This window comes from Benincasa hispida, chromosome 6 (assembly GCF_009727055.1).
Source record: "Benincasa hispida cultivar B227 chromosome 6, ASM972705v1, whole genome shotgun sequence".
NCBI classification, from domain to species: Eukaryota; Viridiplantae; Streptophyta; class Magnoliopsida; order Cucurbitales; family Cucurbitaceae; genus Benincasa; species Benincasa hispida.
Window position 1 is genome coordinate 20002095 of NC_052354.1, and position 72089 is coordinate 20074183.

General features: G+C 36.8%; 2 protein-coding genes across 3 annotated transcripts; one reads left to right on the forward strand and one right to left on the reverse strand.

Annotated features, from left to right (window-relative positions):
• Positions 1–7960: 7960 nt before the first annotated feature.
• Positions 7961–10551, reverse strand: LOC120079316. Its single transcript, XM_039033468.1, has 5 exons — positions 9919–10551; positions 8931–9030; positions 8717–8846; positions 8486–8581; positions 7961–8380 (listed from the first exon to the last, which is right to left on the reverse strand). The coding sequence occupies exons 1-5, from the start codon at positions 10280–10282 to the stop codon at positions 8243–8245; spliced, it is 828 nt and encodes a 275-aa protein (XP_038889396.1). The 5' UTR covers positions 10283–10551; the 3' UTR covers positions 7961–8242.
• An 18291-nt stretch (positions 10552–28842) lies between these two features.
• LOC120079752 lies at positions 28843–52263 on the forward strand. Of its 2 annotated transcripts, XM_039034117.1 has the most exons (7): positions 28845–29381; positions 29673–29784; positions 35775–35937; positions 43390–43538; positions 45154–45305; positions 47584–47698; positions 51884–52263. In XM_039034117.1, the coding sequence occupies exons 1-7, from the start codon at positions 29098–29100 to the stop codon at positions 52022–52024; spliced, it is 1116 nt and encodes a 371-aa protein (XP_038890045.1). In that variant the 5' UTR covers positions 28845–29097; the 3' UTR covers positions 52025–52263. The 2 variants fall into 2 exon arrangements, with proteins under 2 accessions (XP_038890046.1, XP_038890045.1); XM_039034118.1 differs by lacking the exons at positions 47584–47698; positions 51884–52263 and adding an exon at positions 47506–47533 and having other exon boundaries at positions 28843–29381.
• The last annotated feature ends 19826 nt before the right edge of the window (positions 52264–72089 follow it).

Sequence of the window (72089 nt, forward strand, 5' to 3'; positions counted from 1 at the left end):
AATAAGATTAAATTTTAATTAGATAAAGGTTATGCTTCTAGGGCTAGCAGGGCATGTATGGTTGCACCCCTCTAGACCCAATTCTATGTCAAGTTTATGCTAGGGACTAACAGGGTATGTATGGTTGCACCCCTCTAGTCCAATCTTACGTTTATGCTAATGGTTGATGTTGGATGCGATTCTGGCCCTACTGACTGCATGACCCGCTAATCATCAGATGGGTTAATTTCCGCTTAAGTCCTCATCTTTCTATCAGGGCGGAGAGATTTATGTTGGAAGCATAACGTTTATGCTAATGATTGATGTTGGATGCGACTCTGGCCCTACTAACTGCATGACCCGCTAATCATCAGATGGGTTAATTTCCGCTTAAGTCCTCATCTTCCTACCAGGGTGGAGAAATTTACGTTAGAAGCATAACCGACCATCACATGTATTATATGTTTTCTGTCCCAATCATATGTTTTCAGGACATGTTACATGTGATTGTGCATTTGGTCACTACCCTATGTGAGAACTACTTACTGGGTATATTATATACTCATCCTATTTTACAGACTTTGTAGGTAAGGACACAGCGTAGGTGGCAGAACTGGATGTCGCTCAAATGGCCAACCATCAAGCTCACTATTATAGGCATATGCATTTTTGTATCACTATGCTAATATTTTATGGATCCTAATGTTTTGCAAAATAAACTTTTTATATAGTTTTCTACCTAATGAATAAAATCTTAGATATGTTCTTTTGAGATTTTTACCAAAACTCATCTCATGATAGAAAAATCTAAGTATACATGTCTTAGCGGTCGAACCATAATATGTAAGGATCCGGTTGTTACACATACCAGGAGTTAGAATACAGTAAGGTCTTTTGACCTCTAACTCTAACACCTAGATGTAGTCAAGTTTAGGCTCACGATCCTCCCTCACATACTTGCAAACATGGCATGATGTCCTCATCATCACTAGAGGGGTAATACTTCGCAAGAAACTTCGCTTTAGTGGTACGAACGATGAGTTGCTCTGGCACACTCTCCAACCTCTACAAGGTATCAGTCAGCTGGTTAACATGGTTTTTCATGCTTTGCAGCTGAGCTTGAGTGTCCTGCTGAAACTAAAGTGAACAATTAGCAAGTTCATATATTAAGAAATCAAAGTCGTACCTGGGCATGAATCTCGAGGAAGTGGCTCCTTCTCCTCCACTACATGGACATGCACTACCTCATGCCTCTGAGCTTTTGGCAAGCTAAATGAATGGTCTAGTAACGACTCGTTCGGCCTTCCAACTAAAGTTGCAAGCTGAGCAACTAGGTTACTCAGGCTTTGCAAATCAATTCTAGCTCTACCTCGGGGCAAAGACTTTCCTGCTGGAAGTGCTCGAACTCTTACTGCCTATAGAGATTGTTATGCTAAAACTCAAAGGTACTATCAGCAAGCACCAAAACCAAAGCCTCTAAAGACTTACCTGACCTGAAAGACTCAGCATGAGTCGACTAGTTAAGTGTTGTAAAATCTTCGTTGTTCGGGCTTTATTGCCATTTTGAGTATCTATGGTCAAAGAACTCCTCCATCTTCGGATGATGAGACTCGTAGTCCAGATGAAAATAACACCCATGCCTAGAATAGTCATGTGGTACTGGACTCCATTCCAACCTTGGGCCTACTGCCTCTGCTTGCTACGAACTTCATCCCATCACGTGGCCAACCTGAAAGAACTCTAAATCTAGAGAACCAATGAGTGGAAGCAGATTATTCCAAACTCCATTGTGAAAGAATAAGAACATCTACAATTAAACATGAACAGTTATGCATCAAGAGTAAATTACAGCATGCTTCAAGGTTAAAAACAAAGGATCGAGTAAACATACATTTGAAGAACTATTTCTTCTAGTATTTCCTCGATCCAACACCAAAGCGTCCAATAGCATGAACGCAACACGAGCAATTCAGCAACTCAGCACGAATTGGTAAATACTCGATCCTCGACCCTCGAATGGAAACTCAACACCACCACTCGGTTACCTTGGTATTCTCGGTATGAGCAAGAGGTGTGGGCTCTGTATGGATTTGGGTAGAAGGAAGGAGGAACTGGACAATCGAGTAGACGATCGAGTAAGTGGGATAAGGAATAAGTCTATCGTATAGACTTGAGTACTTGATCGTTTAATAGTGAGTAACTATTGTATAGAATACTCGACACTCTCTTTTACCCTCTCGAAAAGCTATTGTCTATCTTCCTTTGTGTATCGTCGAATGAATAATGAAAACACTTTTCATCTTTTATCCGTCAGTTGCCATAAATCGACTAAAGCCACCCACTAAGGTGGTTACTAGAGAAAAACTAACAACAATTATCCCATATTTAATTTGTTATAAATAAATGTAATAACTAATTTATCATATTATATTTATAACCTATAGTTTTAATATCACATCATATACAATATATAAACCATAGTTATTTTTCTCCTTTATGGCATTTAATATAAATCATATTTATATTAATTCCTCCAATCAAATAATGTATCAAATACATCAAATCAATTATATCACATATAATTGAATTTATTTAATTATATAATATATAATCAAATCCCTCTTGTTAATTTGAACACTTCAAACTAACCCAAAAATTGATTCTCAACATGAATCCATTGAATTACTAAGGGGACCTTATGGATCTATAGCTTGAAACTCCAACAGTACGTGAATAACTGACTAAACACTTTAATCACGATATCCACCATCTGTTAACTGTCGGGCACACTAAAGATTGACAGTTGTACTCTTCGCACTACAAATATATTTCTATGTCCATCGGATATAACCAATCAAGAGTACTATGACCCTTCACAAATCGCTCATAAGTACAGCTAGGCCAATTTACCGTTTTGCCCCTGTAGTTACATCTAACTTCTTAAGTACTACTGATTCCTCTAATGAACAATCCATCTTAGTCCCACTATAACTAAACCCTTCTCGGGCCAAGAGAAGGTGTGGCACCACATTGTTCAAGTCCTGGAATCAGGCCTTAAAGGAGCAATTTATCTACTTACCCCTACTTTGGGGAAGGAATGAATTTCATCTTGTGTAACTGAGTTCTCAGCTCCCCAATCAGACGAATCCCCAAAGTGGTAGGTTTGAGTCGACGATCTGGCTATTCGCACCCATGCAAATCAAAGGACCGCCCTCATAGGTAGGGGTTCACAACTCACTCAGGATTAAGGTCATGTTACCTATGGTCATCTTAGTAAAATGAAAGTCTCTGTCAGGAATGGCGTTATATAACGAGACTAAACATTTCGTGGTCTGGTCTTATACAAACTTCTTTATATAGAGCATCCCCGCTCGTATGTCTAATACATGAATGATCAGGATCAGATCATTTATATCACTTTACAACATTTTTAACACCTACAAAGTGGGCCACACTCGTAGTGTCACCAGGATAAGGTTTCCCTCCTTTATCCATATACTACAAACCATTTAGGTTATCACTTAAAGCCTGATCCACTTGTATGTCTCCACATACATGCTTAAGTTACAACGATAACCAGGGATCTTAGTTTATTGGTTTGTGGTTAATGCAATTAAAATATCTCATATTTCATAGACTAAAGTGAATAAAATATCTCATATTATATACACAAAACTGTTTGTTTATACAGATGTTTACAAACTACAAGACCCTACGAGATTGAGGGCATCAACCCCAACACAACCAGGGCGGCTAACTCGGTAATTTGACGACTAAGCCCACTTACCTCATCGTCAGGACATGCTACTCGGCCTTCGAAAATCCAAGATCGGTTCATAAATTTTTTCATGCTTAAACTGACACAAAAAGAAAACAAATCAAAGGAAAACAAACTTTAACCATAAATTAACTAAGAACTAATTGATTTTCTCGGCAGCGATGCCAATTTGATAAACCAGAATAGTGGGTGTTGTAAACTTCTCTCTAACAATCAAATAAAATTCATAATCATGAACTAACAACTTATACTAACTAATAGCACAAGTGGTAGGCCAAACCACAGGGAAACACGAAAGATTAACCCTTCAATGCTCATTTTTAGTTCAAGCAGTAAAGGGAGGGGGACAAGGGTTTGGTATAGATTGATAATTGGTGATGTATAAAAATAAATTGCAAAAAGTAAAGAGATAGAAATGCAATTAACCAAGAAATTCTAGTTCAGGAAAATGAAATGAACCGATGAAATTTTTTTCATCAAATTATCTAAATATAATTTTAAGTTTTTAACTATGCCTAGCCCAATTGACTGTAAACCTAATCAATAGTCCTAATTACCTAATTAGCTAAATATGCTCAAATGAATCCATAATAAACATATTTAACCAATTATATTAAGCTTAAAGGATTACACTAGATGAATATTTAATTTCCACCATCTAATTAAACATTCAAATAGCATATTTTCGGTGCTATTAGACTGCTCCTTATTTTCTTTGATTCCCTATAATTTTGCTTTCCAAATGCATTAACCACTTCACATGCAACTTTAACCAAAAAAAATCTAGTGTCTCATATTTCTAACATGAAGCATAACATCAAGCTCTCTAGACCTTTTGGATGTTAAATGGATTAAAATGGCGAAGATAAGAGTAAGTTGTAACGACCCAACTTTTCTAAGGATACTAACATGACCATTACTATTTTCAAGAAATTTCAAAATAGACTCTTAAACCATTTTAACTCAAATGAAACAATTTTATTTAAAACAATAATGATGATAATAATAATTAAAAAAAAAATAGACATTGATAAAATAAATCTTTCAAAATATCATATCACCTATGGGTACCCCTAAAAATGATAGTTAAAAATATAAAACACTTAGAATTTTATGAATGTAAAAACCAAAAGTTCTAAATTCAAACATTTCTGTGCACTTGATTTAACCATGATCAGTAAATCGATCATTCACAGATCGTTTTTATTTACAGCCAGGTCAAAAAAAGTTGTTTTACCCTTGTAAATACATCTTGCTCCTTAAGTCACCACTGATTCTCTATTGAACAATTGGTTTATAGTCCAACTAATAAACCATGTCCCTCTTTATCATGAGAGAGTGGAACTCCTTTGTTCAAGACCAGAAATCAGTACTTAAGAGAATAAAGAACAACCTATCTGCTAACCCTAAAATAGGTAGGAGTGAATTCCATCTTGCAGAACTATGTCCTCAACTATCTATCTGGTTTTATCCCCCAAAATGGGAGGCTTATTGAGCAGTGCTTCTGAACTATTCTCACCTATGCAGATCAAAGGATAATTTTGAATAAATAGGAGTTTATAGTTAGCTCAGAATTAAGATCGAGTTGTCCTATGTCATCAAATAGAAATAATCAGTTTTGACAGTAAATGGTCGTTATAAAGAAAAGTGACTATTTTGTGGTCCGGTCTTATGCAAATGTCTTTTGTATAGGATGCTCCCACTCGCATGTCTCCACATGAACGTTTACGAGATCACATCATTTGTATCAATATACAAATTGAGCCGCATCCATGGTATCCCCAAGATGAGGTACCCAATCTCATACATATACTTATAGATCTTTTAAGCTATATACTATAACTTGATCCTCTTTTATGTCTCTACATAAAGTTAAAGTATTCATACTATAGCCATGGGTTCGTTTATTGGATTTTATAATAGAGTGTAATTTCAATAATACTTGTATTGAAAACTAGAATATGTTTCAAATATTACGAACTACAAGTTTTAGGACATTTCCAACAAGGTTGTGCATTTATGTCCAATAAATGCAAATGTGCTAATAGAACTTGCATAATTCAACCATTCATAGATGATTTAGGTGAATGGTTTAACTCGTCCCAATACCTATCTAGTGTCCCAAAGCCTCACATAATAACATAAAAGTGAACCCCGCCAGGCTGGGGAATTGTAACATATTAGTAAACCCATCGATCTACAGAGCTGTAATATAATGGTAACCCATCGATCCATGGAACTAGAATATAATAGTGAACCCGGTAGTCCATGGAGTGGAAAATAATGGTGAACCCGTCAGTTCATAGAGCTGTAACATAGTGGTGAATTCATCGATTCACGGAGCTGGAATATTTTAGTGTTAGGAGGGCAAATCGTCCCTTTCTTATTATAGCCTTACATATCATCAATATCATTCACAACCTTAAGTCTTGCTAATCCTCTAATGAACAACCTATTTATGATCCTACATAAACAAAACCCTCTCGTGCTGATGAAAGGTAGGGGCCACATTGTTCAAGACCTAAAGTCAGCACTTGAGGGAGCAATTCATCTACATACACTAAAGATGGGAATGAGTGAATTACATTTTGTGTAGCTATGTTCTCAGTTCCCTACCCAGACAAATCCCTAGAATGGTAGACATATTGAGTTGACGTATCGGGCCACTCTCACCCATATAATCAAAGGATTACCCTCATAGACAGGAGTTCATAACTCACTTAGGATTGAGGTTGAGTTGCCTATGGTCATCCTATGAAATGTTAATCTCTTTAATCAACGGTGTTATAAAGAGAAATTAATCATTTCATAGTCCGGTCTTATACAAGCATTTTGTATAAGACCAGACTATGTTAGCAAGAGAATTTGATAATTAAATAAGATTCAAATCTATTTAAAAACATTACTTTAATAGATGTACATGTATATGTATCTCTTTTAATTTAGGCAAATTTTGCACTAGGTCATTACATAGGATCTTAGGGTTTTCTTACAAATAGTGTCGGATCCAAAATTTCATGATTGGGAAGGAGAGGACACAATTTCATATAATATTAGAATTTTAGTCTCCATGTACTTTCAAGATATGTTAATACTTAATCCTATATATATATATATATATACACCTAAGGTCGATAGTTCAGTTGAACTATACTCATGTTGACCTAAGTATTTATATTTAATCTAAGTAAACTCAATATGATCATGCTTCCACTGCAGGATAAAAAGAAACAAGATCAATTGGCAATTATTGCCAACCCCATCAACGCTAACATTTTCATCATCCCTCGAAGAAACCAATTATTGGGAGAAGAAAAAATAAATAATGTCAAAAAAATAAACAATGTCAACGGTAGAATATAGTAGGAGTGTTCAAACAAATCAATGACCACAAAAAATCGATTGATCCAATCCAATCCGTGCAGTTTGAGTTAGGTTATCAACCTTTTTAGGTTGGGATAGGTTCAAATAAATAAAAATTTAATGAGTTGGATTGGTTCATGGGTCCACCTAAAGAACCCAACCCAACCCAACCCGAACTTATTATAAACTTTAAAATTTATATTTTTTGTTTACTTATGATACAATTAGATATACATATATGAATTTTAATTTTATTTAATTTCATCAGTTTTTTTTATGATTTATCCTCCAACAACTCCTAAAACTAGTTCTTTTAGCATTTTGGATATAGATTTTACATTATATAAATTGAAAATGAGTTGTTGATCTTTATTCAATATATAAAAATAATTAAATCAAATTTTTATATATTAACATTTTACTTCATTTTAGAACAAAAATTTAAATAAATGACTCGAGTAATTCAAACCAACCCAATTCAAACGTTTCATAGTTGGATTGGATTGGGTTCACTTTCTAATAGTTGGATTGGATTGGGTTCACTTTCTAACGAGGGTTATTCGCATTGAAGAAATTTACAATCCAAACAATTGAATTGGACCTAAAAATCTCTTCAATCCAACCCACGAACACCCTTAAAATATAGGTGTAATTTCATTAAAAACCAGTTGTGAACATACACTGGAACATATTAGAAACCACTTTTTCCAATATTAATTTCAATTATAAAACAAAAGTAAAGTACGGAAACATATAATTTAACCCAGATTTAAAAATCAATCAAGAAATCCTTTTTAGGCCCAGAGATATGTCCTGAACATAAGAAAATTATAAAGTGTGTTTTCGAACATAAGACTATTCGGTTCATCCATCAAATAATAGGTACATCTAAATCGGTGTAATTTGGTATTATTTGAGAACTTAATCATATACAGCGGAAATATCAAGGAAGAAAATAGTCTTCCTCACTAAATCTTTCTAATTTATCTTGTAGATACTGTTTGGGACTAGATCATTAGAGAATCAATTTATATTACACCAAGAGAATATGTATGTATACCATTGCCTTTTTCTGTATAATTGCCATCACATTGTTCCATGTTTCCTGTGAAAATATGTTGTTCATACCAACTCGTCCTGGTCTTCGAGGGATCTTTTACGAGCTTTGAGGTTAAGCTCGAGGCTTTGAGGCAAAGGAGGTGTCCTCCCTCTTCGGAACAGGACAGCAAGAGCCCTCATCTTCTTGCAGAGATCAAACACCTGAACAAATATGCACATACAAATTTGAAATTCGGATAGTATAATAACCATAAGACAAAAAGTTATGTTAGACGAATTCGGAGAGATAATATCGGTATCTCTTACCGATGAGGCTTCAATCTCAAATACACCTTCACAACCTTTGCCTCCACCTTGCAACAAGTCACAATATCTTGCAGCTTCGTTTTCGTCTTCAAACACCTGTAACATTTTTTTTTTCTTTTTACTAATCATTCGATATTTAACAATACTGAATCGAGTTTACATTTTGGGACTCCGTGGTATTGCCAAAAACCATGTATACTACAGTATTTATGGGAACAAATGAGCACTTACAAGTACTCCCTCCCTAATATCTTCCACAAGCATCTGGAATTTAATTCCTGTTTTGGACTGTTTTTTCTGATTTTCAGGCCTCCATTTTCCTCCTTTAGAAAACAATAATCCAAGCTCCCTTTCCACTTCACTGTTGAGCAAACAAAATGCTGACTTGGGTAAAGGGTACTAAATGTTAAGCCCAGAATAACAATTAACAAAGACAGTTAATTACCTCCTATTTCTCCGAGTTTTCATTGTGCATATTTGGTTCTCATTGTGTGTTAATACGTATACAGGTTTCGAACTTTCTCTCCACGGATTGGCTTCCAACACTGAGTGAAATGATGGAAGAATGGTGAGATTAAACTATAGAGGAACATATATTAAAGGGCACCAAAAAAATAAAGATTTGAAAATATTATTCATAATTAGCAAAGCAGCTTCCAAGTACAAGAGAATTGTTAATTAATATCTCAAGCTTGTAATGAACCTTTCCACATAATATTTCCTTTCTTTAAGTTAAAAAAAACTATACCCATGTCCAGTCACCCCACCCCACCAAAGAAAAACATAGACACCCCTTGGGGTAAGAAACAAACATGATTTTAAAAAACCAAATGATTAACAAATGTGACCTAAATTATCATCATAATTCTGCCAGAAATAGTCATATCCAATGAGTATAATTAGTCAGTACAATGTCCTCACAAGTTGTTGAGAGTTAAAAATTCAAGAACATAATCAATGGTTAGTCCATATCCAACTAGCTTACCGATCAATGATGAAAATTCAAGAACATTATGAAATCTTATTAAATTTCATCACAAAATAGATACAATCATCCTACCAAATGAGCAATTTAACCCCTATAAGTTGCATAGCTCCAGAAGAGAGCATCCGGTAGTATTATCTGATATCATACTGAAAAAGTATGTAAAAAGAAAGCACAAAACTCAATCACATGTTGTTAGATCCCCGTTTCAAAAGAAAGCAAAAAGCCGCTTCTCACAAGTCCATAACAATAACTTAAACTCAAAAACGAAACAGAGCAAATGCAGAATGCAGCAACAGCCATAGCAAAAGGCAGATATCTAACAAATTCAGATCGAAAACCAATGGACAAGGTGCATGAAGAAGCAAATCGCGCCTTCAAAATAAATCAATTCATTAATTTGAAGACGAACGTGTGTGTGTGATGAATATGAGTATGTATAAAATACCATCATAACTGCTGCTATCAAACGTCTGATGAAGATGCCTCCTCATATCATAAGCACGAGAAGAAACACGCTTCACAAACTCATTCGAAGTACCAGGAATATTTCCATCTAAGCTAAGTGCCATCTCCATATCCACATCCTCGCTTCCATCTTCAGCATCTGTGTCGCCTTTGTTAACGCCGGCACCGCCCACTCCACAGGAAACTTCCCGCAATTTCGTCGATCGGGGACCGAACAAGGCGCGAACACGAGGGAGAGGGTACCGGAGGTCTCCAAAAGAGAGGGTGATTCGGCGGCGGCGGGAGGAGAGAGGGTTTCTGGAAGGGAGAACGAAGGAAGGTGAGACGGATGAGAGGGAATCCATTGGAGAAGCGGATTTGAAGCTGGGCTCCGGCAGTGATTTGTGTTAATTGGGTGAAAATGGAGTCTGAAAAAGGGATGTGAATCGGAGGGTTGGTAGCGTGATTGAAGGGAAATTTGGGATGAGCTTGTATGCGTGAAAGTCCGTCCAACTTGAGAGCAGAGAGAGGAAGAAGAAAGAAGAATGAAGGAAGAAGGAAGAAGGAAGAAGAGAAGGAAAAGTTGGTTTCGTGAAGTTCATGAAAATGGCGAAGATATTTTTCTTTAGAACGGAGACTGTGGTGGGGCCTTGGGGAATGTGAAGAGCAAGTAAAAATTGGGGGGAAATAGCAAAATCTGGGTGTCTTCTGATTTTTGTAAAAAAAAAAAAAAAAAAATAGAAATAATAAGATATGACATATAGTTTATCCCAAATTGTCCCTTATATGGTCAATTAACAGTTTTTTTCTAGTACGGTGTAATTGATATATTGAGTATAAAAATTCTCAATAAAAGTACCGTATAAATAGAAATCGTTTTTATGAGACCGTGTTATCAATTTCTTCCAAATAGAAATATAGTCTAAATAGAATCGTTTGGTTTATGAGATTCAACATGACAGGACAGGATAAAGGTGTTTTGTTTTTCTTCCCATTTTTTTAAAATTTGAATGGGTGATTTGATTTAACCATTTTTTTCGAAAAATGATTTTTTCAGGAATTTTTAATCGATCTTTAATTTGTTTATCAACATTTTGAATTTAATTATAATATATCTTAGATTTTACATTTATTTTATTCGTCTTTTTCTTATTTTAAATTTCGGGATTAAAAGTTTTTTATCCTAATTAGGATTTTACTAATATTTTATACATATTATCATTTAAGAAACTGCATCTATTTCCGTTTTAAGTTTGATCATTTTTTTGTATTTTTAATCAATTTTTATTCATTGTCACCTTATATTTATTATACCATTATTGTTTTTAACTAACAATAAGTATTCGCTTTTGCAATCTTGTATTGTGTTTTTACTATGCCTCACACACGAGTTACGCTTCTTTCGTAGGATTTTGTGGGTCTAGAATTATAAATACAGTCTAATTGTTGAAGCTTAAATAAAATGAAATTATGATTTAGTGTACTGTAAAAACCAAATCCCTTCCCGACCACCAATTATATTTGAATTTATTTTCAATAAACTTACAAAAAAACACAATAACAAAACTTCCTTGGTTTTTTCTCCCAATTTTTATGTCTGGAATTTATCTTTTATTTATCTAAATTTACGTTTATCTAACTAACTTTTGTTTTTTTAAATATTTGTTATAAATTCAATTATATCTAAATATTTTTCTTCATATTTAATAACTTATTGTTATCAAACTAATTTTTTTTTTTTTTCTATTTTCGATGTTTCAATTCTTCATATAAAAACGTAAAAATGGGTTGTTGTATAAAAGAAACATATAAATGAGAATTAACTTGAAAGTTTAAAACTATAATATATATATATATATATTAGAATATATATATCGTAGTTTAATACAAATTTAATTTATAATATTTCCATTATCATTATTATTATTATAAGATAACAAAAAACCATAAAATCTCATCTTCTTTATCTTCTTCACTTAGCCGGCCCCAAATTCTTTTCTTCTCCTTTTCAATCTCATGTATGCAATCCTTGGTTCAACAACCCTTTCTTGAATTCCATCGTTTTGACTAGCTTTTGACGACCATCCTTGCCAGTCACCGACCTTTTTCGCTCACACACATGTTTCTTTATTTTTACTTTGAAGATCGTTTTCAACAATTACGTTATGGGATTGGTAGTATTTAAAGTTGGCTTTCAAGATCCTATGAGCAAAATAATCACTGGAATGAAGACGAAGAAAATATCTACAACTTGTTTGGTGTCAAATGCAATCATATTTTCAATAGTCACATCGTCTTGAAGTTGCAATTCCTTCAAATACTCAATTGCCAACAACAACTTCACTAGTACGATCAACTTTACTCTTTCTCACCTTGGAGGAAGTCCATTGTTGTAGACATCCATAAGTTTTTAATGAACCCCACTGCCTGATCGTTATCTTTCCTCACATAAACATGTTCTATAGGTAGCTGGAAAGGACCATATTGGGTGATTTTTAATTTTTGCTTAGAATGTTTAGACACTGTCTATTTGTGGTTTTAGAATGTTTAGGTAGAGTATATTTATAATATTTGAGTGATTTTTTAAGCAATGTATCTGTGCATTCTCATTTGTACTTAATTTTGTTGTTTTAGGATAGTTTTGCCATTTACTAATTAGTATTCTCTATTATATAAATTCGTTTTGCTATTTTTATAATTTTGAAACCTTTTTGCCATTTTTTCAAACGAAACTTTAAAATTTGTTATTTCTCTTGTCAGTCCGAAGAGAAATCACTACTAAGGGGAATTGGGATGGATGAACCAAAATATATGGCTCAAATGAAATTTGATCTCACTTTTGAAGACAAATGAAAAATGGCTTTTTGCTTACATCATCCATTCATGAAATTACCATTGTAACCTCTAATTGACAATCATTCTCCTTCCTTCTTCTTTGTTTTCCAGTTTTTCCTTCTTTTTTCTTCTTTTTTTATTTTCACGTTCTTCTTCCTCCACCCACGTCTTCTTCTTCCACCTTATTCTTCTTCTTATTTCTTCTTCTTCTTTCTTCTTTCTCCTGCCTTCTTCTTTTTCTTTTTCTTCTTTCTTCTGTCTTTCTTTTCTTCTTCTTCTTTGTGTTTTTTCTGACTTATTCTATTCTTTTTCTTTTCTCATCTCAAATCAAAGATTGGAATTAGACCAAACAGCAAGGGAAGAGAACAGCGAGATCAAGATGGGGGAGAAAGAAGTAAGGGTGAGAATTCAAATGAAGGAAAAAACTACAAAATTGACGAGGAAGAAGCAGATAAGGAATTCAAATGAAGGAAAAAACTAAAAAATTGACGAGAAAGAAGCGAGATGAAGAAACGGGAGGAAGAAGCAAGAGGAAAATTCAAAAGAAGGAAAAAATCAAGGAAAAAAATGTAGGAGAGCAATGTGAATCGGGGAATGAGATGAAGGAGCGAGAAATATGGGTTATTAAAGAAGCTTTTACTCAAATACCTCAGTTTTTGTTTGTTTAGAACAAACTTTGTAAATGGTCAGCTGGTATACTCTATAAATACCTCTAATTTCAAATTCAATAGAGAGTTATCATCATTTTTCTTAGTTTTCTGTAAACAATAAAACTATACGCAATCTTCATCAGAAAAAGAATTCAAATCTTCCCGTGGACGTAGGCAATCTTGCCGAACCATGTAAACAATGTGTCTTCATCTTTTTGCCTTATCTTTCTTGTTCATACGAATGTTTTCTTTACTGAAAATCATGCGCCATTCATTCATCATTCAAATCGCATCGAGTAATCTGAATATCGAGTCAATCGTGCATCGTTCTTCTCTATCGAGTAGCTTCAAGTTCATCGTATTCACCTTCAAGTCGCACCGAGTATAGTTTAAGAACCGTCGAGTACGATCGAGTATTAGTTCAGTTGTCATCAAGTTCCATCGAGGATTTAACAGAGACTCATCAGACGAAGAAGGGAATTCTCATCGAGGATCGAGTAGGAAGACGGCGAGCATCGAGTGCTGAGTATTGAGGATTTGGTAGAAAATTTATACGCCATTTCTTCATCTTTCCAACGTTGATCTTGGGTATTTAGGCCTTATGAAGAATGGTTAGCCCAACAATTTGTGGTATCAGAGCTTTTAAAGATCATCAAAGTCAACATTCTTGGAGCATCAAGATACTCAAGAAATCAAGACTCGATACTCAATCAGATCAGAAATGGTTGTTGTATGATATGAAATTGAGAAGTTTGTCTTGGACAATAGAGAGCACACAAGGCCCTTTTGGACCCATCAACTCTGCCACCCACTATATCAGCACAAGAAAGAGAATACATGGAGCTTACAGCATATAGGACTCTGATTCTGAATCTCAGTGACAGTATCTTGAGACAAGTAATTGATCAAGACACGGCATACAAGATGTGGGTCAAGCTAAAAGGTCTTTTTGCAACCAAGGATCTCCCCAACAAGATGTATCTAAGAGAGAAGTTCTTCACGTTCAAGATGAATTTGAAGGAACTCTTATACAAGAGTACCTATGAGTGGAAGTGGATCTTTCCAATTCATTGTGATAGAATTTCCACACATACATTCTAACATACAGATATGCATTGAAAATATTAAATTATTGGCATGCTTTAAAAGATAAAAACAAAAATACCGAAAGACTTACCAGTTGAAGAATTTCTTCAAAAACCTTGGTCTCATCGTGAACGAACTCCTCCCACTCTTTCTCGTCCAGCAAGCAATCGCCCAACAACACAACGGCCGTCTACACTAACAGCAGCACGCGAACAAGAGGCAACGGGGACAACACCACCACTTGAAGCCCTCAGTATTCTCAGAGGGAGAATCCAAAGGGTGGACTTTGATGGAATTGATAAAGGGGAGGAGGAAAGGCTATCGTGTACTACGAAAAAGCAAGTGGGAGAAAGAGAAGACGATAATATAGTCAGGTGCTTGATCGTCTATCTAGGTCGGGGTATGCGATCGTGTAGTAATTGCTAAGTGATCGTCTATGAAAAGGTAAGTGATCGTTTAGTTACGCTCAGGCGCTAAGCGATCATCTAGTAAAGGTAAACGATCATTTAAGAAATTGCGGGCGATCGTTTAGAAAGCGTGGGTGTGCGCTCATTTAGTAAGTGGGTGCTATCGTATAGGCTCTCAACTCTAAGCGATACAATACTTATCACATTGTGAGCAATTTAGTGTGTCTTTAGCAAAATGAAAACAATTTTCATTTTATTCTTCAGTTACTAGAACTGAATTGAACTTCCCACTATCACACAAATTCGGAGAAAACTTCGGCCAATTATCTCATCACCACCCAATTAATAAAATAATGAATATACTCATATTATATTTTTAACCTATAGTTTGATATCATATATCAACTATAGTGTTTTCTCCTCTACTTGATATAAATCATATTTATATCCAATTTCCTCCAAAACAATGTATCTCGTACATTTAGTCAATCATATCATATATAATTAACCAATTCAATTATATCATATATAATTGAACTCTTTCTTGTCAATTTGAACATTTCAAACTGACCCAAAAACTGGTTCTCAACTTGTATCCAAGTTACCAAAGGGACCTTATGGACCTATGGCTCGAAGCTCCAACGATACGTGTATAGCTGACTAAACTCTTTAGCCATGGAATCTACCATCCGTTAACTGTCCGACATTCCACTAAAGACCGACAGTTAAACTCTTTTTACCACAGATATATTTCTGTGTCCATCGAATATAACCAATCATGAGTATGATAACTCTCACAGATGCTCGTAAGTATAGCTGGGCCAATTTACCATTTTGCTCCTGTAGTTACATGTCACTCCTTAAGTACCACTAATGAACAAAATAACATAGTCCAACTATGTGTGAACACCTCTCGGGCCATGAGAAGGTTTGTGATACCACATTGTTCAAGCCCTAGAATAAGCCCGTAAGGGAGTTATCTATCTACTTACCTCTGCTTCGGGGAAGGAGTGAATTCTCTGCTTCGGGGAAGGAGTGAATTCTATCTTGTGTAGTTGAGTTTCCAGCTCTCAAATCAGGCGAATCCCCAAAGTGGTAGGTTTGAGTCGGCGGCCTGGCAATTCGCACCCGTGCAAATCAAAGAACCACCCTCAATGGCAGATTTCCCAACTCACTCAGGATTGAGGTCATGTTACCTATGGTCATCCTAGTGAAGTGAAGTCTTCTTGTTCATGAACTGTGTTATATAATGAGACGTTGACACTTTGTGGTCAGGTCTTATACAAACTCTTTGTATAGGACGCCCCCGCTCGCATGTCCCTTACATGAATGATCAGGATCAAACCATCTATGACAAGTCACAACATTTGTAACTATTCCACAAAGTGGGTCGCATCTGTAGTGTCACCAAGATAAGGTTTCCCTCCTATATCCATATACTACAAACCATTTTTGTTATCACTTAATACATGATCCACTTGTATGTCACCACATACATGCTTAAGTTACATAAAGACAACCAGATATTTTAGTTTATTGATTTATGGTAAAGCAAATAAAACATTTAGATGAGCAAAATCAAGAAGTGAAGTAAATATCATATATTATACATCACAAGCGTTCGTACAAAACTACAAAGACACGATACTTTAGAGCACCAACCCCAACAATCTCCTACTTTTCTAAAGCGAAGTGGGTGTACAAAAACAAGTACAAAACAACAAACTAGGGCATAAAAGCCCAGTATAAGAAAATCTCCCACTTGCCCTAGTCCAGCCGCGGGCGGTCCCATAGACTCATGCTCTGAAGGTGACCCTCAAACACTATAGCCGTGAGAGTTAAACGGGTCAGCAACGTTGTGCTTTGAAGTGATCTTTATGACGATCACGTCCCTCGATGCACTACTCGGGGATCAGGTGATACTTTTCCACTCTATGTGTTTGTTGTGCCTGTGACTCCTAGGCTCCTTGGAGTTCACCACAGCACCACTATTATCACAATAGAGGGTGATTTACCTAGACATATATGGAACTACTTCTAGTTCTATCAAGAACTTCCTGAGCCAGATAGCCTTCTTAGCAGCTTCGTGATAACGGGCAGAAATACACGTTATTACAGTGCTAAGTTATTAAACAATGCAGGTTTGCTTTGATAAAATATATAAGATTGTGTCCAAAAAGTATTAAGTTCATGACATTGCGATCGCATGCGTTCATCGCATGAAAACAGTTAACTTTTGTATTTTTGTGCAGAATATGCGTTGACGCAAGGCGAAGAATGCGATCACAAGAAAGCAACGGTCGAGCGTAGCATTACCCCAAGGCTTTGCGGTGATTTGTGCTCGCAAATATCTACTCAAGAAGGATTGCCGCATAGAGCCGGCGCAACTTGGTGGGCACATCTAGGTGAAAAGCATAATAAATCACGATGGGACAGAAAGCTGATGACGGTCGAATCCGAATGAAGTTGACAAGCCGCTAACGAACTACTGTAGCAAGTACACTCAACTTTTCGGTGACAAATATTCGACGTATCATACAGAGAATTAATGCTATCACATCAGTGCAATCAAAAGAGAGAAGAAGCCTTTCACCCCGAAGCTCTATAAATACCAAAGGCAACCTTCAGAGAAGGAGTTCGGTCAGTTGAGTTCGTCGTCAAGTTTGACAGTTAGATAATTTTCTCCATAGTTAGAAGTAGCCTTGTTCTTAGTCTTTCTTTTATTTAAGGCAGAAACGAGAGAAGCGAGATTGTGCCGAGAGATCGTTCCGGTGAACTTGGAAGAGTGCCGAAGCGTCAAGATCAGAGAGAAGGCTAACTTCTGCGGAAGTAGGAATATCTTCTAAACAGGATAAAGTTAAAGTGTAAAGCCTTGGGAAGCAAGGGATTGCTACCAGGCTCTCCATCCTTATCTTCCATTGTCATTTTGTACTTAAACTTATCTATAGAAATGGAATTTACTTCTTTATATCTATTCACTCTCTGTTTATTACGCATGAGTAGCTAAATCTATCAAATGGGTTGAGAAGCACTTAACTAGTATAACTGGGGATCTTCATTCTATGCGATTATCTTGTATTATGTATGCATCATTCATCCATTAGAGATACTCGGGAGAGTAGTCTAAGGACAGAATCTAGGTTTGGAAAAGTTAGGTTAGAATCTAAGCTCGGAAGAGTCAGATTAGAATGTATAATCAAGAGATAGAAGCTTAGAAATAAGCACTGTTTGCTATTAATGCATCGCATGCATCCTAGAGATAGGTTAAGATTGTGTGCGGTCACTTTGTCGTTGTATGCATCTTGCATCATCGCATAGGCAAAAAGTAGAGACTTAGAAATAAGCTCTATGGACATTATCGTATTCATCACATGCGTCCTAGAACTAGGAGCAGCGCATTTGCATTGGAAAATGATTTGCTATCGCATGAGTGTAGCATGATCGCATAGTTTGACGCATTCCCGGGAAACGCTAGCTAAAGACTTTCTCAACCCGTTCCTCCACATACTCAGTGTATCTACCACATAATCAATCTTTTCTCAAATCCGTCGTATACTTTTTATACCGCAAACAACAACCCAAAACAACTCTTTGATTTATTGGTTACCGCAAACTCTTCTTAAAAATTATCACCACATACCGTTTTGCCTAGTCCCTGAGTTCGATCTTGGACTTACCAGGAAACTCAGTAGAATTTATACTTGGGTTCTGCTGAGGAAACTTGTTGCACAATGCATTTCCATCACCGCATTTCATTCCAATATTTCATCACATAAAATAATGCATCAAGTTTTTGGCGCCGTTGACGGGGACTTCAACAATTCAGTGTGCTAACAGTAATTTTTTAGCATTCTTTTTAAAACTAGAAAGGCATTTTTTAGCAGAAATTTGTTGTATAGAAGAATAAATAGGGCTTTAATATGAATTAGTAAGGATAGAAGGATATTGTGTTGTCAAGAAATTTTGCCTAAGTGGAGCATGTGAAGCAACCAATTAACGCAAAAATTTAGGATAGGAATTTAGCATTATTGCCTTAGTAGAAGATATGCTTGAGGACAAGCATATATCTAAATTTGGGGGTGTGATAACTTGTAGAAATACAAGTTATTATACTGCTTTATTTAGATATTGTGGCCAAAAGAAAGAAAAGTTGCATCAATTGTAAAGAAATTAGCTAAGAAATGCAAGAATTATAAGTTGTCGCAATACACCCACTGACACCATTGTGATGGTAGAAAAGAATATTTCAAGTCTGTTTTGCAGGAAATTAAGTCACCGTATGCGTTCATGGCTCAAGAGAAAAAGATTAACGCATCTACGTCGCATTGCGCCCATCATTCAGGAATGAATAGACGATCAACGCAATGACGGCGCGTGCAACAATCGATCAAGAGCTTTGCGATCAACGCAACTTCAACCGCATGCGGTAATAAAAAACAACACCGCATGCAAGCACACGATCGAAAGATGTAAATGCAGCAACACAATCGCGGAGGATTTTGAACACGTGTACAACTAACCGTTGTGCATTTTACACAGATTGATTGCATAACAGAAGGAATATTTATTCACCATTTTCGAAATTTCCATAACAATAAAGTGGGGACCACACGGCAGAGAGTCAAAGCATTTATCTATAAATACCCTCAGAGAATTCACTGAAAGATATACTTGATACGAGGCTATTTTGATATTTGTATATTAAGAGAGAGGCTGATCTGAGTGCTAATCGGAGAAGATCCGAGAGAAAAGAGGCAAGGCCGAGAGGTGAGTCTCAGGGCAAATTATTTTGAATCCCCGCCGTGAAGCTCTATACCTAGATCAACTCTACCGGTTGAGCAAGCCTGAGAAGGACGCTCATTCTTCCATTCACTCCATACGCTGATAAGCGATTTCTCCATCCAGATCTGTGTCAAGATGTTGGCACTCTTCTGTTTGTTTCTATCTCTATCATCTATTGTATCTTATCTTCTTAGTCTAAATCATTCACACCATGTATCAGACTCTTGATTCTATAATTAAATGTTATGATCATTATTATTTCCATATTTCTGTCACTTCCGTTCCTCATTAATTGCTTTCTCTATGATGTTTTCTTAATCCCTTGGTAATTAGAATAAATTAAACAAGTAAAGTAATTTGTGCTAAAGAAATAAATATGTTTAGCTTAAGCATGCTAGACGGCATCTTTCACCTGTGAGAGCAGAAGTGAAGATGCCATTCTGATCTGTCGAGAGAAGGTTAGAAGAATGCGTTAACTAAAGCGAGAAGTACTTCTAGAGATGGAAGCAACCTTACGTTCATTATGTTCATCCCTGTTTCACCACAGAGATGTGGGAACACGACCGATCACCGAAAGGTGTACGTCAAGGGAAAGCGGAACCGTAGTTATATCTTTAACGCAATTAATGAACTTGTGATGTTTGTACTAATTATCTTTTCTCTTTCTGCTTCGTACATAAAGCCTTGCCACCATATAACACGATTCTTTGTATAATCTTCACAGTCAGTCTCAAACTCGATATCATGTATCATGTAACCTATATCTTGTATCAATATAGCTTAGGTTTACTTTTATCGCACTTTATTTTATTACCGCAACTTTACTTTACCGCAATTTTAAATACTTGCATAAATGAATCTTTTATTAATTAAAAAACCCCCGATCGCATATATCATGAACGTAATGCATTAACTATGCAATCTCTGTGTTCGACCTCGGATCACTCCGAGAAACTTGCGATGAAATTATACTTGGTTTCAAAGCAAGGAAACTTGTGACAACGCATAACATACTACAAGCATTCCATTAATAATGCATACATCTAAAAGTAGTATCGCATATCATTGCAACATATATCGTAGTGCGTGTGCTTAAAATAGAAACATAAAAAATCATGTCATCAAGTTTATGGCGCCGTTGCCAGGGACATGGACTTGTTCATTCATTCATATTCATCATTGTCCTTATGCTTATGGTTACAAATTTTACGTAACAAGTTTATGGCGTCATTGTCGGGGATTGGTAATGGTTCTTGTTGAGTATATTTGTGATATTTTGCAGGACAGATCTCTTTGTACTGGCTGTTCAACGCGGAGAGCAATCTGACAGTTTATGAGTACTAGGATTGAACCAGAATTCGAAGCTAACCTAGAAATCGAGCGTACATTCACGCTAGGGCATGCCAGAACCGAGCGAGGCGAAAGAAAGCAGCTGATATGGCAGATAATAATGACAATGCGGCTCCCGTAGGAAATTAAGGGGCAGTACGGCTAGCGCAAGATCCAATTTTCCTTGCTGCTGACCGCAACATTCCCATGAGGAACTACGCAGTGCCCAATCTATACGATTTTTCGCTTGGGATTTCAAGGCCGATGGTTAAGGAGAATGCAAGATTCGAGATCAAGTCGGTCATACTCCAAATGATCCAAAACGTAGGGCAATTTGGGGGTCTTTAAGGTGAAAACCCACACGCCCACCTGACCAACTTTATCAAGTTGTGCGGCAACTTTTCAATACCTAGTGTTACCCTTGAGGGTATTAGATTATATCTCTTCCCTTACACCTTGAGGGATGAAACCAAGAGGTGGGCTCACTCACTAGAGCCAAATGAGATTACTTCATGGGATCAGCTGGTTGAGCAGTTTATGAAGAAGTTTTTCCCTCTAACTACCAACGTAAAGTGACAGAAGGATGTGCTGAACTTCAAACAAATGGACAATGAGACCCTGAGCACCGCCTGGGTGCGATTTAGGAGACTGGTAAAAAATTGTCCGCATATCGGGATACCCGATTGCGTCCTGATGGAGACATTCTATAATGGCCTGAACAGATCAACGCAGGTCGTTGCTGACGCCTTTGCGGCAGGAGGTTATATGGATAAGACGTATATCGAGGCCAAGGTCATCCTTGACTACATCTCGCGGAACATGAATGACTGGATTGATGATGGTTATGGAGGCAGAGGCTCCGAAAGAAGAAAGAATGAATCTGCCATTGTCCCTGCGGAGACAATGACGACTTTGGTCGCACAAATGGCGGCAATGACCTCTATACTCCAATCGATGGCAATCAATTAAGAAGCTATTCCCCATCAATCAACACAACCCGCTGTGCCAGCTCAAGTGGCTGCAATCAGTTGCGTTAATTGTGGAGGGGCTCATGTAACAGAAATGTGCCCATCGAACATCCAGCAAGTATGCGCCATCCAGAATAACCCCTTCAGCAACACATATAATCCTGGTTGGAGGAACCATCCTAACTTCGATTTGGGAGGGAATCCTAGCCAGGGAGGGCCAAGCAACCATCGGGGTGGCAATTCAGGGAATCGGGGAAACCCTCCTCCTTTTCACCACAATTCTAATCATGGTCAACAAAGGTAATCGCACAACCAACAACCCTCATCTTCAAACACCTTTAGAGCTCATTGGAGACCCTGCTCAAGCAGTATATGGATAAAAATGATGCGTGACGCAGGTGCAGGCGTCTTCAATAAGAAATTTGGAGATTCAAGTGGGGCAGCTGGCTTCTGAACTTAAAAATAGAGCATCTGGAACGTTGCCCAGCAACTCTGAAGCCCCCGGATCTAATGGAAAGAGCAATGTCCCTAAATACATTGGGCAGGTAAGCTGGACCGCCTGCAGAGATGTGGATTGCACTAATCAGAGAACACTATCTTCCGATCCATATCTCAAAACTATGTTTAAACGCTTCCTAAATTCTTGTCTTTATTGTTTTTTAACCTTGTCATTTATTGCTTCTTTAAATCCACTTTTATGACTTTACGAATTTATTCTTCAATTAACTCTCTTGCATTTCTTTCTGTGCTTTCTTTAATTCCTTTAACTTTTCTGTATTTAATGCATTATTTTTTAACTTGGTGAATGATTGTTGAATAAGAAGAAAATGATTGCCACAAGGTCTTTATGACTTGCGTTGATGAAAAAAATAATAATAAAAATAAAAACAAAATTTTAATAATAAAAAAATCAACATCCGATATGCATTGCGTTAATGGGTGCATCTTGTACAACAAGATACACTTTGCGTTCATCCAACTCAAAGCATTGCATTAAGGAGTGTGTTGTGCTCGTATGTGTTCTTTACCCGTCCTTAGCAAAAATGAACTATGTTGAGGTAGTGTTGCGCTGGTAGAAATACCATGCGCCCGATCCTCCAGAAATGCATTTAGTTAAGGGGTGTGTTGCGGGAATACATGCGTTGTTGCCCGTTCTCTGCAAAGATGCATTTGCGTTGATGAATTCATTTCATTAATTCTTTACCTTGCGCCCATTCGAATAAAACTCCAAAGAAAATTCTTTTTGCAAACTGAGAAGTCTAATCGCTTCAGCTTCTAAGGACATGATGAATTTGCAGCTGAAAGGACGTATGACTCTGCAATTTCATAAATGTGAGGAGTGCAAACGATAGGCTTTTTTAGTAGCTCGAGGCCTGCCACCGCAGAATCCGCATTGGGCCCATCAAGCCCAACATATAAAAGTGAGTTTCTTCGTCTTAGTCTGTTACTTGCGTCATTTTGCAAAAAGAAACCCTAGCTTTTGCACACCAGACTGCTTGCAAATGGAGATCTTTTATCATTGATTAAATCTCGCTTCACAGACCGCTGCCAATGCGGCAGTCGCTGGTGGTCTACTAGACAAAACATATGATGAGGCTAAGAACATCCTCGATCGCATCTCTAAAAATCACGAGGGCTGGTGGTCTACTAGACAAAACATATGATGAGGCTAAAAACATCCTTCATTGCCTTCTAATAAGACAACGAATCCTCAACGTCGCCATCTGCTACCTTAGCAAGGATTTCCGTGAAACCCAGATAGCAAACGGGCGGGTTCGCAACCCTTCCACTACGTCGAGGTTCCCTCAACTCTTGAGGTGGAACCAACCTACTAAATGAACTATCATCAACAACTCTTCCTGATGAAGCAGACCCTTTAACAACTCTTGTTGAAATTTCAGTAGTTTCATTGGAAAGTTCATGCAACACGACTTTACTACATGAATTATGCTCTCTAATATGATCATCCTCCAGGAAAATAGCATTCGTGGAAACAAATACCCTATTTTTCGACGGATCATAAAAATAACCTCCTCGTGTATCTTTGAGGTAGCCTACAAAGAGGCATAACTTTGACCGTGGTTCTAACTTCTTGGGATTCGCCTCAAGCACATGTGCAGGGCAACCTCAAATGCGGAAGTGACGTAAAATAGCTTTACGCCCATTCCACAACTCTAGAGGTGTTCTCGTAACACTCTTGGAAGGAACACAGTTGAGTATGTATACCGCAGTCTCCATTGTGAAACCCCAAAACAAGTCCGGTAAGGAAGCGTAACTCATCATCGAACGAACCATGTCCAACAAGGTTCTATTTCTCCTCTCCACTACACCATTTTGTTGAGGTGTACCCGATGCTGAGAGTTGGAAAATGATTCCATGTTCTATCAAATAGTCCTAGAATGCCGAGTCCGAAAATTCTCCACCTCGATCTGATCGAAATGTTTTAATCTGTCTATCCAATGCGTTTTCAACTTCAGCCTTAAACTCTTTGACCTTTTCAAAGGATTCAGACTTCCGTTGCATCAGATAAACATACCATACCTAGGGTAATCATCAGTAAAACTGATAAAATACTCATAGCCACCTTGGGCTCACACATTCATAGGACCACAAAGGTCAGAATGTACTAACTCAAGAGACTCTTTGGCTCGATAACCTTTTCCAGTAAAAGGTCTTTTAATCATTTTACCCTAAAGGCAAGATTCGCACACCGGTAAAGAATTTTCTTCTAACTCACTTAGAAGTTCATTCTTCACCTATCTCTCAATTCTATTGAGATTGATGTGCCCTAATCGAAGGTGCCAAAGTTGGGTATTTTCTTTTGGAGAAATTCGTTGATGTTTAGATTGAGTTACGGCATATTTAAACAACTCTATGCTATGGAGGGAACTTAAGGCTAACGGTCTTAGCACATACAAGTTACTTTCCAGATAAACTATACAAATTTCAATACCGTCTTTGTGAATAAACACTTTATCCATATTAAAAGAAAGCGTATATTTATATTGTAACAGACACTTTACAGAAATAAGGTTCCTCTTAAGTTTAGGAACAACATATACATCTCTTAAAACTAGAAACCTATTCTATAAAGATAACTGGATGCCTCCCACAGCCACAACTGAGGCGACGTGCCCGGTGCTTACTCGTATTGTCATCTCACCAGCCTCCAGCTGTCGCCAGGATCTAATCTCCTGAAAAGAAGAACAAATGTGATTAGTGACACCTAAATCAATTATCCAGGCAGAAACATCATTCTCCACTAAACATGTTTCTAGTACAAGTAAATCATATTTATCTTTATCTACCTTCGAGGCCTTCCTTTCCTTCAGCCAGCAAGGACAATTCCTCTTCCAATGTCTATTCTGGATGTAGTGGAAACATTTTCCCTTTTCAATCGGCGGTGGACGCCTCCTTGGAGCGACAGGTGGTAGGTTAGCAGGCACTTTCCCTTTCTCCTTACCACCCTTCTTCTTCTTCCCCTTTGCAGATTTAGAAGTAGAAGGTGTAGACTTCATTCTTGTGGTCGAACCTCGATGGAACGTTCTAGAAGATGAAGTAACATTTGCCTTAGCCTTTTTTGTCTCCTTACTTTTCAGTAAAGATTAGTATGTCTGCAACTCGTTGAGGAGAGTTATAAAGGTGTATTTCACTTTGTTAAGAATCACATTGTTAACAAAGTGCAGGAAGCTCTCTAGCAAAGAATGCAAGATTATGCTAACCTGACTGCCCTCATCGATAGTAGACCCATTCAACTCTGCCACATTGAAGTGGACCATCATTATAAACACATGTTCATGAACAGAGGTGCCTTCTTCTATTTTGGAGTTAAAGATATATTTAAGAGCCTCGTGCTTGAGCTGTTCAGACGGTTGTCTAAACATCCCCCGCAGGGACTCCATGATCTCACACGCTGAGACCATGGCCTCATGCTTCTTGGCCAACACGTCTTTAAGACTGGCCAATAAATAGGCTCGGGCCTTCTTATTTGCTCGTGTCCATCGCTCATACACCTCTTGAACATTTAAGCGGCATTGGGAGCTAGAATTGGAGGACAGACCTCCGTAAGGGCAAACATGAGATCTTCGATTATTAGTATTATTGTGATCATATGTTTCCAAGTTGAAAAGTTGTCGCCAGTAAGTTTGTTGGCGCTAAGCAAAGCTATAGGGGCTGTATCCATTTTAAAAACTTGTTGCTGAAAAATGAACAAACTTTTATAAGATTTTGCTAAACCATATTTTAACCAATTAATTTTAGCAAAACAGTTTCCAAGTACCCTAAGTGCTTAAGACTTCTATTTTGCAATGATGCCTTAGCGAGGGAGGACAAACGTCATCAATAGGGTGATCAGATGCCCCTTCACTGGGATGAGACATTCTCAACCATTAGGCAGAACCAACTCTTAGAACTGAACCTAACAGCCACCATTTATTTAGTCTAGAACTGTTAACCCTTAACAATTTCGCGTAAGTGTGACCCCTCGCTTTCGACGCTAGAGTCCCGCTCTAATGAGCCCACTGTAGGGAAGAAATAGATTAGGACAAGAGACTAAGTAACCTTATCCTCTTACAAGAGATCAAATAAAGAAATGTGCAAAACTGACATCCTATAAGGGGACACTCCCAAGGTGCCTTGAGGCAATGCGCAGAAACTTTATTCAATCCAACGAGGGAGACCGTAGGATATGCTGTCGCACTTCCCGCTCCCACTTACTATGAACATTCTCTCCATCCACCTTGATATTGACCTACCCAAACATCATCCTTTAGGGGGACACTCCCAGGGTGCCACGAGGCCAAGGGTAGATCTCACGGTGTAGACTATATGGGAGAAACGTGAAAGGTTTAAATAAAGCATCATATGCCTCAAGTACCTCCCACTGAATGTTCTACCTAGGGGTTCATTAACCTAGACCTGTCTCTTATACACATCTAGATGTGTATAAGAGACAGATATGGGAGAAACGTGAAAGGTTTAAATAAAGCATCATATGCCTCAAGTACCTCCCACTGAATGTTTTACCTAGGGGTTCATTAACCTAGACAATCCGGCTACTAATTTTAGTCTAAGTCATCTTTTAAATCCGCTCATAAACAACGTTTGTCTATGAAATATGAACAAATTCAAGTAGACACATTTAAACACTTTATTGGACTATCCTTAACTTGCATGAATGCATCAAATCTATCTAATTCACCTTTCCAGGTAAGGGTGTTACATTTCCGTTAACTTAAATACCCCAGCCTAGACAGAACCCACCTTAGACAAAAGCTCCCTTATAGACAGATTTGCTACACTTTAACCTTTTATTAGTTAATTTAATCCTATTAAACTGATTAAGAGATTAAAGCCTAAGGTTGCTAATCATATTAGAACCGTGATCTTAGGTCTTATCCAAGTTTTAAACATTTTAAAACCATGAATTAAACCTAAGTGAGCATACATGTCTTTCTTATTGGTTTTAATTCTAATTTCTCTTTAAAATTTAAAAAGAAACAACTAAAACACATTGCCACATAACAAGGTATTTATAATGCTTATAAAGTAACCTATGTGTCATGCTTCATGCAATATCCGATCATTACTATACATAACTTATATATATATGTAATAACCAAGCAAACATGCTTTCCATACACCATTATACTATAACAATTATAATATAAAGATGATGCATGTCAATGCTTTTTATGCATGCATAAATATAACTCTTTTATTATATGATGCATGAGCATGCTCTTACGTAATTTAAATCATGCTTCTCTAAATCATAACATTTATAATAAAGAGAGGATGCATGACCAATGCATAACCTAAGATGGGATTTGCTATATGTGCATACCATATGACATATAAATAAACATACATCTCATGTATAAAACCAAAGATTAATGGACTGGGATGAACCTACACAGAAATTTGGAATGAAAAATTCTATCTATTACATTTTTCCATCGAGCAAACCAGTTCGCAGATGAACCGGGTCTTGAACCTCCGAGCGAATCTCCATCGTTTAGTAAATGCCTCTAGGTAAATGATCGTTTATTGCACACTAAACAATAGCGCAAAAAGCTAAACGATCGCTTAGACGATAACGAGGCTACGAAGCCTAAGCATCTAGACGATCGCTTAACACATGAAAAGGTAAATGATTTACCGTGCAATTACTCTGCAATCGTATAGTCAGTAACTAAGTGATGACGCTTGTTGAGCTATACGATCATCTAGTGCGCGCGTGCGTTAAACGATACCCGAGCATCTGATACTCAAAGACCGCTTACCTTATCATCTACATGACCCGACCAATGTTTGGTCGTCTTCTTCCTCGAAGAAACAGCAACCCTTGCTACAAACTTCTTCACAAATGACTCAAAACTCAAACTTCTTCACGAACGACTCAAAACTTAAAACTCAACCTGGCTCTAAATACCAATTGAAGAAACTCTTATACAAGAGTACCTATGAGTGGAAGCAAACCTTTCCAATTCATTGTGACAGAATTTCCAACTCTTACTTAAACGAAGTGAAAAGAATGTGATCTTTGTCATCTAATAGAACAAAGTGTAATACGGGAGTAAAGGAGAGTTTTAAAATAGTGTTGACGGTAGCTAATTGAAGAATACAAAATAGTATTTTATGTAGCAAGATGTGGAATACAAAATAGTATTTCCTTAACAAGAAGTGGTTATTATAGTCTTAAGATAATCCTTTCCTAATACACGCTCTTACTCCTTATAATAACTCTACTATAATAACAAACTCGTTTAAGTAACAAACCCATCCTCCAATAACATTCATGAGAAGCACCGGAACTACATGGACTAGTTGTGGGGTTTGGTTATTGTTTTAGTTGTCCCTACAAATCCCAAAAGCCCTAATAGATGGCGGCAATTCTTACTTCAGTTCTTTCCTCCTCTCCTTCCATTCGGTCCGTTGTGCACAATAAACTAAACGTGCTTGAAGGCAATGATCGATTGAGAACTTGAGAAGAGGACGTCTTATTTCGTCAGCCACATGCTTCTCTCTACCAAAATGCTTCCCCATAAACATGGCGGCCTCGAAGCCAGTTTTCCAATGACGAACCAGAGACGCTGTTGATTTCCGATCCATATTCCAGTGAATGGGCTGGAGAAGAGCTGCTTCAGTTTTTCTGAGCCGCATATCGTTAACTTCTAAATCTCCCGTCCCAATTCCTTTCGCCAATTCAAGACCTCCACATTTCTTGCATTTTTTAAACCCCGTGTTTCGTTTTCAATGTTGGAGCCCATTTTCCGCCGTTGCATCTCCCATTTCTTTTACTGCTAATCAATTTGAATCCGAGTTTGATCATTCCTATGATTTCAAGCCGGAAGATGTTGACGAAATTGGTAGAATTCCCATCAAAGCTTACTTCCTTTGCACCAGGTTTGCCACTGAATGAGCTTTGGGTTGATTTATTACTCGTTGATTATCTTCAGTTGTCTCTACTTGTATATTAGATTACTGGGTGTTAACAACCTTAATTCATCGAGAAATTATTATTGGAGTAATTCGAAGCTGATTTTTTTTTGGCTGCCTAGTTGATGTTGCTTGGTAGATTTTTACGTCCTTCACGACTCCTATTTCACCGATTGCCAACCAAATTCCTTCTGGGTGTCCATTTTTTTTTTCCTTGTCATTCTTGATTTTCCTTTCTCTGATTCATGATTTTGGCAGTATAAATTTGAAGAATATGCAGTCTGAGAATATAAGCAACGTTGTCCCTCCTACCTCCCGCTCGTCAAATTATATCGCTCTGCGATACGTCGATTTCCCTCGAGAAACTTCCGTAAGCTGTTGAAACATATGTATATATTCTTTATTCATTCATTATGCTTAAAAATCATGCTTTGTTCAAGTTATTGTTATTGTCATTATTATTACTTTTTTGATACGGGAAGGATGATATTCATTAAAAAAAAAAAAAAAAAAAAAAAACACCAAGCAGAACAACCTAGCGGACCGAGGGACTAGGAGTCCCTCCTACTACAAAATTACAAAAAAGCCTTCAATTGTAAATTAATGAGGAAGGTGGAGCAAATACAAAAAACTTGTGTTGGCTACCCTAATTAGAAGTCGTGAACTGGACGAAGTTACAAATAATCAAAAGAATTGTACTTATCTGAGAAAATTCTAGCATTTCTTTCCTTACAGGCTTCCAAATAAGCCACAAAAGAGCCTTCGTTGTATTTGACCACAACACTCCTACTGTCTTCCAAACTCCAACCGCTCAAAGGCTACACGTCCCAATTCTAGAGCCAAAGGGAAACATCACTGCAAACCAAATAAGTTACCTGAATAGTTCCACACTCTCCAGCTGAAGCTACAATGAAGCAAATGGAAAGAGTGTTACCTCACTCCGTTTGCTGAGAACACACGAATTTGGGTAGGTGTTTAGGTGGGAATAATGGATATCTTCTTTGCGTCTTGTTATGAGTATTAATACTGCAGAGAACACACAAATTTGGGGAGATGTTATGGTGTGGATATATTCTTTGCACCTTGTCATAAATATTTATACGATTGCCAGCCACTGTCCGAAGGAAGAAATTAACCCTTTTCGGTACCGGACCTTCCCAAATCGAAGAGAAAATCTGTTTCCCCAAGAGCCCTTTATTTTCTTGCCCTGCAATTTTTCAGTAAGGAAGCAAGGTTGCTTCACTCTGTTTCCCTGTCAAAAACTTCCCGTCTAAGCTTTTGGTCCCAATTAAGACCCAACTAATTCCAAAACTGCTGAACAGAACCTTGCTGTTTTTAGCGTTCTAAATAATTGTTCCCATGGAACCTTATCTTCTTCCTTGACCAGGGTACAAATCTATGATTTCTGTTCTCTATAAAGGACCAGAAATGCCTTGGGATGGCCTATTCCATAGCGTGGTTAGAGCTTATTGAAAAGAAAGACGTCCTTTACCCACTTATCTTTTGGGAGTATATTTATGCATTTTCTCATATGAAAAGGTCAAATCTTTGGTGGTTCCATCGTACATGATTGATAAGGAGATTCTGAAACTGTGGAGGCTTGGTTTGATCAACAAAAGATGGAGGGGAACAACGTTTTCAAGGGATGGTTAACAAGCCAAATGTCTTCCCAAAAAAGAATGTCATTGCTGTTGCCCATCATCAAGTTATCAGCCATCATAATTCATAATCCTTTCACAACATGGTGTTTTGTGTTGTTTGGTTTTGTTCTTCTCAAAGAGTTCATGATTTTATCCACCATCATGTACTAAAGTAGTACTCCTGTTGAAAAACTAAATAAAACTTCCAAAAACAGCATGAATATTCAAGGAGAATTGGTGGTTACTGAAAACTAAGATTTTGATGGGTAGGCCTCCAATTGTAGCAGCAGAAACCCAAAATAAAGAAATAAAGCTTACCATGCTCCAAATTTCCAACTCCTCACTAACTCTATCCTAAAAGATCCTAACATGTGGCATAGATCCATCTTCTAAGTGCTGAAAACTATTCCACGTTAATGTGTCAAATTGGTCATGGAATGTTGCATATCGTTTCCTATAGTTGAGGCAATCTAGTGAGAGTCAGAATAGAAGCAAAAGATGCATGCATTGGCGGTGTGGATGATCCAGGGTCATTTAAGTTGCATTTGAAACTGGTAGAACTCGAGCAATTTATTTATCAACAGAGTTGGAAGCCAAGTGGAGATGTGAGTGCTCTAGTGCTCTCACCTTTCCCCATTCTCAATAGAGAACAACCGAGTAGGCCACTACCCAAGAGAAGAACTTCCACCAATACCACCACACACACAGAGAAATTATTTTAAATGACAAAATTACTGAAAATATTTACGGCTAATAACAAAATATCACAGTCTATCTGCAGTAGACTACTATCTGTGTCTGTCATGACACAAATAGACACAGATAGTAATCTATCGCAGATAGATTGTGATATTTTGCTATTAGTCGTAAATATTTTGGTTCATTTTCCTATATTTGAAAACAGCCCTACGAATTACGTAATGCAATCAATTTCTGGAAACCAAAAGAGATCACATATGCAATAGAACAAAAAAAAAAAATCCTGCAAGGAAATGCGATGTGGTTGACTTTGGCTATCCTTGTACATTGAGCTTTTTACCACCATTTCCAAGGAAAACATTATTTACAAGATTTCAGTTGTTTTGGCTTGTGTTATTACTCATTATTTTGGCTTGTGTTCAATTAATTTCACTCCTTAAGGGAGCCTGTATCCTTGAGCATTTTATATTATTTTCATCAAATGAATGAAAAGTGTTCTGGTTCAAAACAGAAAACAAAAATGTTTTGATGATTGGGAGAGACTACCAACAAGGTCCAAAACTTTTAACATTTCTCACTAAGGAATGTCAAAAATAACGTTTCATAATTTTTAAAGTTTGGTTCCCAATAATCAAGTTAATATCACCATCTAAATTGGGTAGACAACCCCTAATTGAAGCCAAGTACTGACTAAACACCAAAAGAAAGACTCACAAGCTACGAAGCATGGGTACTCTATTTTAGGTGAAGTGTCTGTGTCGGACATGGACACATTCCGACATGCTCCGAACACATGTCCAACATGCAAATTTTGGTGTACTATTTTTATTTATTTATTTTTAATTGCAGATATGTGGGACACGTTTGGGACTCTTCCGAGATTTTTTTAAAAGAGAAAATGGTTCAACCGTTTGTGTTGGACACAAATTTAAAGTCCAAATGAAATATAGGTTAAATTTATATTTTAGAAAAAACAAAAGAAAAACCCGTTTGTTAAAAAAAAAGTAAAAACATAAACATAAAAAAACTGAAGTGTTTCATCTTGGATAATTGTTCATTAACTTGACATTTTTTTAGTGGAGTGCATTTAGTATTTCATGTTAAATTTATATATATCCTAATATATATATGTATAGATATGTATATAGAAAAATGAACCAAAATATTTACAAGTAATAGCAAAATATCACAATCTATCTGTGATAGATCGTGATAGATCGCGATAGCTGTGTCTATCGTGTATTTTCAGTAGATTTGTCATTTAAAATAATTTTTCCTAATTTTTATCTTTTTTTTTTTAAATAAGAAACATTTCATTGATTAATGAAAAGGGGAAACCAGAAAAACCAATAGGCCATTACAAGAAGCATTTTCTATTGGAGACTATAGATAAGCTAAAATGATTAAAAGGGTGCATATCCTTGCACCAGTAAAAAAACAATAGATAATACCAAATCCATAAATCTATCAAAAGGGGAGAAAGAATTTATGAAAATATGGCCATTTCGCTCGCACCAAAGAGTCCAAAAGAAAACACACAAAATAGCCAACCAAATTAATCTTTTAATACCACCAAAAAGATGACCCACCATAAGAGATTCCAAAATATAAAGAATACAGTTAGAGCATGGCGGAGACCAACCAAAAGCCTCCAAAATGATGTGCAAAAAATGAGAAGCAAAAGGGCAATGCACAAATACCAAGAAGGTGAAAGAGACATATAAGACATACAACACTGAGGATGATCAGCAGTATTGATCGCACCAAGACTAAACACCCAAAGGAAAGTTTTAATCTTCTTTGGATGTCTTTCCAAATAATAAAATAAAGGTCTTGAACAAAGGGCTTGTCCCCAATCAAATCATCAAGGAAGGATTTAACAGAGATAGACGAAGTGGATTCCGAAGTCCAAAACCAAGAATTAGGTAAGGGATGCAACCTGATCGATGATAAAACGTGCGACAAAGAAGCCCATTTGCCAGTCTCCAAATCATTGAGGTTACGACGAAGACACAAATCCAATCCTCTGTTTCAGCAACCTAGGCATTAGCCACTGAAAAATCAAGTTGAAGTGCAAGACGAAATAAGCAAGGAAAAACATTGCAAATAATTTCACAATTCGATCGAGGGTCCTTCCAAAAAGAAGTAGAAATACCATTACCAACACAATTCTGTGTACGAGAGGCAATCAAATCAATAGTCTGAGAAATAAAACACGAAGAAGATCTAGAAGATCCACCCCGAACAACAACATGCCAAACACAAGGAGAAAGGTAGTATTTTGCCAAAATAAATTCACACCACAAAGCATTAGGCTCATGGAGAAATTGCCAAATCTATTTTTGCAAGCAAAGCAGAATTACGATGACGAAAATTACCAATACCTGGACCACCCATCAATCTTGGCCATTGAACAATCTCCCATTTAATAACAATATGCATATACCTTCATCACCACAAGTTCCTTCCTTGAGAAAGTCCTGAACCAATTTTTCCAAAGAATTAAGGACAACAATGGGGTACGGAAAATAAGTAGGAATACCAGAAAGCGTAGACTAAATCAGTGTACGTTTCCCTCCTTTAGAAATATAAGCATATCTCCAATTGTGAAGTTTATGCTGTATATGCTCAATTACGGGTTGCCAAAAAACAAGGAGAAAGAAGGTTCCCACCCAGAGGCGAACCAAGATAAGTAGAAGGCCGGGTACCCTGTTTACAGCCAAAAATGTTCAACATCTAGGCCAAATTGGCATCACTGATATGGATCCCCAATATCTTGCTCTTTGATAATTAATGGGCCAAATCGGAAGCCTTTTCAAAAAGCTGCACCACGTCAAAAAGACAAATTAAAGCAGTATGATCAGTAGTAGAAAAAAGCAGAGTATCATTAGCAATTGCAAGTGAATCAAAATAATATGTGATCCTCCATATAGCAAGGAGACCCAAAGAAGAGCCAGGATCCAAAAGGCGACTCAAACAATCAACAATAAGAATAAATAAGAAAGTGGAAAGCGAGTCCCCTTGCCTAATGCCTAGAGAAGGGATGATCTTACCTTAGGCCTAACGTTGATGGAAAAATTCGCGCCATATATACAACCATGTATCCAGGACCTCCAAATAGGACCAAAGACTTTAATTTGCAGCTCAACATCGAGAAAATTCCAGTCAATAGTATCAAAGGCCTTCTCAAGATCCAATTTCAGAACCACCCCTTCTATACCATTCAGAAACCAGTCATCAATTAACTCATTTGCGAGGAGAGAGGCGTCCATGATTTGCCTATTAGCCACAAAAGCAAATTGATTGGTGGCAGTGGTGGACGGGAGAACAGTTTTCAGTCTATTAGACAAAACCCGGGGAGTGATTTTATATGCACATGGAATAAGGTTAATAGGACGATAATCAGATATTGATTTTTAGTCAATTTTATTTGGGATAAGCTTCTCTTCACTAATACGCCATGTGATGATGCCACAATCTTAAGCCATGTGATGATTGAGTGACCCTTCCCTATCTGAATGTTTTAATAGGTGAAGAGAAGCTTATTTTTACTCTGGTCAATGCATGGAAAGCCTTGGAATCATTTCCACTCCTCTCCCAGCTAAGATACATTAAAGAAATCTCATGATAAAGTCATATGCATGCATCACATTATGTGACACCACGCTTTTATGCCATATAAGCTAGTTCTTTTTCCTATTATAAATGCATTTATATGTGTGCCATCAGTTGGACTAGTATAATTCTGCACTATAATCACACTATTAAATTTTTGTTAATTAGCCAGGAATAATGCAAGTGGAAGCCAATGTAAAATAGTAACTGCCACTAACTCAACCACCATAACGTGAACATAAAATTCCTCATGCTTAATAGATTAGAGGTGACGTTCAAGTTTATACATTCAAGCAATCCATGCATAAAAAAGTGTTCGATAGCGTACTGATCTTAGTTTTATTTTATAACACTCTGCAGTCTTTTATTTTTTATTTTTTTTTGTAAATTCGAACTTATGTTTCAGGACGTTCGGGTTAAAGGGGGTGACACAAGTTGCTACAGATACATGGTTGTATTTCAATATGGCTCTGCTGTTCTGTTTAACATTGAAGATCATGAAGTTGAAAGTTATCTAGATTTGGTCAGAAGACATGCTTCTGGTTTGCTTCCAGAAATAAGGAAGGATGGTAATTTCTTTCTGCATATTCAAATTATTTATTCTGTTTCAATGTGACCTTGCAAATAATGCTCCTCCCTCATTGGTTATGCAAGCAAAAATAGATGTTAGGAACACATGGGATTGGATCAATTACTGAGGGTGGCCCATCTAATTGTGGATCGTGATATTGTGTTTGAACTATCCCTGGAATCTCAAAATGACAAGCCCAAACCGTTGTTTTATTCTTTTTTTTCCTGGCTTGACCCATAACACAAGACTTTTTAAACACCAACCACTCAAAGCATCACTCTAACAAATAAGCCATGTGCAAATTCCAAGGAATTTCACTTGGTCTTACAAACACAAAGTTTCAATCAAGAAAAGAAAAAGGCTTGTGCTTTAGGGTTTGATGAAAAATTTACCCTGGAATATCGGTGCAAGATTAAGAAACCTCGATTTCTTCTAGTGCATGATGAGGAAGATGGACTTCTCGAAAAATAAGGAAGAAGGTACAAGGGAGTCGATGAATAAACTAAAGGGAGGGAAATGGTAAAGTTGTCCATCAAGATTATTGTGGGTTTTTTTGCTCCACGCACGTTGGCGCACGACGGATACGTGTAGAGGAGCAAACAATGGCATTGCATTAGACTCACACTCCCACTCATACAATATCAGGCCAAAAGAGTGTCCCACACTCGTAGGAGCGAGTGTTTGCTAGACACAATCACATAACCTCCCATGCGTGGAGTTAAAGGCAAAGGAGGGCGGTGAGTGGAGTCCACATCGATCACCTTACCTTGGGAGGTGGACGAACTAAGTAGGGTAGAGGCTTTACTCAAAGATTCAGGGGAAGTGTGCCAGGAAGAAATGCCTTGGGTTAGGTAGGCGTATCCTTGTGACCTTGTTATAGGACCTGACTTAGATTCAAGGGAGGTGAATGAAGGGTGCCATGCAGCTTGGGATTGGCACAACAAGCTAAGCATGCTCACGAGAGCACTGATTGTGCAAGGTTCGTGCATACGCATGTATAGATGCAACACGCACACGGGATGAGTCCAAGCCTGTTGCACGCAGGGGGCCACATGGACACACAAAAACTGTGCCTCTCTCGTTTTGGTTGGCAATGCACGTTTACTCACAAGGATGCCACCATAGACTTGAGCCTTAAAAGGTGAGAACCCACATGGAATGATGACCTCCATCCGTGAAGCAATTTTGGGAAGTTGTAGTTGTCTCTAATTTCTTGTTTATAGTTGTTTTTTTCAAACTTTATTTTCACTCTCCTTTGGACATCTATTCCTTTTCATTATACCGATGGGAAGTTGTTTCTTTTTCAATAAATAAGGTCATACTTGAGATGGAACTCAAACCTGGGTGTTTTATATATAATAAGTAATCTGTCCTACTACAGGAGGGTCAGCCCCGGGCGTGTGGTAAATTAGCCATGGTTCCCTTCTTATTTGACATCATACAGAAGAGAGAAGGAATTGTGGTTGATATGTGGTGTAATAGGGTAATGCGCCAAACTGGTGATGGAATCCTCTGATCTTGGTTACACTAAATGAATCCTCTAATTTTGGTCTTGATGTGGTTACACTACATGAATCCTCTGAGTTTGATGTTGGAATTTGGAAAATGATGGGGCAGTTTCTTTGAAATAAATGATGGGGCAGTTTCTTTGAAATCCTTATGTAGATCTTTGTCATCAATGGGGATATTGGATGCAACGATAGACCTCTCCATTTGGAAAGGTTTGTATCCTGAAACGGCGAAGTTCTCCACTTGGGAGCTGAGCCATTCGTGCCTTAATAATCATGACAAGCTTAAAAAATGGTTTCCATGGATAACTATGTCTCCAAATAGTTGCATTTATTTAAAAAGGATGAAGAATTCCACAATATCTCTGTATTTGGTGTGCGTAGGCTAGAATCTTTTGGACCTTGTACTTCAAGCTCTTGTGATGTAACACACCAAGAGTTTAAGAGAAAATAGACTGAATATATTATTAAATGAAGGGGCTGGAAGCCTATTTATACATGAAGAGATGACCGGCTAAACCAGTAACTTGGTTTAATGACCTAGACAGCCGGTTATACTTATAACTAACTATATAACTAATGTTTACAAATAAGATTCCAACATTAAAAGTGCAATAAAGGCGTAATATTCTAATTCTCTACATCAGTTCTACCCGTCTCAAAAAAAACAAACTCGTCTTGAGTTTGACTGAGATAATTGAAATTGATCTTGAGCGTGATAAGGAAATATGTCCGAGACGTTGAAAGTATTGCTGATCTTCATAGTGTGTGGTAGATCAATCTCGTATCCGTTCTGTCCAAGTCTTTCTAGGATAGGGAATGGGCCAATTTTCTTGTCTGTGAGTTTAGAATGATAGCCAGTAGGAAGTCTTCTTTTTTCAAGTGAACCATCATGAGATCTCCAATCTTAAATTCTACAGCTCGTTTTTGTTCATTAGCATTGGATTTATATGCTGAATTGCTTGCTTCGAGATGTTGGGAACTTCATCATGAATAGTTTTTATCTGATCAGCCATTTATACTTGCCTCAGCGCTAAGATCAACAGAAACAGGTATATTAACAAGGTCTAATGTTAATCAGGGTACATGAGTATAGATAATTTCGAAGGGGCATTTCCCTGTTGATCGGTTGATCATGTTGTTGAATGCCAATTCGGCCTGAGCTAAGGAGAGGTCCCACTGGCGTGACTTGTCCCCACTTAGGCATTGTAGAAGAATACCAAGGGTCCTATTTGTAACCTCTATTTGGCCATCGGTTTGTAGATGATTTGTTGTGCTAAATAGAAAGTTTGTGCCAAATTTTTTCCAAAGAGACCGCCAGAAATGACTCATGAACTTGACATCTCTATCGGATACTATGCTTTTGGGCATTCCATGAAGTTGGACAATTTCCTTGAAAAAAAGATTTGCAACATTTGATGCATCATTAATTTTTTTGCAAGCCAAAAATGTGCCATTTTACTAAAGCGGTCAACTACTACTAGAACCCAGTCATATCCTCTTTGTGTTCTAGGTAACCCAAGGACAAAGTCCATAGATAGATCATTCCAAATGTTATTGGGTATAGGTAATGGGGTATATAGCCCTTGGTTAGAACTTGAACCCTTCAAAGATTAGCAAATGTAACATCTTTTGACAAAATTAGCTACATCTTTTTAAGCTGGGGCCAGAAGAATTTGATGATAAAAGTGCTAGCATTTTATCACGGCCATGGCCTGCAAGGCCTCCTTCATGAGCTTCATGTGCTTCCTTTAATAAAGACTCACGAAGGGAGGTTTGTGGAATGCATAAAGTATCATTTTTGAATAAGAAACCATAAAAAATATGGAATTCTTTAGCTGGAATATGATCGAAACATGCTTGCCAAATGTTTTGAAAATCCGGGTCGTTTGCATAAAGTTCAGATAGATGATCAAAAAGCTAGGATTTCTCCTTTAAGTAGGGTTAGAAGCATACATTTTCTGCTTAATGTGTCTGCCACCTTATTGATTTTTCCTGGTGTGTGTTTTATGACAAAATCAAATCGTTGAGGAATTGAATCCACCTAGCATGCATGCGACTTACCTCTTTTTGAGAATGTAAAAACTTCAAAGAGAAATGGTCAGTTAGTAGGACAAATTCTCTACCTAAAAGGTAATGCTCCCACTGTTTGAGGGACCGAACGAGAGAATAAAGTTCCTGCTCATATGTAGACCATTCTTGTCTAGAGGGGCTCAATTTTTTGCTAAAGTAGTTTATGGGATGGTTATCTTGGCTTAAAACTGCACCGATTCCAATCCCAGATGCATCCATTGTGATCGTAAATGGTTTATTAAAGTCTGGGAAAACTAAAACTGGTGTGGAGCTAAGAACTTCCTTTAATGTAGAAAAACTTTTTGTTTGGTGATCAGTCCAAGTAAAAGGAGAGTTAGCTTTTAAACAAGCAGTAAAGGGGCTGTACTGAAATTTAAGTTTTCGGTAAAATGATGCTAATCCTAGAAAGCCTTGGATTTCTTTCACTGAATTAGGTTGTGGCCAACCAACAATAGCTTGGATTTTCTTAGGGTCTACTTTAATACCTTGTGAACTTTTTAAAAAACCAAGAAAATACAATTCAGTTTGGAGAAAAGAGCATTTTTTAAAGTTTATACACAAAACATGTTCTCTTAAAACAGTAAAGACTATAAATTAAAGACTATAAATTAAGATGTCATCAAAGTAAATGACAACAAACTTATTTAGAAAAGGTAACAAAATTTGATTCATAAGTCATAAACGTGTTTAGTGCATTGGAGAGGCCGAAAGGCATGACTAACCATCGTTGGTCTTAAAAGATGTTTTTCACTCATCTCCTGGTCGAATTCTTATTTGGTGGTACCCACTCCTAAGATCTATTTTTGAAAAAAGTGTGGCTCCTCCTAGTTGATCCAATAAATCAAACAAACGAGGTATAGGGAATCTACATTTGATTGTTATTTTATTAATGGCCCTGCTGTCAACACAGTCTCCAAGATCTGTCTTTCTTTGGCCCTAAAAGGGTGGGGATGAGTGACAACACATGGACTAAGACTTGGTTGTATGTGACCTTTATTTAAGAGGATTTGGATTTGTTCATGGAGAGCCCCGTACTCCTTTGGACTCATTCTATAGTGGGGTAGGTTTGGTAAAGAGCTCCCTGGAACAAGGTCTGTGATGTTTTATATTACGAAGTGGAGTGGAGGGAGGGATGTAGGCTCTTCTATCAAGGTAGGAAATTCTTTTAAAAGTTTGGAGATATGAGGATCTAGAGTGGAAGGATTGGGAGTATCAAAAGTATCATGTTTAACGATGAAAGCTATAGGATGGGGATCGTTTGTATGCATGAAATCTTTACCATTTGTCATAAAAACGAGTTGTTTGCTAGGAGTAGGAGATACCTTTTTGTTGTCATTCTTACTAAGGGGAAGGAGGACCACTTTCTTGCCCATCCATCCATGAAAATTCATAGGTGTTTTCACGCCCATTGTGGAGGGCGTTGTTATCATACTGCCATGGTCTGCCCAAAAGCAAATGACAGGCATCCATTTCTAATACATCACAAATGTTCTGATCTTGGTAGATGTTTCTATTGAAAAAGGGACTGTGCAAATTTCTTGAACGGTCGCCTCCCCTCCTTTCTTAATCCAACTTGCCTTGTATGGGTTTGTGTGAGTCTCGACTTTTAAATTAAGTGCAGCAATCAACTTTTTTGAGACTATGTTTTCGCTGCTTCCACTGTCAATTATTACTTGGCATACCCTACTATTGATGGTGCGACGAGTGCGGAATAAAGAGTGGCGTTGGGGATGGCTTTCTGATTTGAGTGTGAGGAGAACTTGTTGAAGAATACAATATAATTGATCTCCATCGTCGGGTTCAATGTATGCAGATTCAATAGTGTTGTTCTCTGCACAATTATCTCCTTCAAAATCGACTTCTTCTTGGATGGCCAAGGCCCTGCGTTGTGTACATTCATTCGAAAGGTGGCCTTGTTGCCCACAACGGAAGCACTTACCTAATGTAGGCCTGTGTAACTATTGACATTCTTTTTGACTGATGTGGGTTCAGTAGGTTTTGGCTTCAATTGTTTGGAAAAGGTGTCATCCTGCTTGACTTGTTGGCTCGAGGAAGGGACGTGATCAGTTGCCTTGGATTGGTCTGTTATAGGCCTATGAAAGGAGGATTGCTGCCTATCCCAGTTCTGTCTTCTTTGGTAAGTCTTCTGTTGTTTTGTTTCTCGACTTTCCTCAATGGTGGTGGCTAAAGTAATGGCATGAGCCAAATAGGCCACCGGATGTAATTTGAGGACTTCCTTAATGTCTTCACGCAAGTCAAGTATGAATCTTGAAGTTGTTGCTTGGTTTCAGGAAGATTGTTTCTTGCCCCTAAACGGTGGAATTCTTCCGTGTAAGCAAGAATGGATCTGTTCCCTTGCTTACAGAGTTGGTATTGGTTGTACAAGAGTTGTTGATAGTTGAGGGGGAGGAATCTTTTCTTCATTAGTCTTAGAAGCTTGGGCAAAGATTTGATTGGTAGCTTGCCACAGTACCTTCGGTTGGTTTGGTGTTGATCCCACCAAGCTGAAGCTCCTCGTTGACTTGAAGGCTACCAATTTCACCTTTTTAACTTCGGGTGTGGTAGTGTATTCAAAGAAATTTTTGACCTCCTTGATCCAATCCAAGAAAGCTTCAATGTCCATTTTGCCATCAAAACTAGGGAGATCAATCTTCATCTTATAATCTTGATGTTCTTGAAGGTATTGTGGTCTTCCTTGGCGTCTTCCCATCCAATCTTGATTTGGGTAGCAGTAATTCTCATCTTCCTCTGAAGAGTAAGAATATTGCATCATGTATCCAGTGATTTGAACATTTCAATCTTGGCTGATACTTGAGCTTTCTTGGTAGGGAATTATGTGTGTCAAATTCCCAAAATTGTTCTCCACGGAAAGTTCTTCCCATGTTCTTGAAAGGTTCTTGGACTCTTTCTTGGGGTCTGACCTCTGTTTGGTTGATGTTCAGACCATTTCCACCAGCTTGTTCTCCTTCTTGAAGATTTTCATTGATTTGCAAAGTATTCTTGTTTTTTCGATTGTCAACAACTTGCTGTCCGTGAGTCAACGTTGGGTTTGGAATGTCCATACGTTGCATAATTTGGGCTAGCATAACTCGAAGGTCATTCATCTCATTCTTCACATCCATTATGGCCGATTCTACCGAAGCCATTCTAGTCTCCAAGGCTTTGGTTGATGAGGAAGCTTCCGCGTCCATAAGGTGATGATCCAAGAAAAAGAATGCACGTTTTGGATCACAATACTCTGATACCAATATGATGTAACACACCAAGAGTTTAAGAGAAAACAGATTGAATATATTATTAAATGAAGGGGCTGGAAGCCTATTTATACATGAAGAGATGACCGGCTAAACCAGTAACTTGGTTTAATGACCTAGACAGCTGGTTACACTCATAACTAACTATATAACTAATGTTTACAAATAAGATTCCAGCATTAGAAGTGCAATAAAGGCGTTATATTCTAATTCTCTACATCATCTTGGGTGGCTGACTGTTTTTCCTTGTGACATTTGTGCCTCATACTACCTTTCAATGGGCATCCATACATGAAAGAAAGCTGGTGCACAACTCTCGTATCTTCAAACGAACTACCAGAAATTGACATGTAGGCAGTGCTGGTTTGAGGTGAGCTCAAAACCAACACTGACCAAACAATGACCACCACTAGTTAGTGTATCTATTTGTTGTTTTTATTTCTTCATTTACTATATTTATGTGTTTTGAGGCTCGTTTCCATTTAAAAAAATATATGTATGTGCTTCGAGAGTGAGTATAAACCTTGTACATGTGCTTGGATAATTTTTTTTTGTTATATTCCTTTGAGAAATATATTTTTGAGTTATAATTAATTTTTACCGACTTTGTGATAGATTATGCTGTGAAAGAGAAGCCATATTTGGTCGATGATATGCAGGGAGGTCCTGATTACATTGTTCTCAAGAGTTTAGACACTGATGGTGTTCGCATTATTGGAAGTGTGCTAGGTCAAAGCATTGCTTTGGACTACTTTGTATCACAGGTAATTTCACATTCGTACATATTACATACATACAAACATAAAACTTCCCGGGAAGTTTCAGGGTAGAGGTCCCAATTATCACAAATCTGGAGCAAATAGAAGGAAATGTGAACACTCCTAGGTCAATTAAGGATCAAATGTTGGAACCTCATGGGTAAGGATAAGGTAATAGAATTGATAGAAAAATTCATAGACCTAGGTGGGATAGGAGAATTAATAAAGGGAATAGAGATATTGATAGAGATCATACTGAGAATTAGAAGAATTTCATATGGGTACAACTCTTACTTGAACGAAGTGAAAAGAATGCTATCTTTGTTGTCTAACAGAACAAAGAGTAATAAAGTGCTTCTCCAGCTGCTCAAGACATCTCATTTCAACTAAGAAACAAAACAGGATCCTTTTGTTCCATTTTTAGTAAGCTTGGTCTCTCTCCAAGAGGCAACTGCTCTTCTGTACCTCTTTGAACGTTCTTTCTTAAGCTCTCTCACATTCTTTACTCTCTCTTATCTGATAGACCCTAATAGGAAATGCTTATAGAAGGACAAGGGCAAAATAGGGGTAGAGAAAGGAATAATCAGATAACTTTATTTTTCAATGACTGGTAGATTTGGATTTTATTTATATCTAACAGAATGCTATTGGATCAAATGACAAAGACATTGTTGAGAAAAAGATGGCTTTTCCTGGATGAAATGAAAATTGGATTCATGTAACAAGAGAAAAGTTTTCCATTCCTTAGTCGGAAAAATGTGGCCATGAAAATATTATTTTATAATTAGAATTGGTTGGACGTGCCTATCAAATTTTATTTTATTGTTGTTATTATTTTATTTTTGCAACTAGACCCATTCATAGTAGTAGTGTATATATTGGTTAGTAGGATCTCTCTTAGAATTATCTTTGGTTAGGATGAGGAGAGATGAGGAGCTCTCAAATATCTCTAGAATTGTTATTTATATTCTTTATCAGTAAATTACATTTTGTCAAATTGATTTTATCAAAATTTTGTTTTGTTTTGTTTTTTTTTAAAATTTTTTTTTTTATCTTGATAAGAAACCACACTTTCATGGGGAGAAATGAAGAATTTATAAGGGCATACAAAAAAAAAAAAAAAAAAAAGCCCCAACAATAAAAAAGAGAGGCCAACCCTTGCTACAATGAAGGACCCCGATCCAAAAGCAAGAGAGGACTTCAATCCAAAAGAACAAGACGACAGACAGATAAATACAATTTGGTGTGAGAGCAAAATAAAAAAAAGGGATTGGCATGCTAGGTTTTGTGAACAATCATTGGCAATCTATCACATTCTTTTCGTTTACTCCTGTCCAGCTTAGTAGGCACAGTTATATTATTTTTGGTCCTATTCCTAGAAGATGATTGGTGACATATCATAATTTGCTTCAACTTTTCCGTGTCATAATTGACATTCTTCATTGCTTATTCGAAATGATGGAGGTTATGGAGTTGCTTGCTCATGAAATTTCTAAGTTTCTAATTCTCTGAGTTTTGCATTTTAATCTTCAGCACCAATTAGTGGTTGGTAAATATGTTCTCAAAACATGCTTTTGCGTGGTACATCCGTTCATATAACGTTGCCCTTTTTCTTTTTCAGGTCGATAGTTTGGTTGAAGAGTTTTCAGATATAAATCGTAAAATGGAGAAAACAGGAACGTTCACTATGGATAAGAAAAAGCTCCTTCAACTTGTTGGGAAGGCTAATTCAAATCTAGCAGATGTAATTCTCAAAGTTGGTCTTTTCGAAAGGTAAGACCATGATAGTTGATATTAGACATATAGTATATTGATCTATACAGATAGCTATTTATTTATTTTTTATTTTTTGATAAGGATACAAAACTTTTCATTAAGGAAATGAAAAGAGACTAATACTCAAAGTACACAACGATAAGCAAACAAAATAGAAGAAAAAAGATCCTCAGAACAAGTAAAGTGGCAACAAAAATCCAGTAAAGATAACTTCTTGATTTATTTATTTATTTTTTATTTTTTTGAAAAATGATACCATATTTTTCATTAAGAGAATAAAAAGAGACTAATGCTTCAAGATACAAGGGATAACAAAAGCAACACTTGGCATAAAGTAAACAAAATACTTAAGAGAGTTAATGAATGAGGAACAATAAAACTCTCCCAGCTATGGTAAATGTCTTGAATGGAGAACCCTTTTAAAGCCTTGTAAAGAGAACACCATGATGAAGACTTTCAACGAGCTGATTCAAAACTTGCAACGCATGAATTAGCTTCCCCCTAAAAGATACAATAATTTCTTTCCATTCACAAGTCAGAAGGAATGACTTTGACTGAAATAGTCAAAGAAAATAAGCCTTTAAGTTCAAATATGGACTGCATAGAAGCCGTAGAATAGAACATTATCACACGTTTCATATGTAAAGATCCATCAAATACCGAAGATAGAAAATAATTTTAGCCAGCACCAACGGGAATAACAGAAATTAAAGAAACATGGTTTAGATAATCTCCATTTGTCCAACAAAGAGGTCAAACCAAAGACATAAGATGCTGTCTAGGGAGCTTTCTTTGCAAGATCTCTGAAGAATTAAGACTGCCATTAAGAATGATCCATGTAAGAATATTAACTTTCTTTGGACTCTGACTTCCATATAGCTGATAACAAGAGAAAGAATAAAAAATGGCTAGTCAAGGATTTCACCGTAAATAACCTCGAAGATTCAAGAAACCATCTTTTAAGTGTCATCCATATTCCCTAGAAGTGAGAGATACCAAGGCTAAACCCAAAAAAGTTTCTTAAAAGTATAGCTTCATCATCGTGGTCTTCAAAACACAAAGCTCCATGCAATTGTTGATTCATCAAGCTCGATGAAATTGTTTTTTTGTTTCATGATAGAAACAATAACTTTCATTGAAAAAAATGAAAGTATACACAAGTGTACAAAAAACTAAGCCCACAAAAAGAGACATCCCCCTACAAGAAGGGACTCCAGCTATGCAAAATAATGCATATAGAACAGTTACAAAAGGTCTTTGAAATCATGCTCCATGAAATTGTTGATTCATCCCAATAAGAATAAATCATACCATTTGTATTAGAGGCAATTGCAGAGAATCTTGGAAATCTATCCTTCAAAATCACCCCATTGAACCAAGGATCCGCCCAGTGCAAAGTGCATCTGCCATTTACAGCTTTAACTGTCCATAATAACTCAGACTTCAAGAAAAAATGAAAACATCCCAACTTTGAGAGATATCTAAAATGGAAGAGCTACCGAGCTTTGATAATGAACACCAATAAAAGGCTTTGAGACAAGCTTAATAAAAATATATTTATTTATTTATTATTTTTTTCTATAGAGAGAATACATATATAATTATTAATCTTATATAGAATAAATTCTTGTAATGGTGGTTTCCTCATCTATTGGCTTTTAGGTAGTTTTCTCTTGTGCTCTTTGTTTATAATATTGTATCTTATATACAAGAAAAGAAATGTTAGATTGCACCAACAATCTTGAAAGAACTCTAAAACAAAAAGAATGGAAGGGACCATAAAGCCACAGAATGGTAGTTGAAATCAAATTTGTCTTGCCAAAGAGTTCATAAGTCTTTTAAAAATCAAAGGAAACTTGCTGATGCAATTTTGACATCCAACACCAAGGATCGGATTTTAACTTTCCTTATTTATTTATTTATTATTTCTTTTTATAAATTTTATCTAGAGCCTCTTCAAAGCTTGTGTTACCTCTTACCTAATTTTCTATGTACTTGGTGCTAGGAAATACTATTGTTCAGAAATGTATTTGACAGCCTAACAGAACCAAGATCATAACATAGAAAATTTTGCCTTTCAAGCGTGATATAAGCATACAAAAAAAAGATACTTTCTTATCTTCCTCTTCTTATTATTACACATTTTCTTAAATCCTTCATAGAAAAATTCAATCATAATATTGCTTTAAATTGGTAGGGTGTTGCAATAAAACTAATAGTTCAGAAGGTTGCCCATCTTAGCTCTCTGTTATTATCTTTTTCCTCTGCCACTCAGATCAGAAATTGCATGGAGGGATGCAAAATATGCTCAAATATATGAGTACCTTCGGGAAGAGTATGAGGTCACCCAACGCTTTGGAAATTTAGATTTCAAATTGAAGTTTGTGGAGGTAATTTTCATTCTATTGCATTCATTCCTTCAAAGTGGTCTTTTTCTTTATAGTTGAGCCTCTTGATCATTCTTCTTAAATGTCGTGGCAATAGCCAATGTGAAAGTAATATTATCGTTTTTGGTTATATGCAAAGGCAAATGTGTTGAGAAGACATGTAACCTCATGAAAACTTTTCTATTTAATTTATGTATTTTTTTTTAGGGAAAAGAAATTACTTTATACCTCTAAACTTTACGTGTTGTATCACTTAAAACCCAAAATTAAATATTGTATCAATTAAAAGTAGAAACTTTCACAAGTGAATGAATTTAAATTCTCCTTCTTATTTTATTTCGGAATTGTTAATGTATAATAAACTCTAATCTTTCACGTCTATAAGACTTTAAATTCAAAGATTGACACACATTAGGGAAAAATTCTAATGTCAAATGGATATTTAGTAGATTTTGATTAATTTGATTGGTTTTTCATATTCCTATGTACTTCTATTTTTCTCCATTTATTTAGGAGGAATTTCATAACAATTTTTTCGTGCTACTTCGGTAGGATTTTAGGAAAAGAAAATTTTCATTTCACAATTTGGATTGCGGTTATTGTTTTGTGGGTATGAATAATAAATGTTTGGCATTTAAATGTCTAAGATAATAAATGCCTGTGCTTGGATATGTAGGATAATTAGGGGCCATTTGGTCCCATTGAGTGAAGTTAACAAGTCTGGAGTTAGTATTTGGAGCTAGTAAGTTTGTGTTTGGTAGAGTTGTAAGATGGAATTTCTTGATAAATGTGAAAAGTAGAGAAAGAGGGGAGTATAAGTTACTCGATCAGTGTAAAAAGTAGAGATAGAGGGGAAGATGAAATTTATCGATAAATGTGAAAAGTAAAAAAATAGGAGAATATGGAATTACTCGATTAATGTGAATAGTAGAGATAAGGGGAAGATGAAGTTACTTGATAAATGTGTAAACTTCAATAATGTTTACTATTGAAGTTTAGTTGTTTACACCAACTTAAGAAGTTGGTGGGCCAAACAACCCCTTTATGTTCAAAAATTAAATGTTAGTTCTCTAAAAGAAAAAAGAAAGAAAGAAAGAAAGAAAGAAAGAATTAAATGTTTGTGTTTGTTTTGCTGGTTTTTTTTTTTCTTGGGATTTTAAATAACGTGAACTAACTCAAATTTCAAAATGGCTAGACAATTTGTCAAAACTATTATTTGAGTGGACTTTTTTTTCTTGACTATTTAAATATATGTATATATATGTATTTGTATGTATTTATACATATATATATTTTAAGAAACGAACACCTTTCATTCCAAAAGACCAAGAAGAACAGCCTAACGGGCCAAGGGATAAGGAGTCCCTTACCTTACGAACTTCAAATAAAAACCTTCCAATCCAAATTAATGAGGAAGGTGGAGTAATTACGAAAGAACTTGTGTTGGCTACTCTAATTCGAGGTTGTGAACTATATATACAAGCTTACAAAAAATAATTAAAAGAATTGCACTTATCTGAGAAAATTCTAGCATTTATTTCCTTCCAAATAAGAAACAATAGTCTTCAGGGTATTTGATCATAACACTCTAACTTTATCTTTCAAACCACAACCGTGCTCGAAGTTGCTTCCAGATTAAGTCATAAAAATGTGGAGCCTTTAGTACATGGAGGCAGAAGATCTTGAAAAAGGGAACTAACAAAGAAGAGGCCCAATGGTATGACTTCATTCCTCCAACAATGGGAAGAATCTCCCCTTTAGCATCTCTAGCTCCACTTCGCAAGTAAAGCTTTGTTCTTACCTTCGATATTGTGCAACCTAAGGTCACCATTGTCAACGGGAAGGAGCTGTCTCCATTTAACCAAGTGCAAACCTCTAGTATTATTATTGTCTTTCTAATGGAAACCTCTGATCAATCTTGCAACAGTAGATGCAATCTTGGAAGGCATTTGGTAAAGAGCCAGGATTGAAATATCTGTTGATGCATCGATATATACATGAATCTATGGGTTCAACATCAATATTAAGGATTCATTGATACCTCTGACATTTTTTATAAATACACACAAAATTAAGTTGTAAGATAAGACCTATAACTAAGTTATAACTTTTTATAAGATAAGGCCGTTTGGAAGTAAAAACAACTCAATTATTAATGGAAATAATTTTTATAAATTTCTTATTTACTCATATCCATCGTATCAATATTTTATCAGTATAACCATCGATTTATCCTAAAATTGAAGTCTTGATATCGATATTGACATCAATATTTAATTCTTGATAAAGAGAAATGATCCCGTTAAATTCATAGTTCTGGAAGGAATGAAGTTTTGAGGGCTGTATTTAATTAATTAGTTAAGAATGTTTCTTTAAGAAGTTGGTTCTGCTAAATTGTCTCCCGAGTGTTGATTGTTGTTCCATCTGAAGTTTGTATGGTCTGAGTGGAACCAAAATAATGCAAATGCATCAGGGAGTGGTGTTCCTTTTCCAAAAGCAAAGCTAAGGAAAAGATAATCAACATCCACATTATGATTTCCTTTTTGAAATCTTTCACCTCGATTCTTCCACTTCTATCATACTCACGGGAAGAAGTTTTCTGGAGATAGCAAGCATTCTTCCACTTATATCATACTCGAGCATCCATTCATGGCCAAGGAGGTAGCAAGATTGTTCAACTGAGAAGTGGTAAGACTTCACAGATTCCCTAAATCAATAATCCCTGATCGTGATAAGATTTTTCTTAGTCACTTTTGGACTGAGATGTTTCACGTGCAAGATACCCAACTCAAGCGTAGCACTGCTTTCCATCCCTAGACCGACGACCAATCTGAAATTGTGAATAAATGTTTGGAGACTTACCTTTGCTAACCTTTGCTATTTCTATGGTGAGAAGCCCAAACAATGGGAGAATTGGCTTTCATGGGCAAAATATTGGTATATGGCACCGTACCAAGTCTTATATGGCCAGGCCCAACCCACATTACTCTCTTATGGATATATGAAGATGTCAAATGACACATTGGAATAGCAGCTCATGGCCCGTGACGAGGCCATCTTGGCCCTCAAACACCAATTGCACCTAGCTCAGAAAAGAATGAAAAAATATGCAGACCAAAAATGCAGGGAGGTGAAGTTTGAAGTTGGTGATTTCGTGTTCCTATAGGTGAGGCCATACCATCAACTCTCTTTAGCCCCTCGTCGATGTGAGAAGCTCAGTTGCCAACCGTTGAGGTTGGAACCCTTATACCCGATCCTTGAGCATATTTGTGAAAGTTGCCTACCGGTTGGAGTTGCCTCCTTCATTGACCATCCATAACGTGTTTCGTGTTTCTTAATTAAAAGAGGCCATCGGCATCAACACTGATCCAAAGTCAACCACCGATCCTCACCGATGCTTATAATGGGTGGTCAAGCCGGATGCCATGGTAGGGGTGCGTTGGAATGATATTACCAAGCACAAGGAATGGCTGATCCATTGGAAGGGGTTTCCCGAAGCGAGGCCACGTGGAAATGCACCTTTCATCAAGGACCAGGACTGAGGCCCACCTTGAGGACAAGGTGGAAGCAAACTGGGGAGTATTGTTAGACCTCCAATTGTCCAACATATTGTAGGAAAGGTAATAGAGTATTTCGCTCATTGAGGTACCAGGGACACACTAAGAGGGGAGGTTGAACGGGAGAATATCCTTTTTTGTGTAAGATTGCTTATATAGCTTTTTAGGGATCTCAAGCCTTTTGTCTTATGTGTGTATTTTGTTTGGCAAGTGCCTATGATAGGATTGGTATTGGAAGAATATTAGGGGTATATGAGTAATTAGTTAGGGAGTTGGTTATAAATAGAGTGGTAGAGAACGAAGAGGATAAGCAATATTTGGCATATGAATTGGGGCTTGAGAGCTATCTCAAGATTGGGAGGGTCTAAGTACCTCGAACACTTGGTTTATCTTGTATTTCCGTTATATTTTATTTCAATATATTTGGGTTCTATCAGTCTATGAGGAGAGAACTAGCTCTCTCGAACAACTGGGAGGATATTGTGTTTCTGAGCATCTTTAATTGATATTGTGACTGTTGTGTTGCTGTAAATATTGTTCTGTTTAGCTATTGCAGGTGAAGGTATTGAGATACCTTACATGATAGAACAATTTTTAATTCTTCTCTACTAAATTTGCACGTTCCTTGCAGCATAACATTCATTTTCTTCAAGAAGTCCTCCAGAATAGGAAGTCAGATCTCTTGGAATGGTGCATCATTGGCCTTTTGACCATTGAAAACATTATATCATTATATGAGATTGTTAAAGATTCAACTCCTATCCAACTCTGATTTGCCCGCGTAGCAGATGGAAATTTTGCTGTGGAATTAGTGAAGTTAAGTTGTTGGTTGTACTAATTATTCTTTCAGAAAGAAAATAATCTGATTTTCTTACATTATTCTTTTGATTTGAACCTCCGACTCCAAGGAGTGGATGAGTGTATGTCAATTACTGTTGAATTATGCGCATGTGACTTACATTATTATATTAGAAATGAACGCTCAGAAACACAGGCTTTATCTGGGTTCAATTCCTTTCTTCCTACCCGGACCAGCATTGGATTAATTCCTTCGATGCTTGCTCGGAGCGGGGTCGACTCAATATCGAGAGACTCAGCCACCGAGGACTTTATCGCACCTTTATGTCTCCATCTCTCGGAGTACTGTAAGTTGGAGAAAATTCAGTTGGAGAAATTCATTACTGTATCCTGGATTTCTTCTGTGAATAAATATTGAAAACTCTCATAAAGTATGTTCATAACAGCCATAGCTAGTGTTTTGGCAAGATGCAACTTATTCTCTTATGGAGGAATTCTTGAAAACTCTCTTGAGATGAAGATTTTTCTGCACTTTTCGTCTTAAATTTTTATAGGAACAACAGATAAATCTGACTGATAGGCTTCAGCCAAAACAATTTATTTATCAACATTGAGGGAAGATTCGAGAGCTCCCCTATTCTCTCCAAGACTCATAGAGAGCTGTTACAATCAAGCAAAATATTTAAGATGCCTTTATCCCATAATCCTAATAGAATGTATACACCTCTCTCATGCCCCCCTAACTAACAATATTCCTTTGGCTCCACACAATCCCTCAATTCTCTCTCACGTATTACATACCTTTCTGCCTCTCACACGCTTATGTACATACACCGTAGTGACCCGAACCCTATAATAGACTTTGGTCTTTTAAATTTGTAACTATTTGATCACTCAATTTTTGATGCGTAATAGTTTAGTTCACGTACTCTTAAATTTATAATAATTTACTCTAATTTTTTATAATTTAATGATTTAGTCTTTGTTGTTTATAAATAAAATTGATTTTTTTTTTTTTTTTTATGAATTTATGTGTAAAAATTTATTAAAAATTAATAATATTTTTCATGATAGAGACTTGATGAACAAATTGTGAAGTACAATAATGTAACTGATTAAAATTTTGGAAATTGAATGAGGGTAAAAGATATTTAGGATGTTTTTTATTTTTTTATTTTTTTTTTATTTTTGAAGACTTAGGACTCTTGAGGTGAGAAATGACTATTTTGCCTTTCAAAGTAAAACCCTCATTACTATTTTATGAGCTCCATTTTTTTCATTTCACCATCATGTCTATCTCAAGTTCAAGTTTCTCTCAACCTTTCTCAAGCTCTAGTATCACTTTCAATTCTTCAAATTATTTTCTGCGTATTTTTTTCTTTCATATTTGTTATAATTTTTGAGTTTTTATATTCATTTCTCTCAATGCTTTTTTCAACCTCATTCTCATATGTCTTGTGCAACTTACCTAGCATTCTTTCCAAGTCTTGTTTGAAACACACTTCAAACATACTCACTTTGTCGACCCTAAACATGAGACACTCTCTATACAATGACCCTTAGACTCCTCTAACTATAAATTAGCTTCAAACTTCTTCATAGAATTATACAACTCAATCGACCTCTTCTGCAAAGTCCGTAGAACACTTGGTAACACCCTCAAGAAGAGATACACACTCCTTTCTTGTCAAATAACACTCTCACAACAAGTAAGCACTCATTCAAAAAAGAGCTAACCCTAAATGAAAGAAAACACTTAAATATATGAGTTGCTGTGAGGATGACTTCAGAAAGGGAAAAAATCTTCATCGAGGAAAATATGGAAGACCGTGCCAGCTAAAACAAATAAGAAGAAAATATTTTCTTGAACAAAAACTACTAAGATTGAAACAATGTGCTTGTCAAACGACAAAACGATCTACAAGACATTTTTCCTCTAAAAAATTCAGCCAACTCAACTATAATAACGAACTCTTCCTTTGACTAATTTTTGAAGGATAAACAAATCACACATTAGAAGAATACCGTTAAACCAGATCAGAGTAAGACTAGTCAAACCAACACAAAACAACTAGATGAATATGAGACAGCAGAAGCATAGAACCAAATGAAAAACCAAACATCCTTTTCAAAAAACCATAAAAAGAAAAAAAATGTATGAGACAGTCTGAAACAAAGAAACAATCTCTCTTTCAAGGTGTTTTTGTCATGAATGATGTCTAAAACAAGGTCACTTGGAATAACTTGTAACTAAAATTTGTGGGTAAAGGAGCTGAACCAGGAGAATAGTTCAGACATACAATATAGGAAAACCTAGCGTGACTGCGCTCAAGGTAGAAATGTGAAGAATGAACAGCTCCATGACGTTGTCCTATGGTGCAATGACACCTTTATACATAGAGAAGATTTGTCGCCGTATTTTGACCTAGCACTACAGCACTGCGATAACATTATAAAAGGGAATTTTTCCCCTTTCATTGAGAATCTCGAAATGATCCAATCCCCCTTTCGAGCCTCAACTCTTTTCAGCACTTTCTCTATCCTTTACTGTATTTTGACTATTTTCATGATATGGAGACTCATTTTGTTCATGAAGATCTCGATATGGAAGTTTAATGCCTAAGGTAACTATACTCTAGCTAAGCGTTGTGAGGACTCATAATTCAAAATATTATCTTATGAATGCTTATGATTCTTGAATATATTTAAACTTCTATGCCTTGGATTATGTTTGGACTGATCATTGTTACATATTTTATTGCTTTGTTAGTAATCAACTCACAATTTGTGACATTTAGTTGTGTGTTAATTCTTAGTAGCATAAATCAAAGCATGTTTGTGTATAAATCGATTGGGTATTCATGATGGTCCCTTTACAATATTGCATGATTGATTAAGTTCAAGAATAGTTAAACTACTTAAACATAACTCAGTAACTAATTAATTATTTTAGCTTTCCCCATAATCGTGATGCAAGTATGAGATGTTTATGGAGAGCGTAGTACCCAATTCATTAAGCACTTAGTTTATTTAGCACCTTGGTTAATATCCTAGGACGCTTGTCGCGACACTATTGAATACCTAAGCCCACATGGGTGGATCAAATACCTAAGCTAGTCATTTTCTCATAATTCATATATCTCGTTTCAACTCTTGAATTTACTTTTCATGTTATTTACTATTCTTGTTATTTATATTTATTGCACAAAATAAACAATCACAAACCTCCATTTGGTTAGCTAAGAACTTTTGATCTTGATCTTTATCAGAAGAAAATACAGTTGCTCCCTAAGGATCGACCCAACCTACTAATACTACAGATTTGGTTAGGTTTGAAGTTTATAAATTTATTTGGTGGTTGGAAAAGATTCGACACTCCATTTCTCTTTCATCACAAATATTTCAAGCATATAAAGAAAAGAGAGAAGAAAAAGGGAAAACTACAATTGAAGTCCGCCCCCGTCATTGGAAAATGCAAACTCAGATTCACACTTCAGAATGAATGATTAGCCACATAGTTCTCTCACTCTCTAAATGCTCGCTCTACAGCTAAGTGTCTCTAAGGAAGTGTGAAACTTGATACGTCAAATGACTGAAAACCCAAATATTTTTAAAGATAATTAGGCTAGTGTCCTGACACTAATGGCTACCACTGCATGCTGTGAGGGTGAAGATTTTGTAGCATCGCGACGCTACCTATAGCCTAGTTCTCGATTTCCAACCCTCCAAATACCCCTTAAATTATCAACTAAAAAAGACTAACCACCCTACATAATTGAAAATTACTATAAGGGACCAAAACAATAGATTATCTCAAATTTTAAAGACTAAAATGCCGATCAAATTTAAAAATTGAAGGGCCAAAATGCCATCGAAGATAAACCTTAAAAATCAAAAGTATATTTTTTTCTTTATATATATACATTACAAGAATTTTAGGCGATGTCAGCAAAATTTGTCCTGGCCTCAAAGTTTTGTCAACATAGTGAAGACGAAAATAAGTAGTAATTAAGAACCCTGTTTAACAAAGGACAATGATTAGGTGCGACATAGGTTACACCTAATCCTGTGCTCTCATTTTTTAAAACACAGAAAAAAAAATTTTAAAAATTAATTTTTTCGAAGAAAAAAAAAATTGCCATGTGGCAATTTTTTACTGGACACCTCCCTAGGCTACAAAGAAATAGGTGTAGCCCACGGAGCACCCAAGTATTTTTCTTTAACAAAAATGGGTTAGCAGAAAAGTGAATAGATTGAGCCAATAGCTCATTGTTTGGGTATTAACGCTAATTTTCGTTTCTTGTTTCATATTTATGTTTCACTTTATTGTTTAAAAACAACCTTGTTTGATAATCATTCTTGTTTTTTTTCTCCCTAAATCTTAAGAAGTCTGTCTAAAAAAGGGCAAAATTTAAGAAAAACTATAATATTTCAGCTTGTGTTGTAAAACAAGAGAATATGAACAAAGTGGGGAGAAGAGAAAATAGAGAATGAATGTATTCTTTATTCAATTGTATATCTCAAAGGTCCCAAGGACCACTATTTATAGAGTTACACGACATGGAAAGGTAAACATATGGAAAAGATAATGGGGAAGATATTTGAAATAATATATGGGGATATATAATCTATGTACATCTATATCTAATTGAAATATTTATAACACTCCTTAGATTTTCATAGTGTATAAAAGATGTTTTGTTAAAACTTTACTAGGAAAAACCCAATGGGATAAAAATCTAATGAAGAAAAAAGATTACATCACTCATATACTTTAATAACTGCCTCATTAAAAACCTTGCTAGGAAAACCTAGTGGGACAAAGCCATAGTCAAGGAAAAAAAAGTGCAACACATTTACTCCCTCTCATGAAAACATCACTTGATACTCTTAGTTGTCACATACAAATGTTGTGTGTTAACTTCTCAAATGTTGTTGTCTCCCAAGTCGTCTTTTGAAGAAATTCGTTAAATAGTGATGTCGGTATTTTATGCTCTATCATCTTCATATAAGAACACTATTGGCTAGCCTCGTACATCATCAAGATTTTAACATGAATTAAAGTAGTTGTTATGATCTGTTTCATAAGCTGCCATGATATAAAAATTATTCTCTATGTACTAAGTAACCTATTTACAAGTAACTTGTATCTTCACAATCAACTAGATCACAATTAGATTTAAGAGAATAAAATAAACCCATGTAAACTAATTCTCAAATAAAAACATAACATATGTTTAACTCTACTCCAATATTTTTCTTTAGAGGAATATTATATTTATGCTACGATAGGTAGCGTATAAACTAGTAAAGATATAAGTGCACTTATTTCCCAAAAATTATGGTTCTTCAGGACCTAAAGTTCTTCATTATCTTTATAATGTCAGATGATATAAATTTTCATACCTAGTGAATGAATCATCATAGGAATGTTCAATGGTGAAACCAGTCCATATAAGATCTTATATGCATAAATTGATGCAATTCCATCTACTTTATACTTTATTTGTAAGCTAAGACAAAACTTATCATCTTAATTTATTTTTTTAAAAAACTCTATTTGCCTTTGAAATCTATTCAGGAGTTTATGCTCAAATTATCAATATATATAAATAATATATAGTAAATCTCAGGTTGTGATTTTTTTTATAAAAGCACATGGACAAATAAGGGTTATTTTTATACTCTCATATAAACAAATATTTAATAAAATGATTATATCACATTTGTCACGAATGTTTTATAAGAATATATATATATATATCTTAATCATTAAGAGATACATATAAATGTATAATGACTACATTCATAAGATGTATGTTATGCTTTTCATACACAACCAGATAAGTTAGATATCTCATGGTATTGTATCCACCATAGGAGAATATATCTTATTATAATCAATATCATTTCTTTGGGAGAATTATTGTCGAACTTGTCTGTGTTATATATTGTGACCCTATTCTATTTGTTTTTCTTACAAATATTCACTTGTATCCCATGTTTGACATTCTCTAATGTTTGAACTACTAGTTCTCATGATTTAAAAAATAAGTTTATTTCTATTGGATTGTTTCTTTCCACATAAGTCAATCATTTCTATGTCGCGATATTTTTTTAATATCTCTGAGTATGTAGTACTCATTTTCATAAATAAGATTATGAGCAACATTGTATGCAAAAATGTCATCAACTTTTAAGTACGGTTCAATCTTTTTCTTGTCATGACGTATAATCTACCAAGATCTCTTTATTATCCTCTTTTACTTCAAGATTCTTATGAGTACTCATATTTAGGATTTCTTATGGAATATCCATATTCTTAACTGAGTCATTTTGATTATTGACTACCTTTTTCGAGGATCTTTATCTGTCGAACCCATGTGTCTATCACGCTTCAGACGTGTTGTAGACTCATTAGTATTGATAAGTTGTTGCATTGGGATATCAATTTTAGATGATGTATTTGCAATCATTTTTTTTATAACTTGCTCACTTTCTTGCTATAGTAAATGTTTTGTAAATGCATCTAGCATTTGATTTGCAATATTTTGCAAATGTATTATCTTTTGAACTTTCAATTCAAATTTGTATGTCCTTGTTCTTTTTACTTTTGTTTATGCTTGGGATTAACTTAAATAAGTAAGTTCAGAATTTACCTAAATAAATCATTTGGAGTATATGACCTAAGTATGTTCTGTTGCTAAGTGTTGAAGTTGATAGTTGGAAATTACTATACAAGTGCAAGTTCGTTTTTATTTATTTAGTAACTTAGTAACATTGTTGAGTGTTGGAGTAATTGATCATGAGCGGATAATTGGCTATTGATTATGAATGGATGATTGGCTAGGTGTTAGGGAGAAAGAAAAACAAAATTTTGTAGGTGAAATAAAGTGGGTCCAGAGTATGGAGAGGATAAGTGTTTCGCTGGAAAATTATTTTTGGATTAATTCTCTAAAATAAAAAATTAATTTAACTTGATAATGTTGTTTAGGGATGAGGAGGATAAGGAAAAATGATAAGAAGCCACGTAAATAAGAAAAAAAGTACTGGTTGGTTGAAAATGATTGGAGGAAAAAAAGGCAGAAGTGATTGAACCAAATGAAATGTGGATGTTGAGAAAACTTGATAATTTTTAGAAGGCTAGTTCTTCCAGTTTACTTGTGCAAAATTCACAATTTTTAAACCAAATGAAAGTTGGAGTGTAAAAAACACCCTAGGGCTACCGAAGTGATTGAAGATCGGAAAAGTTGAGAAAACTTGAAGAAAATAGAAGTTGTCTGAAAATCGGGTAGGACAGAGCTTGCTATTTAAAGGATTTTTAAGGACTTTGGGGAGGATTTTGGCACCCACAATTTTTGATAAGATACTAAAAGGTTCCTTTTAGGTTCCATAAGAGTTATTTGAAATTTATTTGATTGGAAAGGATGTTTTGAAGCTTTGGAAACTTGAATTGAAGCAGGGAAAATCACTGACCGAAGACAGCAGGTCGACCACCCTAGGCATGCCCAACCCTGTCGTTAGCCTACCCAACTGTGCATTTTGACACTCGACGTCGCCCAGGCCGTGCAACCACATGCATCGGCCCTGGCCTGCGCACACACCTCATGCCCACCCGCCCAGTCCCGTGCCCCCGCGCCTCCTACTGTGTCCAGTGTCTTAGGCATGCTCATCCAGAGTAATGTTCTCCCATGGCCATATGTCCAAACCATCCTCAACCATCCTATATATAGGTCTTGTAATTAGCTTAGCAAGTTGTTTTTTATTTTATTTTTTATTTTATATTGTTTTGCATGCGAGTGACCATTCACCACTTTTGATATGCAAGCTAGGAATATTATAAATTGGTTAAAATGTACTTTTGGGGAAACCCACTAGTCAACTCCCCGACCAATGTATTGATGTACTTTTTGTAATCAAAGCTTTCTTACAATTGGCAGTCTTCAATTCATTCTTTAATGATGTTTTCAATACTTTTCCTTTCTCACATTTTATAAAACAATTTTCTCTCAAAATGTGAAGGGAGGCTACATCATATACCGACGTTGTCCTCGACTTTCGATTTTTACATGGCTGACTTGCTTGCCGGATTAGAGCAAGTGTCGCACATTGCCCGTCCCGTATTCGAAATTTTGTGATTGTGACAAGTGGTATCAGAGCTTAGCTCTTTGGCTAGTAAAATCCGCAATCATGTCCACAACGAACAATTGTCAAAGTTGCAATCTAAACGACTTACTGAGATTGAAGAGCAATTTCTGTATTTAAGGGAATTGCCCGATGAAGTGAGATACATTTAAACCTACGTTGATAGGTTAGAGGAAAAGTTCGAAGGAATTGAGGCACTGAATGCCCGAATAAATGGGCTACCAATACAAGAATTGGCATTGAGGGTTGATTGTTGGAACACAAAATTACACGGCCTAGTAGTTTTAAACATGGGGATAGCTCCACGAGCTCTATCGCACACATGGAGGAGCATGCCGAAGAGCTTGATAGTTCACAATAAAACATATTAAAGTTTTTCAATGACCTGACTGACGACTTTAGAGCAATAGTAGATGCCATCAAAGCTGAGATGGTCGAGATGAAAACGCAAGTGAATTTGACAATGCGAATGATAGGGAGTCAGATCCCGAACTAGACATGCACTGTGTCGAGCAAGTTCAAGCTCCTAGAACCTAAAGCTTTCAGTGGGAACCTTGATGCTAAGGAACTTGAGAATTTCATCTTTGACATGGAACAATATTTCAAAGCAAGTGGAACCGTCGTTAAAGAAATAAAGGTGATGTTGGCCTCTATGCATATGTCCGATGATGCAAAGCTGTTGTGAAGGTCTAAAGTGAATGATATTCAGAATGGTCTATGCACCATCAATAAATGGAAAGATATAAAGAAAGAACTAAGGGCTCAGTTCTTCCCCGAGAACGTTGAGTTTATTGCAATAAGGAAACTACGAGAGCCTAAACACACGGTGACCAACAGGGACTATGTGAAACAATTCTCGACTGTCATGTTAGACATCAGGGACATGTCTAAAAAGGATAATGTGTTCTGCTTTGTTGAAGGACTAAAGCCATGGCCAAGAACTAAACTACACGAGCAGAAAGTTTAGGATCTTGCTTTTTCCCTGGTCGTAGTGGAGAGGTTGCTTGACTACAGAGGTGAATAAGCTTCCCAAAATAAAAATGTACAACCGCTGAATCAAGAGAACAAGGCTCCCAAGCCTAATTTCCTGAAGAACTTTGTGAATGACAAGAAACCATAAACCACGGGTGTAGGCCCTTCCCAGGGGCCCTATCAAGCAAACCCAAATCAATAAAGGCCCCTCTCTTGCTTTCTGTACAAGGGCCCTCATCGAGTAGCCAAGTGCCTTTACCGAGCTGCCCTGACAACCTTACAAGCCTCAGTACAATATAATATGAAACAAAGACAGAACTGGAGCTGAAAAGGAAGAAGAAGATGGGGAAACTCTTCAAATGGGAGCGTTAAAATTCTTGTCAGTAATCTAAATGAAAGTCTTCTGTCATAAGGATGCTTCAGAAAGGGGACTTATGTTCACTGATGCAGTCATTAACTTCAAACCTGTAAAAGGCACCATGCTAGACTCAAGTGCAACACATAACTTCATTTCGGAGTAAGTGGCCCGACGCCTCGAATTGAAGATCGAAAGAGACACAGACAAGATGGAAGCTGTTAACTTTGAAGCCCTTGCAATTGTGGGGATATTAAAAAGGGTATCTCTGAAAACGAGCAAATGGTCTGGAAATGTTGATTTAGTTTTTGTGCGCATGGATGACTTTGACATTGTACTCGGAACATAAAGTCATCCCCCATGTCCTTGGCCAAATTTCTAATCGTTACAAGTAACAACCCCACGATAGTTCCAGCTAACCAAACAACCTAGTGGGGTGAGGATGATCTCTGCCCTACAGCTGAAGAAGGGGCTCAGTAGAGAAGAGCCCACCTTTATGACTATCCCAATTGTTGATGAGCTTACTGGAATAGAACCTGTTCTCGTTGAGATTTAGGAAGTCTTGAATGAATATGCCGAGGTCATGCCATAAAGCTTGCCAAAGAATTTACCACCCCGACGGGGAATTGATCACGAAATTGAACTTGTACTGAAAGTCAAATTTCCAGCGAAAAATGCTTAACAAATGGCTCCTCTGGAACTCTATGAACTCAAGAAACAACTAGTCAATATATTGAACGTTTGCTTCATCCACCCAGCAAAAGCGCCCTATGGGGCCCCTGTCCTGTTTCAAAAGAAGAAGGATGGGACATTAAGACCGTGTATCAATTACAGGGTTTTGAACAAAGTCACGGTTCGCAACAAGTATCCCCTACCGATCATATTTAATTTGTTGGATTAGTTGAATGGAGCTCGATACTTTATGAAGCTCGACCTTTGATCTCGATATTATCAAGTTTGCATAGCATAAGGCGACAAACCGAAGGCCACTTGCGTGATAAGATATGGGGCCTTAGAATTTCTTGTGATGCCCTTCGGTCTGACGAATGCCCTTGCTGTTGGAATTAGTGTCCAAATTCTCCCGGAGTCTCGTTTTTTGTAAAGATACACATTGTTCAATGAATAAAATAAGTGTTATTTAATTCTGGCATTTACTCATATCCAATAAACAAAGCTCCTTGGTTATCTTATGTGAACTTAAGCATGTATATGTGATATACATGTGGATCATGCCTTAAGTGATAACCTAAATCGGTTTGTAGTATAAGGATAAGGTGGGATACCTGATCCTTGTGACACTACGGATACGGATCGATTTGTAGAGGTTTGCAAGTATTGTAAACTACTACAGATGGTAGATCTTGACCATTCATGTGGAGATGTGGAGTGGTGGTGTCCTATACAAAGAGTTTGTATAAGACCTGGACCACGAGATGACTAGACTCTGTATATAATGTCGTTGATACTAGAGAGTTGCATCTCACCTAAACGACCATAGGTGATATGACCTCAATCCTTAGTATTTTGGGAACTCCTGCCTTTGAGGGCGGTCCTTTGATTAGTATGGGTGAGAGTGGCCAGATTGCCAACTCAACATGCCTAACTTTTTGGGGACTTGTCTGATCTGGGAGCTGGGAACTCAATCCACAAGATGGAATTCACTCCTTTCCCGAAGCAAGGATAAGTAGAGATATTGCTCCCTTAAGAGCTGATTCCGAGGCTTGAACATAGTGGCCACAACTTATCTTTGGAAGAGAAGACTCAGTCATAGTAGGATTATGATTTATGTTCATTAAAGGGATCAGTGGTACTTAAGGAGACAGATGCAACTATAGGGGTATAACGGTTATCGGTTCAACTGTGCTTACGAGTGATCTATGAAGGGTTGTCGTACTGCTGATTGGTTAAGATGGACACATAATATATCTGTAGTAAGGAGAGTTCAACTGTCGGTCTTTAGTGGAGTGTCTGACAGTTAACAGATGGTGGATCCCGTGACTAAAGAGTTTAGTCAGTTATTCACGTACCATTGGAGCTTCGAGCTACAGGTCCATGAGGTCCCCTTGGTAGCTTGGATTCAATTGAGGATTAGTTCTTGGTGTTGATTTGAAATGTTCAAATTGACAAGAGGTATTTTGATTATATATGATATAATCGATATGATGTATAAGATACATCTAGTGGATGATTGATGTAAATGAGATTTACATTAAGTACCATGGAATAGAAAAAGAACTACGGTTTATATGTTTCATGAGATGAAATATTAAAACGATAGATTATAAATATAGTATGATAAGTTGGTTATCATTTATATTTATAATAATATTAATTATTGGATAATTAATTCTTTTTCTTTTAAATAACCAAAGTAGTGGGTGGTTATTGGATCATGGTAACCGTGAGTTTAAAAGAAAAATTGGTTTTCCTATTTAAAAAGAAAGTTTTACAAAAGTTTGAAAAGGTTTTTTGAGTTTTCTCTCGGCGTGTAGAAACTCACGGTGGTCGTCAAGTAAATTCAGATTTACTAAACGACGGCTGGGCTAGCTAAACGATCGTGCAGGTGCGAGCTAAAGATCGTGCAATATTTACTAAACGATCACATAGTTTTGCTAGACGATCACTGGCCCAAGGTAAACGATCATGTAGAGTCTGTAGGCGACAGACCGAGCTAAATGATAGGCTAAATGATCGCATAGCTTTATCTAAACGATTGGGCATCGACCTATACGATAGGTCTTCGCCATCTCCCACTTGCCCAGTTGTGTACACGATCATTTTTTCCTCTTTTGTCTGCCTCATATCAAGTCCAAACAGAGCCCACCCTCTGGATTCTCACACCGAGAATACCAAGGTCACCTTGGTGGTGTCAGATTCACCTCGACACCGTCGAGGTTTTCTGAAGGCCGTTCGTGGTGCTGAAGAGACATGTTGCAGAGGAGTTCGTGACCGAGGAGATCATTAAGGACGAGCACGAAGTGTCCGTGCTGTGTTTGTGCAGTGTTGCGATCGTGTAGATTGGATGTTCAAGGTTGTTGATTGTTCGAACGTTTATGCGCATCAGAGCGTGGAGACGCATCTGCCATCTTTCGTAGAGTTTGTCTCCTATGTTCATTTGAGTGTATTCATGGTGTAATTTCTCTGTATGATTTGCATAACCGCTTGTTTTGTATTCGACTGTAAATATATGTTCATTCATGATTGTAATTTGGAATAGTCTTGTTCCGCTACTCATGGTAATCTTGTTTCCAATTTCCTTCACTTGCGACATTCTGTACCATGATAAACCAAGTTTTTCATGAGTACATTGACCAGTTTGTGGTGGTTTATCTTGATGTCATAGTTGTATACAGTCCTATCCTAAAAGAACACCAAGTTCATCTCCGATTAGTCTTTGATAAGTTGCAGCAGAATCAGTTGTATGTCAAGAAAGAGAAATGTGCTTTTGCACAAAGGCAAATCAACTTCTTGGGACACGTATTGAAGATGGAAGGATTGGAATGGATGGCGAGAAGTTACAAGCATAACAGGGGTGGTGAGCCCCCACCTCTATGTCCAAGTTTCATTCCTTCTTATGATTGGCTAATTATTATCATTGATTCATCAAAGGATTTTCAAGAAGAGCTACTCCACTGACCTTGTTATTGAAGAAAGACACAATTCGGCAATGGTTGGCAGAATGCCAGAACGCCTTTGAAGAGTTAAAGGCAACCATGACTAGGGGTTATGTCCTTGGTCTAGTTGACATGTCAAAGCCGTTTAAGGTAGAGACGGATGTGTCTAAGTATGCCCTTAGGGGTGTCCTCATGTAGTAAGGCCATCCTATGGCCTGTGGAAGTCAGACACTCAACAACATCGAGAAAAGATACACAGTCTCTGCGAAAGAAATGCTGGTCGTGGTCTATTGTCTAAGGGCTTGAAGGCAGAATCTGTTGGGGTCTTCCTTCCTAGTGAAGATCGATAACAATGCCATCTATCACTTTTTCGACCAGCCCAAGTTGACTTCTAAGTAGACGCGATGGCAAGAGTTCCTAGTTGAATTCGATTTTAAGTTTGAACACAAGAACATGACAAGTAGTCGAGCAGCTGATGCTCTGAGTCGGAAGGGTTAGCATGCAAGCCTGTGCCTGTTAGCCCACATTCACGCAAGCAAGGTTGACAGGTCAATGTGTGACATCATCAAAGAGTTGTTATGGAAAGACTCCTCTGCCCAAGCTGTCATTGCTCTAGCTAAAGCTGGTAGGACCAGAAAGTTCTAGGTTAAAGGAGATTTGCTGTTGACAAAAGAGAATCAATTGTATGTTCCCAGAGCATGAGACTTAAGGAAGAAATTGTTACGCGAGTGCCATGATACCTTATGGGCCGGTCACTCAGGTTGGCAAAGAACTTTGCTGAAGAAGGGCTATTTTTGGCCCAATATGAGAGACGATGTTATGTAGTATACCAAGACTTGTCTTATTTGCCAGCAAGACAAGGTTGAGAAAGTGAAAATTTATGGGCTCCTCGAGCCCCTATCTGTATCAACCAAACCATGGAAAAGTGTATCTATAGATTTTATTACCCATCTCCCGAAGGTGGCCAATCACGAGGCGATCTTGGTTATCATTGATCGGTTCTCAAAATATGCCACCTTTATACCCACTTCGAAGCAATGTTTCACTGAGTTGAAGCCGAACTATTCTTCAGGCATATAGTGAAGTTGTGTGGAGTCCTAACGAGTATTGTTAGCGATAGAAATGACGGATTCATTGACACATTTTGGGCCAAATTATTTGCTTTCCTGGGGACAAGTCTGAACATATCCTCAAGTTACCATCTGCAAATTGGCAGCCAAATAGAGAGATTCAATTGCATACTGGAGGAATATTTACACCACTTTTTTGATGTCCACAGAAGAATTGGGTCCAGTTATTTGACGTAGCCTAATTTTGTTTCAATTGTCAAACAAGCTCGTCGACAGGAAAGAGCCCTTTTTAAGTTGTAAGTGGGAGGTAATCTTTGCTACCTCATTGTTGATCATCTTTATATAGGAAAAAATCCTCAAGCCCACAACTTTACCAAAGAGTGGATACAGACCAACAACATCGCTCGGGCATACTTGGAGAAAGCCTCAAAACATACAAAGAAATGGGTAGATAAGAAGCGTCGTCCTCTCAAATTTCGAGCAGAAGACTTGGTTCTCATAAAGTTAAGGCTAGAGTAGATCCAATTTCGAAGCCGCAAGGACTAACATCTCGTTAGAAAGTACGAGGGGCCAATGGAAGTTCTTAAGAAGATTGAGAATACTTCATATAGGGTGGCACTGCTTGCATGGATGAATTCACCTAGTAACTCATGTAAACAACTTAAAGCCCTATCATCCTGATCCTAACGATGATCGTCGCAATGTGACTGTTCGACTGACCATTGACCTGAAGCAGAAGGAAGACAAGGAAGTAGAAGAGATCCTTGCTGAAAGAGTCAGAAAGGCCAGAAGACCCACTCAGAGAGTCCATGAATATCTGATTAAGTGGAAGAACCTCCACGTGGAAGAAGCGAGTTGGGAATGTGTCGAAGATTTGGAAGCTTGGAAGCAGAAGATTGTCGAGTTCAAGCTTCACCAGACGACAGGGACGTCAATTGTTTAAGTGGGGGAGAAATTCTTAGGCATGCTTGTCCAGGGTAATATTCGCCCATGGCCATATGTTCAAACCATCCTTAACTATCCAATATTTAAGTCTTGTAATTAGCTTAGCAAGTTGTTTTTGATTTCATGTTGTTTTGCATGCGAGTGACCACTTGCCACTTTTGATAGGCAAGCTAGGAATATTAGAAATTTCTTAGGATGTTCTATAAGGGATATCCATTAGTCAACTCCCCAACCAATGTATTGATGTACTCTTTGCAGTCAAAGTTTTTTTGCAACTGTCAGCCTTTAATGCATTCTTTAATGATGCTTTCAATGCTTTTCCTTTCTCATGTTTTATAAAACCGTTTTCTTTCCAAAATGTGAAGGGAGGCTATATCATATACTGACGCTGTCTATGACTTTTGATTTTTACACGGCAAACTTGCTAATCAAATTAGAGCAAGTGCCACACAATAGCTCATTCCATATTTGAAAGTCTGCAATTGTGACATCCAACACCCCCAGTGCGCCCCAACACACCCACCCTTGCACCCCCATGCCCAGCCAACCTCACCCACGCCCACTGCCTGCGCCACGCTCATTTTAGCTACCCATTGGCCTTGCCACGGCCTTTTGGGTGTTAGTGAGCATTTTTGAAGCCCATTTAGGATTTTCTTTGTATTTTAACTTTAAAATGTATAATTTTGGGTTTTCAAAGTGATTTTTGAGCCATTTTGGATATTTTAAGAAAAAGGTGCTCAAGGAGCAAAATGTGAAGGTTTAGGGTTTAAATTGAGTTCAATTGGTTTTATGGAATCACTAAGGGTTGTTTAGGGTTATTTTAACCCCTCATAAGTGTCTAGTAACTCTTAGATCTTGTTTCAGGTTAGATTAAGATCGGGAAATCCTATAAGCCAAGGAATTCGTGGCCATGACCGTGAGTGGTTTATTTTCAATTGTTTTCAACATAAGCTATATGTTTGAACGGTGAGAGGTTTTATTTTAAGTATGTTGATATGAAAAGTATATAAGTATAAGCTATGATGTGTGAAATGTGTTGACATGATCTGTTTTACTTGATTATTATTTTAGAAATGATTGAATCTTGATTTCTGAATTCCCATTGAATTTATAGGATTTAGTTTTATAAAAATGTAGTTTGGAACATGATTTTACATTATTATGATTTTTATGATTTTGTAAGAAAACCTCTTGATGGTGGATTTAATGATGTTGAATGGTTTGTGAAAATGATTTCAAATTACTAATTTTTGCACCTGAGAGATGATTATTTTTTCATGCTACTTGAATGTGTTTCAGTAGTACCGCTTAGGCGATCGGGGGGGCTACTGGGGTCAGATGCTGCCAGAGTATATCGGGAAGTTCAGAGTGTTAGGATTGGTGTCCTAGGTTTCCCGGAGTCTCGTAGTTTGTTATCTTTGTACACATTGTTATGAATAAAATAAAAGTTATCTTATTTGCATTTACTCATATCCAATAAACAAAGATCTGTGGTTATTGTATGTAAATTTAAGCATGTATATGAGATATACTAGTGGATCATGCCTTAAGTAATAACCAAAAAGGTCTGTAGTATAACGATAAAGGAGGGATAACTTATCCTGGTGACACTATGGATACGACCCGCTTTGTAGAGGTTTACAAGTGTTGTGAACTACTACAGATGGTCTGATCCTGACCATTCATGTGAAGACATGCGAGCGGGGGTGTCTTATACAAAGAGTTTATATAAGACCAGACCACGAGATAATTCGTCTCTTTATATAACGCCGTTGATAATTGAGACTTACATCTCACTTAAACGACCATAGGTGACATGACCTTAATCCTAAGTGTTTTGGGAACTTTTACCTTTGAGGGTGGTCTTTTGATTAGTATGGGTGAGAGTGGCCAGATTGCCAACTTAACAAGGCTACCTTTTTGGGGATTTGTCTAATTGGAGAGCTGAGGACTCAGTTACACAAGATGGAATTCACTCATTCCCCAAAGCAGGGGTAAGTAGATAGATTGCTCCCTTAAGGGCTGATTTCAGGTCTTAAACATAGTGGCCACATCCTCTCTTTGGAAGAGAGGACCCAGTCATAGTAGGACTATAACTTATTGTTCATTAGAGGAATCAGTGGTACTTAAGGAGTTAGATGTAACTACAAGGGAAAAATGATAAATTGGCCCAGCTGTACTTACGAGCAACCTGTGAAGGGTTATCGCACCGTTGATTGGTTGATACAGATATAGAAATATATCTATAGTGAGGAGAGTGTAGCTGTTGGTCTTTAGTGGAGTGCCCGACAATTAACGGTGTTGGGGATGATGCCCTAAACTCTCGTTGGATCCTGTAGTTTGTAAACACATGTATTGAACAAACGTTTGTCATGTAATAATATATGATATTTTCTTCACTGTTGTCTATGAAACATGGGATGTTTTAATTACTTTACCACAAACCAATAAACTAAGATCCCTGGTTTTCATTGTAACTTAAGCATGTTTGTGGAGACATATAGGTGGATCATGTCTTAAGTGATAACCAAAATGATCTATAGTATATGGATATAGGAGGGAAACCTTATCCTGGTGACACTATGGATGCAACCCGCTTTGTAGATTGTTACAAGTATTATGACGTGCTACAGATGGTCTGATCTTGATCATTGATATGGAGACATGCGAGCGAGGGCGTCCTATAGAAAGGGGTTTGTATAAGATCGGACCACAAAGTATATAGTCTCGTTATATAATGCCGTTCTTGATAGAAACTTCTCTTCACTAGGATGACCATAGGTAGCATGACCCCAATTGTGAGTGAGTTGGGAACTCTTGTCTTTGAGGGCGGTCCTTTGATTTGCATGGGTGCGAGTGGCTAGATTGCCGACTTAATCCTACCACTTTGGGGATTCGTCTGATTGGGGAGCTGGGAACTTAGCTACACAAGATGGAATTCACTCATTCCTCGAAGCAGGGGTAAGTTGATAGATTACTCCCTCAAGGGCTGATTTTGGGGCTTGAACGATGTGGCGTCACACACCTTCTCATGGCCAGAGAGGTGTCCACTCATAGTAGAACTATGATGTATTGTTCATTAGAGGGATCAGTGGTACTCAAGGGTTAGATGTAACTACAGGGGAAAAACGATAAATTGGCCCAGTTGTACTTACGAGCATTTGTGAAGGGTTATCGTACCATTGACTGGTTATATCCGATGGACATAGAAATATGTCTGTGGTGAGAAGAGTGCAATTTTCGGTCTTTAGTGGAGTGCCTAACAGTTAACGGATAGTGGATCTCGTGGCTAAATAGTTTAGTCAGCTATTCACGTACCGTTGGAGCTTCAAGCTACAGGTCCATAAGGTCCACTTAGTAGCTCAATGGATTCAAGTTGAGAATCAGTTTTTGGGTTATTTTGAAGTGTTCAAATTGACAAGAGGGAGTTTGATTATATATGATATGATTAAACTAGTTCAATTATATATGATATAATTGATATGATGTATGAGATACATTAATTGGAGGCAAATGATGTAAATATGATTTACATTAAGTAATGGAGAAAAGGACTATGGTTTAAATGTCTCATATGATGTGATATTAAAACTATAGGTTATAAATATAATATGATAAATTAGTTATTATATTTATTTATAATGAAAAAAAATTATGAGATAATTATTGGTGGTTTTCTCCTTAACCATGCATAAAAGCGAGATGTTGTATTCAGTTTTCATAATTGAAAGGATAAAATGAAAATAATTTTCATTTTGGAGAAATCGAACAATCGCTTCATAAGTTGTACACTGCCTATCATTTAACTCACGAGAGTCTACATGAAAGCTTTCCTAAGCGATCGATTACACACACAATTTCTAAACAATCGTGTTGTTTTTTCTGAATGATCACATAGTTTTTACTAAATGATCGCGCGCCTGAGCGAGATTCACTAAACGTTTGTCTAAACGATCAAACTAATTTACTAAACGATCGTGCACTTTATCTAAACGATCAAGCACCAGTCTATACGATAGAATCAAACTTCTCCCACTTGCTTGGTCATTGAATATGATCGTTCTTTCCTTCTTCCCTCTACCAAATCCAATAGAGCCTACACCTCCTAGATTCTCACTCCGAGAATACCAAGGTCACTGGGTGGTGGTGTCCAAGTTGCTGCCTGTTCATGGAGAAGACTGTTTGTTTGCCGAGTGACAACAAGATTTGGTAGACGATTGGCTTGGTGTTCCACCAACAGTGAGAGGGCTGTTCTTGAAGAGAGCGAGAGATAAAGAGAAGAAAAGTTCTTCAAAGGTGAGTTTCTCGTTCTTTTGTATTTAATTTGTTGAAAGCATGCCGTAATTTATTCCGTGATATATAACTTGTAAGTATGTTTGTGAATGCTTGTTTTTCTATCATAATGAATTTGGAACGATCTTACTTCCACTCATAGGTCCTCTTTCATAAGAGTTCCTTCAATTGGATGGTGGATCCCGTGACTAAAGAGTTTAGTCAGTTATTTAAGTACCATTGGAGCTTCAAGCTACAAGTTCATAAGGTCCCCTTGGTAGCTCAATGGATTTAAGTTGAGAATAAGTTCTTGGGGTTAGTTTGAAGTGTTCAAATTAACAAGAGGAAATTCAATTATATATGATATAATTGGTATGATGTATGAGATACATTAAGTGGAGGAATTAATGTAAATATGATTTACATTAAGTATCATAAAATAGAAAAAGAACTATGGTTTGTATGTTTCATGAGATGAAATAATAAAACTATATGTTATAAATATAATATGATAAGTTGGTTATCATATTTATTTACAATAAATAAATTATGTGATAATTAATTCCTTTTTCTTTAATAACCGATTGAGTGGGAGGTTATTGGTGGTTTTATGGTAGCCGTGAGATAAAAAGAAAATTGTTTTCCTAAATTTAAGAGTTACTTCAT

Bases quoted from the DNA above. Each gene is read 5' to 3' on its own strand.
- LOC120079316 (XM_039033468.1), bottom strand. From the start codon at position 10,282: ATGGATTCCCTCTCATCCGTCTCACCTTCCTTCGTTCTCCCTTCCAGA. The intron at 8,582-8,716 runs GTAAGTGCTCAT...AAAATGTTACAG, and splicing joins ATATTAGGGAGGGAGTACTT to GTGTTTGAAGACGAAAACGA. The intron at 8,381-8,485 runs GTAAGAGATACC...ATATTTGTTCAG, and splicing joins TTGAGATTGAAGCCTCATCG to GTGTTTGATCTCTGCAAGAA.
- LOC120079752 (XM_039034117.1), top strand. From the start codon at position 29,098: ATGGGCTGGAGAAGAGCTGCTTCAGTTTTTCTGAGCCGCATATCGTTA. The intron at 29,382-29,672 runs GTTTGCCACTGA...TGATTTTGGCAG, and splicing joins GCTTACTTCCTTTGCACCAG to TATAAATTTGAAGAATATGC. The intron at 45,306-47,583 runs GTAAGACCATGA...TCTGCCACTCAG, and splicing joins AAAGTTGGTCTTTTCGAAAG to ATCAGAAATTGCATGGAGGG.